The sequence below is a fragment of the Rhizophagus irregularis genome, chromosome 28 (assembly GCF_026210795.1).
Source record: "Rhizophagus irregularis chromosome 28, complete sequence".
Lineage (NCBI taxonomy): Eukaryota > Fungi > Glomeromycota > Glomeromycetes > Glomerales > Glomeraceae > Rhizophagus > Rhizophagus irregularis.
Window position 1 is genome coordinate 2,149,484 of NC_089456.1, and position 64,238 is coordinate 2,213,721.

The window sequence follows — 64,238 nt, forward strand, 5'->3', positions numbered from 1 at the left end:
TATCTTTGTCAGTGAACCTTCCACCCATTTCTTCAATTTTTCTTTTTAATAATTCCACTGTCCATTCGACATTGTCCTCTATTCTTATTTCATAATGTATACTACCTAGTGTTTCGATCCGTGACCGGGTCCAACCGGTTGGACCCGGATAATTTATTTTTTTCGGATATCCGGATAAACGCGGTTTTTATCCGGATAATTATCCGGATAAAAATATCCGGGTCAGATCCGGTATCCGGATAAAAAATATAAAAAAAAAATTTTTTAATATTAAATATCTTAAATAATAGTTCTTTTAATTTTCATTTTTATTTCAAAGTATATGATAGAATAATTTAATAATTAAAAACATGTAAATATTCTTATAATAAAATTCTTTATTTAATAAAATAAAATTCAATACATTTAATAAAAAATATTTAATAGAATAAAATTCAATACATTTAATAAAAATAATAATGAAAAATGTAATATCATTCATCTAATAATTCTTCCAATTCGTGTTCATCTTCCACATAATCATTATTTTCCACATCCAAATCTGGTGGAAATATATTAATATGATCCATAGTTTTCATGTTACGTTTTAAAAATACCATTTTACCTAATAAAGCAGGATCCAATAAGCTTCTTTTTGCTGTAATGTGGTTTCCTGCATCTGAGAAAAGTCGTTCAGAAGCTACAGAAGTAGCAGGAATTCCTAAATATTTTCGTGCAATAATAGAAAGAACTGGAAAAATTTCCTGTTTTGATTTCCACCAATCTAATGGGTTTTTATTTTCCCTAGCAACTGGTAAAAGAAAATAAGTAGTAATTTCATCAGCTATTGCTGATGATGAAGTAGAACTTTCTTTTGTTTGAAACACTTTTTTTACTTTTTGTTGACGTCTTTCTTGATGCTCATGTAAAGATCTCATGCTAGGAGTTGAACTTGTTGAGGTAGTTGAAATTGTTGAAATTGTGGGTGATGGTGGAGTACTAGTTTGTTGCTGCATTTCTCTCTTTAATTGATCATATTGTATTTGTAAACTTGAATGAATTTTTACTTTTGTTTCTTCATCAGTTATAAAATTAAGATCTTTATACCTTGGATCCAAAAGTGCTGCCATAATGCCAAACTCATCTGGCATTGCCCAATAATGTTTCAAACCTAAATAAATTTTATTTTTTACATTTTTTAATACTTCTGAAATATTACTATAATCTACTTCAATTTGTGAACTTTCTTCTTCTACTATATCAGAATTAATAGTATTATCATCAGAATCTTCTAATACTTCATATGAATTATCAGATGGTTTTAAAGAATTTGTGAGATCTGTAATAATAGGAAACATTTGACTTAATGTAACATAAGTATTTCCAGAAAAATCTCGTGTAGCTTTCTCAAATGGTGCCAAAATGTTACATAATTCATCTAATAACTCCCATTCATTATCTTTTATCATAATTTTTTTTAATCTAATTCCATCAGTTTTTTCTTCAGATATAAGAGAACAAGACAAGTTTACACTAAGTTGAAGCACAGCATATTGAAGAAAAATCAGCCGATCCCATGCCAAATATGAAGAGTTCCACCTTAAGTAATTAAACAACAATAATTATATAAATTAGGATAAAATTTATTAAATAATTAAATTGAATTAAATATTTACCTAGTAGATATATCTTGTATTAAATGTAATGGTTCTTCATAACCAATCTCTTTTTGCACTTTAATCAATCGTTCAATTTGTTTTTGAGTAGAAAAAAAATTTATTAGTTGTTTTGTACGTGATACCAAATTTTCTACAACTTTTAATCCTTTACTAATTGCCAGCTGCAAAGTATGAGCAGCACATGAGAGTCTTTTAATTGGTGTTAAATCTCGAATAGCAGCTACTACATTTGCTCCATTGTCTGTTGTTATTGATACAACAAGATTTTCAATTTCCCACTTTTGCATAGCATTTTTAATACCTTCAGTAATTGCTTTTGCAGTATGTGGTGTTGGAAAATAGGATATTTCAAGCAAAACATCCATTATTTCAAAATTTTTATTGATCCAAGTTGCTGTTAAGCCTAAATATCCATGTTTTGAACGAGAAGACCACAAATCAGTAGTTAAAGATATTGATTGAGAAGTTTTTAAAAGCAGTTTCAATTTTTCTTTATTATACCCATAACTGCGAGCAATCATCATTCTTAATTTTTTTTCTCCAGGAACTGTAAATTGTGGATCTATAATATACATATGCTCAATATATGCCTTTTGAGTTATGGTTGATAATGGTTGAGTTGTAAGTAAAATCCACCGTAGTGTTGATAATTCTTTTTCTTTTTGTCCATTTTTATTGGATGCAGATTGAGTATGCATTGGTGATATAATGCCGCTTTCTAGAGGTGGTATAATTCCATGTTTAACAAGATGGTAACTGAGATTTCCTGTAGACCCATCATATTTGTAATTTTTTGAGCATTTTTCTCCATCATCTAATAAAAACTGACAATATGCACGTATTTCTCCTTTATCATTTTGTTTTTTAATAAAATAATCCCATACCCAACTTACTTTTGTTTGTGGTTTAATTATTGCAGCAGTTTGTTTAAAGGGATTTGAATCATTTGGTGCTCGATCTGTTGATTCTAGTGTAGTATTTGTCATTTTTTGTTTTCCAAGGGCTTTAGATAATTTTGCAGGACGTCCTCTTTTTTGCTTTGCTAGTGGTGTTGGAGTAATTTCAACAATTTCATCACTAGAACCTTCATTTTCACTTAAGGTAATAATGTAATCTTGATCATTGTTATTTTCCATAATTTTGTGAATTATTTTAGCTTTCAATAAAATAAACTTTAATTGAAATTATGAAAAATTCAACAAGGGAATGTACAGTATTTATTAATCTTTATTATGGCTTAGAAGTTAGAACTGAATTAACTGTGATTTTATTTGTAAAAGTTTTAATAAACAAATAATAATTGTCATAAATCAATAGGTCTAAATAATAAATTTACCTGATTAATATTGTAAAATTTTACAAAATTTTATTGCTACAAATTTAATAAATTCCATGAAATTAATAATACGAAATTAATTAAACAAATTCCACGAAAATAATTAAACAAATTCCACGAAAATAATTAAACAAAGACATAAATGAAGTTAATTACAAAATTAATTAAGAAAATACTATGATATTAAACTAATAAACACTACGAAATTAATTAAGCAAATGCCACGAAAATAATTAAATAAAGCCATAAATTTAAGCCACAAAATTAATTAAATAAATTCTACGAAATTATTTAAATAGGTGCCACGAAACTAATTAACAAAGCCACACATTTAAGCCACAAAATTAATCAAAATGCCACGAATTTAATTAAATCTATGCTATGAATTAAATCTAATATATGCTATAAATTTCTTGATTTACAAAAAAAAAATTGTATAATTTTTATCCGGATTTCGGTTTCTATCCGGATATATCCGGATTTTTATCCGAACCGGATTATCCGGATAAAAACCGGATAATTTTTTTAATTTATCCGGATAACGGTTTCTATCCGGATCGAAACACTAATACTACCATCACTGTCCTCTAATTCATAACTTTCAGGACTAGCACTTTCTGGGTCCTCAAGTTCCTTTGTAAATTGTCTGGTGTCAATAAATTTTTGTCTCACTTTTAGTATGTATCTATCCCACATTGGTTTATGCTCCTCTTTTAATTCTTTAAATGGTACTGGTAATTTCTTGTATCCAATTCCTATCAAAAAATTAAATATTTCATAATCACTTGATTTGGCTATACTTTCCTCCATGTATAGAAATTTTCTAAATGCTACCATTACTTCTGGTAATATACGACCTACTCTCATATTATTTTCTAATATTGTATCATACCATTCCCAAAATTTTTGAAATCTGTTTTCAACATCCCAATCTTCCAAAATATATCCATGTTCCATTATTTCTGGACATCCAATTAACCGGTCAAATACTTCATTTTCTAAATTTCCTTCAATACAATCCCTTACAATTACTACAATTATTATCCTTAAACCTTTTTCTTTCATTTTTGGTTGTTGTCTGTACCTTATTGATTCAATTATTCTATTTACTATATTCCTACATTTTCCTTTATGTATTGTATCCTCCCTTTCTCTATTGTCCATACTTAATAAATTCAATAATTCTTTATGTGTTACATTATTGTACATTAGTATTGTATCCTCGAATTTAAATAAAGCATCCCAAAATTTCTTGAATGCTGCTGATACTTCTCTTTCTATTGGGTTACATATTTCACATGCTATACATTCCTCTGGTTCTATCACTCCTAGGTCATGTTCTTGTTTATGGTTTATATATTCAGCGTTCCAAACATGGTACCATTCCATTTTTAATAAAATTCTCTAAAAATTTTCACGTCTTTTACTTTTTATCCTTCTTTTATATTTTATTTGACCTATACTGGGCTTGCCTTTACCTCATTTGTTCATTACTGAGTATGGTAGTTTACAGGTTTGTACAAATAAATTTATATTTTTCCTTAAAATTCCCAACCTGAGGTTGGAGTGTGATTCCATATTTGATTTATCTCTTTCCTGTAATTTTCTCATATTTGTCCAGCAAATATTATTTTTAATAAATTTTTTTTTTAATCATGATTTTTCTTGGGTACCCTCACACAGAATTGTTTTTGAAAGTTCACACAGAACTATTCTCAATTGATCACACAGAAAACCTCAATTGAGTTCACACAGAAAAAGCTCACACAGAACTATTCTCAATTGATCACACAGAAAACCTCAATTGAGTTCACACAGAAAAAGTTCACACAGAACTATTCTCAATTGATCACACAGAAAACCTCAATTGAGTTCACACAGAATTACCCCACCATCGTATTTATAGTGTCGGCTTTTGGGTACACTTTTTATCCTTAACTTAACCTCAATTATTTATAAAAATTATTTTTAATCCTTAATTCATGGAACTTATTTACAATATTCTATTAAAACCCCTTCTAACTTGATTAGCCTCGCATTTCCCTTGATAATCAATTACTACCATACATATTTGGTTCATATGTATGAAAATTATTATAATAATAATTTTTCATTGACTTATCAGCCGGTGGTCAAGTTAGATCAAAAATTTAATTTTTAACATTATTTCTTCATACATTTATGGTCATACTTACCCAAATTAATACTTTTTACATTGGTAACCATTATTTTTACGTATCCTTTAAAATATTTGACTTTATTTTATTAAAATTTGTCATTAATACACCTTAAATTCTTTTTTAACCAAGACTTAGAACTTTTAATTTTATAATTCCTTAACTTCGTCGATCCTTTATTTGTAACTTCTAATGATCATGTGGAGATGATCATTTTCCTTTCTCGGAGATCCTGTACTCGTAACCTGTAGTGATCATGTGAGGATGATCACTTTTCCTTTCTCGGAGCATGCACCACTTGTAACACCTGAGCCCATAGAGAATTATGTTTGCCACCTCAGGTATTAACAAAATGACTCTTTATTAATAATATAAATAAATACAATAATATGCTTGGTTTAATAACATTAAATAATAAAATAAATAATTCATAACAAAATTCGTCCCATTTTCTCCTTTTCCAAAAGGTGATCTTCACGCCCTTTTATGTTTGTTTTTGTGTAACTAAATTCATAATTTCGATTCATGGATTTAAATTATTAAAGTATTTCCATTGTTTTAAAGTATTTCCATTATCTTAATTTTGTATCCATTTGATCATCATGAACTCCTGAATTATGATTTATAATATGAACGTAGTGATCAACAAATTAATCACTTGACACCTCAGATCACTTGATTTCATTCAATTTAGTATCTTTCGGATCTTCATTTATCCTTAAATCTCGTGACTAATAGTTTAAGGTCATCACGGACCAACTACCTTAATCCATGTGATTATTAGTTTAACGACTTCTCGGTCCAATTAAAATAAAAATAAAAATAAGTTAAAATTTTATACACTAAGACTAAATGTAATACTGCGCCCCACAATTAATAAATTTACTAGGTATACTACGGCATTACACCGTTCAGGCGCAGATCGTTGTGGAATTCCAGGAGATTTTCTGCGGTTAAACCGGTCCTGATGATCGGCAATCAGGAATTCGGCTCCGATTTTCGGCTAACTACACCATTATGTGAAAAAAACTATTACACAGCCTTAAATTAATATCACCATTCCGAAATTGATATAAATTATCCCAAGTTTGGCATAACAATAAAAAATTTTTTATACCTCCCGTCCTCCCTTTTCTCTCTCTTCGCTTAACAGTATGTCATGCTCAAAATTATTTTTAGGAGATTTACCTGAATTAATATATGATATTTTAACTTTTCTTCGGAATGATATAATAACTTTACATTCATGCATTTTAGTTAATAAATTATGGTGTCGTTTGGCGATTCCTTTATTATGGGAAGATCCATTTTCAACTCCTTTTCTAGATTACATATTTATTGATATTTACTTTAATAATTTAGACGATGATTTAAGAACAAAATTAGATAAATATAATAGATATAAAAAAAAAGTTAATTTATTACCTTCGAATCCACTTTTCAATTATCCTAGTTTTATAAAATATTTAAAAACAAGCCAGTTTATTTATATTACTGAATATTGGTTTCGGAATCGTAACCCTAAAATTTTGCATTCAAGACTTAAAGGTATAAAATTAATTCAAATGTTATTAATTGAAACATTTATTAGAAATGTAAAGAACTTACATACTCTTGAAATTGTGGTTTTCTCTAATCCTTATTTAAATAATATTCTTGAAATAATTTTACATAATATAGATTTTTTTCACAATATTAAAAATTTAAAACTTTCTTTTCTCGCTTGGAAAGATGGTACTGTAATTATTGAAACTCTATGTAAGAATCGCATATTACAAGCAATTAATACACATCGAAATCTGAAAAAAATTATATTCAATCAAGAGTGTTCTTCTTATTTTAAGTTATTATTTTTATCTAATTATTCAAATACTTTAAATATAATCGTATTATTAAACGTCAATTTTGATAGTATCAATTTAAGTAAATTAATTGAACAAGCAAATGTTTTAGAATCTATTCATATGATTAATTGTTCTATAAACACTAGTTTGGATAAACAAATTGCTAATTTATCCAAACCATTTAAATTAAAATCTTTATATATGGAAGATATATTAAATATTAATTCGTTACAATTATTATTTCAAAAATCTGGCGATTATTTAGAAAATTTTGGGTATAATTTTTCTTATTTTTGCTATGATGATTTGTCATTAAAACAACAATTACTTGAATTAGTTGCAAAATATTGTAAAAATATCAAATTACTTGATTTATTAGAATTTCAAAATGGGGTTACTTATCCAATATTCAATTTAATTGAAAATATTAAACAAAATCTTAAATATCTAAATATCGGATTACCAGCTAAAGTTAATGATATTAGATTTGATGGGTGTAGTTCAATCATATTACAAAATTTAGGAAAATCTTTATCTTCTAAATTAGAGCATTTAGATTTGTGTCTTAACATTAAAGTAAGGGATTTTGAAGAATTCTTAAAAAGTATTCAAAATACTTTTATTAAAAAATTATCGATCTATAGTAGGGGAGGTGATAACATTTTAGTATTATTACCATATTTGAGACATTATATTATGAAAAAGAAATGTGTTAAGTATTTGGCTGTTATTAGTGGAGAATCATCATATAATAGAATGGATTTGTTGTATTTGAAAGATGAAGTGGAGGAATTTGAATTGTATAATATTGAAGTGCAAAATTATTGTAGCAACAAGATGGTTGAAGCAAGGGGTAATTTTGTATTGAAAATTGATTGATTATTTATTAGTTAATTTAAAATTATCATATTTGAGCATTAATCTTTAAATAACAAGCCTTTGGAGATTAAGTAAAATTGTTAGCAGGTGTGGGATTACCTTAGATATTGATTTTTATTAAATTTTTTATGGAGTAATTATTAGCTTTTTTTACAATAGTGTACTTAAAATAATATTTATTTATTTATTAAAATTAAATTTAATAAAGTGTAAAAGGGTTATTTTGAAGTGTATTTATTGTAAAAGTAATAAAATGATTAATATGTTAAGTTTTACTTTTTATTCGATTTTTTTTCCTAAGATAAACGTGTGAAATAACATTGCGCCAATTAAAATTCAGACGTCACAAAATCACGTGGGGTATGTGGTGATACTGGGTAAATTTCAAACACCCCGTGTACAAATAGAAATAAAATATTCTAAATTAATTTATGTAAGTACATAAAATGAAGGAAATAGGCGAAGAAGCTTTAAATTCCATTAATCGTAAAATTATAAGGAATATTTTTAAACCCTTTATTATTAAAAAACAGAACATAAATTATCACCAGTTTTATTATCGGCCATTATTGTATTAGTATGAACATAAACAATTTGCTGATATTCTACTATCTTATACTTATATAATATTTAAAAATCATTTAATAATATAGAGGGTATTTTTAATTTAAAAAAAAATTCCAGTTGTTGATCAATCGGACCCGGTTCACCATCCAGAAACAATGGAAGTAGGGGCGAAAATTAATAAAGCCATTTCCGTTTCAGTTTTTCTTTTAGCTTGTCTGCGTTGTTCCTCTTCTTTATCGTCTAAAATACAAGATTCGCGTCTTAATTCTCTTGCAGGAATAAAATTTACTGGATGATGATAATGTCCATATTGCCGATCTCGATCTCTATCGGCTTTCTTTCTCTCTCACGTTCTCTTTCTATTTTCCCTTCCATGTGAACTTTTTCAGCTTTAGCTCTACGATTTGCTCGTTCTTCCTCTTCTCTCTGACGCTCTCGTTCTCTTGCTGCAGCACGTTCTCGAAAGAATGTTATTCTCAGTAAATAACAAAGATCCTTTTGATCTAGAGGAAGACCAGCCGGTAAATCTGTGTCATCATCCTTTTCTCCATGTTCTGTTTTTATTTCTGTAGCTGGTGATGTTCGATGAGCTAGTTTACGTATAATTTGGTGCGATCATCATGGCGTTACAAACAATTTTTTAATTCCGATAGCAAAATGTTAGTTACTGGCTGACTACTGCGTATGTCATTTTGTTTGTATTACTAATTGCGCCTAATTATTAAAGAATGTTACACACAATTTATTATTGACATTGTTTGTGCGACAATATCGGAATCATTACTCCGAAAATTATATATAAATTTACTTAGTTTGGTCTTATAATAAAATGATACACCCTTATTCTTCTTTTCGTTTACAATATGTCAAGTTCGAAAATATTTTCGGGGGATTTACCTGAACTAATATATGAAATCATCGAACATTTTCAGAATGATTATTTAACCTTACATTCATGTATTTTAGTTAATAAACTATGGTGTCGTTTAGCAATTCCATTATTATGGGAAAATCCATTTTCAATCACTACTGGAAATTACAATTTTATTAAAGTTTACTTATATAATTTGAATAAATATTTAAAAGCAACATTAAGTAAATACCAAATTATTGATTCTTTGTTAACTTCAAATACACTTTTCAATTATCCTAGTTTTATAAGATATTTAAACATAAATAAAATTAATACTTCTATTGATATGTGGTTAAAAGCTAATGATATAACCTTAAATATAGATTTAGTATTTGAATTTAAAAATTTTATTAATATGTCATTAATTAAATTATTTATTGAAAATGAAGTAAATTTACATACCCTTGATCTTGAGGCCTCCAACACAAATTATGTTACATATATTGAACATGTTCTTGAGATAATTTTACAAAATCCAAATTTCATTAGTAATAATATTAGAAATTTAAAATTTTCTATTTCAAGTTCTGGTTCTAAGATTTTAAATCGTGTAACACAAATAATTAATTCAAACCAAAATCTCAAAAAAATATCCTTCATTTATAATACCAATACCTTTCTTTTATATCAATCATTATTATTATCGAAAGAATCTAATTGTTCGAATACCTTGAATACAATCGTTTTCTATTATATCAATTTTAATCGTATAAATAATTTAGATAAAATATTTGAACAATTAAATGTTTTAGAATCTGTTCATATTTTTTTTTGTTATTCTTTAAATAGTTTTATTCAAAAAATTATTAATTTACCTAAACCATTTAAATTAAAATCTTTATTTACAAATGAGAAATTACGAATTGAATTATTACCATTATTGTTACAAAAATCTGGTGATTATTTAGAGAATTTTGAATGTGAACTTAATTATGATGAACAAAGATTATTAGAATTAATTACAAAATATTGTAAAAATATCAAATTTCTTGATATATATGGATTTGAAAATCATTTTACTTCTCTAATATTCAATTTAATTGAAAATATTAAACAAAATCTTAATTATCTTTCGATCGGTGTAGATTATCAAAATGGTAATATCGAATCTAATTCAATATTATTACAAAATTTAGGACAAATCCTTCCTCCTAAATTAGAATATTTAAATTTAGTTCTCTACTTTAAAGTAAATGATTTTAAAATTTTCTTAAGAAATTCTCAAGGAACTTTTATTAAGAAATTGTTAATAAATCAAAAAGGTAGTGATGATATTTTACATTGTATAAAGGAATTTATTATGAAGGAAAAAAGAGTCAAATATTTGGCTATAAGGAATTCTAATAATGGTGAATTATGTCGTTTTGAAAATGAAGCAAAGGAATTTGAGTTATATAATATTAAACTACAATATTATTATGCCATATTTATTTATTCTTATAATTATATGAAGGAACTTTATTAATTATTTGATAGTGATTTAAATTATTATATATTAACATTCATCATTATAAATAAAATTTTTATTAGTTTACACTATAATTTGACAAGTTTTATTTTATACTTTGCAATTTATCTACCATGTAAATATTCAATTCTCACGCAATCTGTCCTCCGCATAATTGGGGAGAATGTTGATCTTAGTGGACCGATTTGATTAATAAAGAATCTAACTATTAAATATTAAATAAACAATTTTTTTTTCATTACATTTCCATATTTGAGTTCAGTTATTTTGTTAATTCGCCATATCGTATTACGTCTTATATTTTGAGTTTACCTTTATGACTAATAACAGTGATAAAAAGGTTTTGAGAGCGAAACCTTTTAGTATCACTGTATTTGCATCATTAATTCGTGATCCGTGAGTTAACTGTAAATATATAATTTAAGTCAAATTTATATTTTATTTTGAATAGACATAAAGATATAAAAATTATTAGACAGAATATCCCAATATAAAACCAATAATTTTAATAATTTTTTTTTACTATTTACAATATATAAACAATTCTTATAATATTACTCTTTCAAAATATTTACACCACAAAAATATTTGTTGATTGATTCAAATATGATCCAACCCGAACTAAAAATCTGGGCCGGGCCATAATAGGTTTTGACCTCCCTTTGAGTTGGATAACTTTACAATATTAAAGATTAACATAAAATACAATGTAATTTTTTACTTTGTTGCAATTTTATAACATATTACATACAATTTATTCTATTTATTTTTGATATAATTTTATAAATAATAATACTTTATTTAATCATAAAAAATACATTCCAATAAAATATCATCTGTAGTAATGTTGAAGAAAATAAATGGTAAATAATAAAGAAATTTATACCCTTCCTTTCTTTTATTCAGCTGCTTTTATCTATATGTAAAAAATAAATTATTAAATAATATTATTAATAAAATAAATCATATAAAAGGTTAATGAATATAAGTACCTAAATCTAGTTTAGTAAAATCTAAAAAAAATAATTATATATATCAAATAAAATATTTAAAAAATGCTTTTGTAAAGTAAATTAGGAAATTAATTACCTGAATATTCTCCAAATGAATTATCATCATCCTTGTTATCAATAGCATTTTTTGGTTCTGGAAGATTTTTAAAATCTAAAAGCCTACTTGTGTAAATTGCTTGACGATTTGTAGTATATGAAAGAGTAGGACCAGTATATAATAATGAAGAAGAAGTTAACTTCTCATTAATTTTATCTGCTTCTTCAATTTGCTTATTGATTTCACGATCACTATAATATTCACTTGAAGAATATAAACCATATAATAATTCATGTAATTCATTTGCTTTAGGTCGTTTTAAAGGATCAGCATCCCAACATTGTTTAATTATGTTTAAAACTAATTGAGGAATTTTATAATTTGATTTTGGCCTAAGTCCTTGACAAATGCTAATAGCTAAGAATTTATCATGAGTAATATCATGATAAGGAGGAAGCCCTGTACAGACTTCATATGCAATAATTCCAAAACCATAAATATCGCTTTCTTGAGTGTATCCTTTTCCTCTTAAAACTTCTGGTGCTACATAGGGTAATACTCCATATAGTTCATTACATTCATTTTGAGATGATTTTACATTTGCTGGTCGACATAAGCCTAAATCAGTAATAATAAAAGATTCGCTGTCATTTAATATATTACCACAATGAAAATCACGATGAATTAATCCTTTTTGATGAATATCATTGAGGCCTAGTGCAATTATAAATAAAATATCCAACTTTTTATTCCAATTTGTTGAATTAAAATTAATATTTAAATGTTGTCTTAAACTACCATCTTTTGCATATCCCATTACTATCATAAAATCTCTAGATTCTGGATCTTTAGTAATGCCATAACACCATGCTATACTAGAAATTATATGTTCTGACAAAATCATATGTGTTTCAATCTAAAAAAGAATCCATAATAATAATAATTAATAAATAGTTTAACATTTATAATAGGACAATATCTTGAAATTATATACAAAATAAGTAACTTACTTCTCTTAAAAAATCGGATGTAATATCTTGAGAATTATGTAAACATTTTAAAACAACTGGAAAATTCTTATATTCCCTACAATAATGTTTACTTCTTATCCATTTATTATTCTCAAAATCCCAACTTTCTATCCATCCATCTTTCCAAATTGCTTTATAAATAGTTCCAAATCCTCCTTTTGCCAAGTATTCAACATTTTCAAATCTATCATATTCAATCCATTCTATAACTTCTCGATAATCTTTAGCTTTAAGTTGTACTTTTTGAATAAACTTGTCAACTTCATTATTTCCACTAGTCCAATTTTTGAAATTTTGTTGAAATTTACATTGACACCAAAAAATAGAAGCTCTAGGTTGCTTACATTCTTCGCATAAACCATTTTCTTTATAACGTTCTTTTAATTCTTCATTTAATATTAACTTATCAATTAACAAACTTTGTTCTTCAGATAGTTCTTCATGGTTAAAATCTTTTATTTGCTCAAATATATTATCTGTAATCATAAATTCTTCCATATTGGATTAATAAATGTAACTTCAATTTTATGTCTAGCCAGAATAAAAAAGTTTTTTTTTTAAAAAAAAAAGAGGACTATTTAAAACGTATTACAGCAGCGATTGACAAAATTTTATTTTTATTTAGGTCAAACAATAAAGCGTTCAAGAAGTCAGCTGATGATCACAAAAATCACAGATCATTTAAGTAAGAAATTTCCTTTGTTATAAATCCCAAACTATAAATACTTGTTTCACAAAAAAAAAAAGCTTTGTCGATCAATATTATTTGTTAGTACAATTATACTACAGTATATAGGTACTTTATTGAAATTTTGAAAAATATAGTAGTCAATCAATATCATTACGTGTATTAAAAATTATGATAATTAGAATCGCGTTAAAATTGTTAGATTAAAAAATGTATTATCCAATTAGTTTGTTTTAAATCTATATAAAACTAAAAGAAACATTTTACCATTATTATATAAAGGAAATTCGTATTAACAAATGAATTTTTCAGTTATAATATAATTCATCATTAAAGTAGTTAATAATTTTAATCTTTTTGTAAATAAATAAAATAATTATTATGACAGAACAATAAATTATTAGAATTTCCATCTATTTTTAACATCATTTTTTTTAATAACATGAAATTTTATTTTTAAAACAATTTTGGTATTTAATGATATAATAAATATTTTCTTAAAATTCAAAAATATAATAATTTAATAACGTCAAAAGTAGTTACGCTCAAAGATACTGTAAAATATGACTAAGTTTTAACAACTAGATTTAATGTTCTGAAAAAATAAAATTTAAGGTATTAATTGAAAGATAAACTGATTAGTAATCAATTATTGCTAAAAAAGAAGGTAAAAATTCTGAGTTACTTCTGTATCATATGCAGATTTCTGATCGAACCTAAAGAAAAAAAAATGAAGAAAAACGAATAATTATTTATTAAGCTCACTGCTCTAATTATTATTTGCAGTTTTGCACTATATTATCATGACATAAAAAAATATATATGTACTGTACTTACATAAATACTAGTAACAAGTAAGACAGTAGTATTACGTTTTGGAAAACAAATAATATATTAATTTTCTAACAAGCTAAATAGAAAAAAAATGAGTAAGAGTTACTAGCAAATTATCGATTTTTGATATAAAAAAAAGGTGCATAATAAATTATAAAAATTATTTATGTATTATATACTATAATATATAAATTAAATATTATGGTTCGCCATCATGAACTAGTAGTTTTTACATATGATATTTCTTAAACTTATTTATTACAATTGGATCCTATTAATTTTAGATAAATTATACTATAAACTATAAAATACTTTAAAAGTTACGGATAAAGCTTCTACCGTAATTATTTTAATGATGTTTTGAATTTCTTATATTTTTATACTTCGATTATACTGTAAGTGTAACAAAACATATAATCTGATTACATCGAATAGAAGCTATATTCTAACCAATTACTGTGATCACCACCAATTTTGAGTTGGTTTGATCGATAAACATTAGGCAACCAATAGTTATGGTATTGTTTATCTTTGTCAGTATTTTTGTCTACTCGACCAAAACGACCTACATTTTTGGTGATACATATTTGATCATTCTACAAACAAAATTTATTGGCCACCTTTTGAGATTTGAACGTTATTAGGATAATGCATGAGGAATAGGGTCTTTTAGTCGGTGCTATATGGTAGTAATCAAGTTCGAATAGTACACCTGTGATAAAAGCTGATCCGGGTATAATTCAATTTTTTAAATAGGGTAAGTGATTTATATAGGACCCCGAACAATACTGATATAGGTAAGGTCCAGAAAAAAAAATTTACTATTAGCTGTACGCAGCACTTTTGACTATGATCAGTACGCATTTATAGCTCCTAACCCCTGAAATTTTTACAAAATACGCATTTTAATCCTCTAACTTCAAGTCAGTTTTTAAAATTTTAATTGGCTCTTTTATTAGTTGTATCAAATTGTTCTCTGTCTTCGTCTGCTTTACATCTTGAACATGCTACATGTCTATTTAAATAATCTTCTTCATACCTGTGGTTTAATTTGATTCCTTTTTCACATATACATACTACTTTTTTTGCATTAACAATATGAGTAACGTATTTATGTTAGCCAATCACTCTTTACCATATTTCCAATGAAACATTATGTATGCAATACAGAAAAGATTTTTTTTCGAAAAAAAAAAAAATTTATTTTAAGATGATCGTTAAATAAAATTAATTATTATTTTTTATTTCCAAAAATATACCAAAAATAAGCAAATCCAACATCTTACCATCCTAAAATCCAATCAAAATTACGCAAAATCAAATTCTAACCTTATCAAAATTTTTTGATAATTGTACGCATTCCCAAATTCTAACATATTGAGAGCTACTAAGATGACGACGCATCTTCAGCTCCTACCTATATTAGTATTGTTCGGGGTCCTATTTATATCCTGAATATTTTAGTCCGTGCTATATGGTAACTAATTAAACGTTAATGAGTCTATTACGAGCAAATGTTGCTAAACAAAAACTGCAAACATGTCATTATTTTAATGACTATAAAACATGAATTATGAATTTAAAAGTAAATATGGCAATTTTTTACTTTATTTTTATTTTTTATTAACATTGTAACTTGTAAGTATAAAACGGAATTTTTTTTTTAGGCAAAGAGATACTTTTATTTTTTATTTTTTTATGTTAAATTTAATTTGTAAGTTTGAATGCTTGTATCTTAACTTTGGTGGTAAAATTCGTGAACTTTTTTATAATTTTAATGAGTTTTCTTGTATCCATAAATTTTTATTTTCTCGATTTTTTTAAAAATAAGTCTCATTTATTGTGAATATTTTGAGCGTTATGATACTATTCAGTAATGACATGAAAATTTTTATTAGAAGGAAATTAAAAAAATAAAAAAAGAAATATTTTCTTTTTTCTCTTATATTCTATTTTCTTATTATAAACATGTAAAATTTTATTAGCCTAATATAATTTTAGAATTCAAAGATATTCCAGTCGTACAAAAAAGTGTAAAAAAAAATAGATCTGCAGTGATCTGCATATGAGGCGGTAAATGCATTCTAAGTCGAATGCAGTAATTTTAAATAAAACTGCGCCTAGTTATTAAACATGTTGCAATTAATAAAACGAATTGCGCGATACTTACATGAATTGTGCGACAATATTAATTTGCCCAATTCAAAATAATAAAAATTAATACTTTCCAATTATTCACTTTAAATTACGATATGTCTTGTTCAAAAATATTTTCAGGAGATTTACCTGAATTAATATTTGATATCATAAAATATTTTCAGGATGATTATTCAACCTTATATTCATGTGTTTTAGTTAACAGATTATGGTGTCGTTTAACGATTCCATTATTATGGGAAAATCCTTTTTCAATTCCTACTAAAAATTATAATTTTATTAAAATTTATTTACATAATTTAAATGATGATTTAAAAACAAAATTAAACGAATATAAAATTAATGATAATCCATTATTCAATTATCCTAGTTTTTTAAAATATATGAATATATACAAGGTTATTTCTTCAGTTGGGGAGTGGTGGCTTGAAGGAACTTCAAAACTCGGAAGTAAATATTTTTTTCAAGATAATTTTAGGGAAATAATTTGTATGTCGTTATTTAAAATGTTTATTGAAAATGAAGTAAATTTATATACTCTTGAAATTGATACTTATTACAATACATATTGTGATAACGTTTTAGGGTTAATTTTACAAAATCCTAATTTTATTCATAATATTGGAAATTTAAAACTTTTTATTTCAAATTATAACGAAAATACACTGATTAAAAATCGTATATCACAATTGGTCAATTTACATCAAAATACTAAAAAGATATTGTTACGTTATAATAATTTATCCTTATATCAATCGTTATTGTTATCTAATTGTTCAAATACCTTAAATACAATCATTTTCTATTATGTTGACTTTAAAGGTGTAGATAATTTAGTTAAAGTATTTGAAAATTTAAATGCTTTAAAATCTGTTCAAATCATTTATTGTTATTCTTTAGATAATGGTTTTGCTCAAATTATTAATTTAACTAAACCATTTAAATTAAAAACTTTATTTATAAGCGAGAAATTACAATTTGATTTGCTAAAACTATTATTACAAAAATCTGGAGATTATTTAGAAAATTTCGGTCTTAATTCTAATTTTAATTTATCATTGTTATTAAAACAACAATTATTAGAATTGGTTCCAGAATATTGTAAAAATATCAGGTTTTTTAATTTATATAAAATTAAAAATCAGATCAATTCTTTAATATTCAATTTAATTGAAAATGTTAAACAAAATCTCAATTATCTTACAATGAGTACATCATCATATGGTAATAATGAATGTAGTTCAATTATATTACAAAATTTAGGACAAATCCTTCCTTCTAAATTAGAATATTTAAATTTGATTCTTCACATTAAAGAAAATGATTTTGAAATTTTCTTAAAAAATTCTCAAGATACTTTCTTTGAGAAATTGTTAATTAATAATATAGAAGGTCAAAATATTTTACCCTGTATAAAAGAATATATTATGAAGAATAAAAGAGTTAAGCATTTAGGATATAATGGTAAGAATGGGGATTTGTCTAAATTGAAAGATGAAGTGAAGGAATTTAAATTACACAATATTAAAGTTCAAAGATATAATGAATTGTTCATTGACATTAATAATTTTGTAATGAATATTGATTAATTATTAAGTTGTAATATTGTTGTAATTAAAATAGAAACATTCATTTTTTTTAAATAAAGTTATTTTATAAATTTATTTATTTAAGAGTAAATATTCATTATTTAGTATTACTATAAATTGATATTATTGAGAAATTTTATTATTTTATAAATTTTGAAATCGGTAAAAGTTCCACAATTATGTTTGAGCTTTTGGACGTCTAGAATTATCAATTAAATATTGTTTACATCAGTACCAGTACCAATAAGAGTAACTAGCATCCCTAGTATACTAAATTCTTCATAGTTATTAACCTGTATTAAATTCTGTTAGAATTAGACTATTATGGTCAACATCAGTATGTTCCATACAAAATACCTGCTGGGTATAGTTCAGCTTTTAAGTAGGGTAAATTGATTTATACTAGGGAGTATTTATTATAAATATCTTGAGAATTGTATTGTAGAAATAATAATGACATAGTAACAATTTTATTAGATAAAATTGCAAAAAAAAGCTAGAATTCTTTTTTCTTGCATTTTATCTCTTAATAACATAATTTGTATAATATGCGAGTTCAAAATTCGGGTATCATATGTTAAAAAAAGATCTAATTAAGATCTAATTACGTATGAAACTGATAATTTCATGAATTTTATTATAAATAAAACTGCGCCTAATTATTTAAATATGTTGTACGCAATCCCAGCAAATAGTTTTTGTATACATTTGTACCAAATGGGCCTCATCCATATATAATTGGCTCTAGATTGGCTTAAATTTGGATTATTTTTTGCATAAATTTGAGCTAATTTCGAGCCAATGAGCCCGTTTGGTATAAATTTATACAAAAACTATTTACTGGGAATTAGTGAAGATGTTTTATTAAAAATAAAAAAGCTTGCCTTCCAATTATTCATTCCATCAGCTAGATGACGTAATTATGTGAATGAACTAATTATTAATCAAATTGATATAGATGTTTATAAATAGAATAATTAAAATGTCATACATTATTATGTAAAAGATTATGCTTTTATTTTTAATAGGTGTATCTCATTAGGTAGTGGGGCAATATTTTTATTTTTAACTGGCGCGACTGAATAATAATGTATTGTAGTAGCTAAATAATTGAAAATTATTTTAATTAGCTAGTGTAGTACGCTAAATAATCGAAAATTATTTAATGTTCTAATGCTGGCAATTGCGAAATTTTTTGGTTTTATCTTTGCTTGGCATGTTGAACAGTAGTATTGCAAAACTTTATACCATAAAAAAACTAGCATTGCAATAGCACTGTAATAGTAATAGAATAGTTAAATAATTTTTTATTTGGTTAAACAATCTGTCAAAATATTATTGGCATATTATATCTCTTTAATATTGTCTAATATAGGCCTATATTTTCAATTTTATACAAAACATTTATTTTCTATACTTTTAATAGTCCGTAATATGACTAATTATTAATATATTTAGCATATTATAATTCTAACATCAATATTCGGGATTTTTGTTAAGTATTTTTCTCGTAACTTACAACAAAAAATTTATGAGTTTGATCATGACATTACACTAAAATTTTTTGATGAATATTTAGTCATGTACTAGTAAACAAATGGTTAGAAGAAAATTTTTTAATGTATTTATAGCTTATTTTATTTATGCAAAATAAATACATGTAAAATATTACTTATAACTTAACACCATGTATGGAAAAATATACATATCCGTCACATTTTCTTAGATCAAAAGATTACTTAGATCAGATGCGATGTGTATTCACCCATTTTACCGACACTTGTTTCACCAACATAAAATTTACCGACGTCATTTTGCCTACTTGCCATTTTACCAACATCACATTTTTCCGAAATTATTTTAACGAATCCTTATTTTGCCGACGATCATGAAATTTTGCCTTACAAGTATTAAGAAAGCAAGGAATATTTTCAATGATATAAATTTTTTGTTTCTAAAATTTCTAACCATAATATTTGAAAAAAAAAAATAGAGAAAAGGTTACAAAGGAATAATTAGATTGGTGCTATAAAATTTGCATTTTGTTAATCAGTTTGTTGAACTTTAGCACTTGAAATAATTTGAAATTAAGGCGCAGTAAGGAGTGAGGCGCAGCTAATAAATTTTTGGTGAAATATCAAGTCAGGTAATTAAGTCAGCAAAATGGCGTCGGTTATTAATTTCATGTCGGTAGAATAAATTGTACTGATAACCGTTCAGATGAATTTTTCTTTTATGGTTCTTACGCAAAAAAAGTTTCATTATTTTTATTATCATATATTTAAATATTTGTTTGAAAGCTTTACGTTATCAGTTATTTTTATTTTAAATTTTGTAATCAAATGGGCCTAATATTTTTCTGTCATTGTGATTTACTAAATATAAAAAAATCTATTCTAAAAAAGGAAATTTATATATATCATTTATTCCAGTAAAGTTCGACATATTGGAGCTTCAGGAACCGGTTCGGGAAATGGCAAATCGGAAAATTAATTTCAGGAAAATGACATTCAGGAAACCATAATGTAACCAGTCTATCGATTGGTCTCATTTAACAAAATTTCCCACATGCAGTTAAATGAGATTGTACGAATCTACTGTATAATTAACGAATCACACATCTTGAATCAAATTAGAATGACGTGATGTCGTGATGTTGATCCACATAATGTGGATTGCCAAAATCCATGTTCATGTGGACCGTAAAATGAGCCTAATTTTCGTACTAAATCTACTCTGATCAGCAAATTAAATTCCTTTTTTCATTTAAACATTAACACTTTTAAAATCGGCAAAATAAAATTCGGGGTTAAATTTGTGCTAGGAACACAAACTTCAAAAAAGGATATTTCATAGACGATATATTAACTATAAATAAAAGTCACATGATATACTGAACTAGGCTTCTTATCCTAGACATGATCCCTTAACTAGACCTTGTGGCACAGGCGCACAGCTGATCATTATTGTTTATTTGCCACCATTTTTCTTTCAGCACGAAATAAATGCTCGCTCTCTTTCTTTTTCTTACACTACTGACTACTCTTTCATTTAGTTTTTTTTTCTTTTATATTCTTTTTTTTGCACAAATTATTTTTCTTCTTTTTATATTAAATATTTTTTTTTATTACTGTTATTTTCATAACAGTATATATTAGAACAATAAAAAAAAAACTTTTTTATCAAAAATTTTAAATCTGATAAATAAAACTCTTAAAGATGATTTGCGGACCATATGCGCTTTAACGAGGATCGTAATTTGTGTCGCGACAATCAGAAAAAAGAACTAAAGAATGAATAGAATCAATGCAAGAATGAATAGAATAAATGCAAATTTTTTTTTACATGTAGCACTTTTTTTTATCATTATCAATCAACATTGTAAGACAAAATAAACAAAATAAAAATTATTTGGGAGTGATTAGGACGTGAAAATAAATAAATACAGAGAATAACTATATTATAAAATTCAAGATAAATTCTCATAATATTATTATATATTAACAAATTTACAAAACATTATCCTTCTGCAAGAACAACTTAAAACTTCCCATTTCCTTTTCTTTTTCTTTTGCATTCTAATAAAAAGAATATGTTTGCTAAATTGTGTATTTTCTTTTTGATTGCGATCACAACTATGGTCGTAGGAGTACCTCTAGAGGAATCAACAAAGAATGGAACTTTGGTTTCCAAAAGGGCAACACCTACCGTCTGTAAAGACCATAACCACAGTGAGCTTGTAAACTCCTGGTGCAATACAAAGTCATCAGTAACGGTTATATGCGCAAATAAAGATTTTCCAGGCACTTTTACATCAGATACTATTCAATGTAATAGCGACGAAGTTTGTGTTGATTATTTTGCAACAGAGAAGAGCGCACAAGCACAGTGTGCTGTATCGTACAAGAGATGGGACAATGCTAATAGTATAACTCCCTGTTCAAGTACTGCTTCATACAGAGGAGGAACACCAATAGATATAGCACTTGCAACATATGATGTGAATGGGAATCCGATACAAGTAGCTCAATTTGCTATATATCTGAATAATCATGAAATTGCAACTACCTTTAATCGACACAATGTAAGCACAATACTCTGGGATTATAAAAACGATAATGATGATAGTTTTGAATCATGTTTCTCATTTAGCAGTACTGCGAGAGTAACTGGTTATTTTGCTGCTTTTGGGGCTGTATAAAAAAATTAGTATTTTTTTTATATAGGGATAATATACTTAGTCAATTTCTCTTCAATCCCATTCCCTATCCCATTTCATTTTTCTATTAATATAATTTAATTCCCAAATGCATTGAAAAATAAAGATATACTAAATAATAAAAAATTTTCTTAGTATTTTTTCACAAAATTTTCATCATGTTTTTAATTTTAAAAAAATATTTTATTAGTAAAAATAATATTTATTGGCTAAACTTTTTCAAACGAACAACTGTTATAAAAGAAAGCATGTAACCATTTCATCAAATAACCCATCAAAAAAATCACGATCATATGATATTTTGTGGCGTATATACAGTAGTATGTAAACCCGTAAACCCTAATAACGTTTTTAATTTAAATTTTTTAAATTTCTTAATTAAATTATTATAAAAAAATGGGTTTGAACGTTTTTCACTTAATTTTCAAGAAAAAACGTAGCAAAACGTTTAAATTGTCTAATAAAAAGCGTTTCACAACGGTTTTTTTAATTAAATTTTATATTATTGCCAATTTATTTAACCCAGCTTTTTTATAAGTATATAAATCTTATATAAGAAATTATTTAATTTTATATAAAAGTTATAATTTTATAAAATTTAAATTTCCTGATGAATACACTTTTTTTTCTTTTCAGTATAATTAAGAGGATTTAGTACCAGAATTTTTTTTTTAAAAAAAAAAAATCAAAAGAATATGAACATCTTTCCAATGGTTACCTTTCGGCTCCAATTGCTTTATTTTAGTTAGTGCAAAAATGAATAACCGGTTTGTCGCAAAACAAATTCGTCAATTAAAAATTTTATTTTTGTTTATTTATAATTTAGTTGGATAAGTCATCTCGATCCACGTTGTAAGTAATTTTTCGTTTTAAAATTTTCTAAATTTGAATTTATTGTAATTTAATTTAAAAATGTTTTTCTAGTTTGTTTATGGCAATGAAAAATCGTTTATCAACAAATGGAATAAAGAACATATAATGCAGAATCCATCTGCTAAAATTCCTTGAAAAAGATTGTTTTGAACATAGTAGAAGATAGATTCGTTCAATTACGCTCTGAAAATAAAGAATTTCTGGTATAGTATTCACAACGAAGATGAGAAGGAAAGAATAAACAATATCATCCAAATATGGATAGAAATCCCACATTTGGTAAATTGAAAAAATCTTTGTTAATATAAAAAAATAATTAATTTTATGTGAAAATTTTATGGTTTTTTTTTATAGTTGAGACGGATAAGCCAATAGCAATTAAGGTTTATAAAAAATTTTTTTGATATGGATTTTTTTTGTTTTCATCTTTCTTTATAAATTTGAACGAATATAATTATTTACTACGATAGCACTTTTTACTTGTGAAAATGAGATAGTAAAGTTATAACATTAATTAATATTAAATTTATTAAATTTATTAGACATTGAATGATCTTAATACTTTTTTTTAAAAAAAGTAAGTTGAAATTTTTAAATCTATCCATTAATAATAGATAGACATTTACTGTTATTTATGATCTGTGCGCAATTTTCCTTAACATCTTAACGAATAGCACAAAAAATCGGCTAGATAGGATAATTGTCAACATACTAATAAATTTATTTACCAAATTAAATAGGGAAACTTTGTATATAATTGGTTACATTATTCATTCGCATTATATTTATTATATTCTCATTTTTAAAAGAGGATTTACCACGAAATAACGACGATCAAAATCCAGCTACAACACAACCCGAAGCTCACAATCCTGATTAATCATCCTAATGTTAATTTGGACATGAATGGAGCGTATTTTTTATAATAAATAAAAAAAAGATTCTTAAACAGTTGTTAATTTTATTCAATAATATATATATATAATTTCAAAAATTTTAAAGTATAAGTAAATTTAACATTATTTATAATTTAAAAAAATATATAAATTTAAAAAACTGTGTTAATAATGTTAATATCATCATGCACTGGTACAATATAATCTCTTTAGGTACAGATGTTTGAAGATTAACTACTCTGAATTCTAGTTAAAAATTTTATACTTGACTTTAATAATTCTATGTTGATATTACTATAATACTTAGATTTTTCTTGTATAATTTATGATTTACTCATTTGCATCACCCAGTTTAGAATGATTCACTTTATTTAATACATGATAAAATTGTGAATAATAATGATTTCTTAATAATCACTAATAAATAAACAAAATCTAATGAAACCATTTGATCAATCGTTTAGATTTTAGATGTTTTTTGTAAGCTGACTATAAGTGTCAATAAATAAATCATGATGTCTTCGAACTTTAATATCATGTAACTTAAATTCCTTCACTTCATCTTCCAAATTAAACAAATCCGTCCATTCATAAGTCATAATAGATAAATATTTAATTTTTTGCCTTTTCATAAAATATTTTTTTATGTAGGGTAAAATATCTTGATTTTGTAAATTTTTGATCACCAATTTCTTAATAAAAGTATCTTGAACATTTTTTAGAAATACTTCAAAATCATTTGCTTTGATGGGAATGCACAAATTTAAATATTCTAATTTAGAAGGAAGGATTTGTCCCAAATTTTGTAACATGATTGAACTACATTTAATATTATCAATACTAATATTGATTGAAAGATAATTAAGATTTTGTTTTACATTTTCAACTAAATTTAATATTGGATAAATGATCTGGTTATCAATTTCATGTAAATCAAGAAATTTGATATTTTTACAATATTCTATAATATCAAATAAATATCGTTTAGATAAAAAATCATAACCATATCTACAAAAATTCTCTAAATAATCACCAGATTTTTGTAATAATAATTCTAATGATTCATCATATTGTTGTCCCCATTTTAAAAATAAAGATTTTAATTTAAATGGTCTAATTGAATGTTGAGTAAAAATAGAATTTAAGGAAGAACAATAAGCAAGATGAATAGATTCTAAAACATTTAATTGATCAAAGATTTTATCTAAATTGGTTATATATTTAAAATCAATGTAATAAAATATGATGGTATTTAAAGTATTTGAGCAATTAGAATTACCTGATAACAATAATGATTGATACAAAGAGAAATTACTATTATCTAATAAGATTTTTTTAAGATTTTGTTGTAAATTAACTATTTGTATCATATGATCTTTAATTACCATGTCTTCATTATGATTATTAATATATAAGTTTAGATTTTTAATATTCTGAATGAAATTTGTATTTTGTAAAATTAACTCAAGAATATCAAGATAACTATAATAACTGAAGATCTCAATGTCAAGGTTATGTAATTCTATTTCATTTTCTATAAATATTTTAAATAGTGACATTCTGATAAAATTAGAATGGCTGATTCCGAATTTCAAAGTTTTAAAAGACCACTTATCAACAGAAAAAATCAATTCCACTGTATTTAAATATTTTATAAATTTAGAATAATTGAAAAGTGTATTCGAAGGTGATAAATAATCATTAATTTTATATTCACTTAATTTTGTTTTTGAATCACTGTTTAAATTATCTAAGTAAATTTCGATAAAGTTATAATTTCCGGTAGAAATTGAAAAAGGATTTTCCCATAATAATGGAATCGCTAAACGACACCATAATCTGTTGACTAGAATACATGAATGTAAAGTTGAAAAATCGGTCTTAAAATATTTTATGACTTCGTATGTTAATTCAGGTAAATCTCCTGAAAATATTTTTGAGCATGACATTTTGCAAGTCGAAGAGAAAATGTGTATAACAATGGTCAACTGGATAAACTTATATGACGATATAGTTATACAGTTTGTGTCGTGTAACATTAGGCGTAATATGGAATTATGTCAATCAAAGCCTCAAAGGTAATACCAGTAATGATTGTCACCGCAGGTGATGATGTAGAACTTTGTGACTATATTTTGTATGTTGTACAGGTATTGCATCATTACACATGACCCGCTAATTTAAAGAAAAGTAGGCACGTGATCGTTTTTATTGAAATGTTACATCCTTACATCCTAGCCATGTCTATGACTAAGGGTTACGTCACATACCATATGTTTACATATAATTTTAGTAAACTCACAATGTGTTTGTTGCAAAAATAATGGGTTATAATTATTATACTTTATTAAATATCAAAATTTTATCATTATTAATAAATTTTAATGTGTGTGTAAAATTTAATTGAATACTTATTGCATTGCAACAGAGTAAATCAACATTGGTTTAAAATAAAGTTGAATTTTGTTTCAAAGATAAAAGTTGATCAATTATTTCTGGGCAATAATTATTAATCTTCATGATGTAATGTTTGTACTAACTAAATAAAGTTTATATGACAGTATTTGATGATTAATAATAAATCATATTATTATAATGATTCATACTTCAAACATATATATATTTAAGATAATTTTTTTTAGCTTCCTCAATACTTTCTCACTTCAAAACAACTTGCCGTTGAAATAGTTTCTCAGTATCTTTATTTTTGAAACTTCAGATATAACTTCTTTTTCAACACTGAACCTTTACTTTTTTCCTTAAAAAAAAAAAATGACTAATCCTCAAATCCTTGCTGATAATTATAAGAAAATATTAACCATTTTAAATAATATTATCAAGAATGAAGACAACAATCCACTTATAGATTATCCTGTTCTTATTGGTTCACGTGCTGCAAAATGGCATATTTTTTCTTTTCGTGAACCTAATGATTGGGATTTGATGGCAACTCCTTTACAAACAACTTTATTTATTAATAAAATTAAAGAATCTAATGCTACTTTTAAAAATATAAAATTAATTTATTATCCAGGAGGTGGACTAAAACTTGCTGGAGAGTATATTGATCAATATACAACAGATAAAAAACTTATTAGTTTTGATATTGAACTTGTCTCTGAGAAAGTGGATCTCAGAAACATGAAATCCATCTTTGAAGATAATTCTGAAGATAATATGAAAGTTGATAATATGCAAGATGATGTTGAATTCAATTTTGACGTTTTTGAAGATGATTCTAAAAAATCCAATGTTGAAGATTCTGAAGATAATATGCAAGATGATGTTGAATTAAATTTTGACGTTTTTGAAAATAATTCAAAAAAATCTAATGCTGAAGATTCTGAAGATAATATGAAAGATGAAATCAATAAAATTGAATTTGAAAGGTTTAATGATGTTCACCCAAAAATGAGCGCTCTAATGATTTTAGAATTATGTCGTAATATTGAAGATAAAACAATGCTTCCATTATTGTCAAATTTCTTATGCATTGTTGCTCCATTAAAAATTCTTGAAGCTTTGAAAACATCTCAAATTTATTGGCCAGCGGATTTTCATAAAAATATTTCAGATTTACATTTGTTAAGAGATTATAATAAAGATAAAGTTTCAATAATTCAACCACTATGTAGTCCACAACGTGATGAGTTAATTGAACTTATATTAGAAACTCGTATTAAAGAAACTGAAATTATACAAGGCAAACCAGGCGAACATATCAACTTAAATATGTCCAATGATGATTTCTTGGAAAATGAAGATAATCTTTTTGTACAAAAATGTATTCCCCGTGAAGATTTACATGAACTTGTTAAATATGGTGATCATCCAATTTATCAAGGTTTAAGGGATGGCCAGGTAATTACCTTAATGACAATAATGATTATGTATTTTAATTAAACTTTCATTTAAATACTAATTGTTTAATTAAATAATTACAATATAGTCTAAAGCATTGATAAAAAAATTCCTTTTTGAAAAACTTGACTATCAAACAAAAATTAATTGTATAAAAGAAGAAGCAATGGTTATTGCACTTGAAAGATATCTTATTCCAATGATCTCTAAAGATCAAGAAAATTCTTATAAATTGGCACTTGTTAGGATCTGTACTACATTAACTAAAGTCTGGTTTCGTCAATTTGCAATTGATAATTATCCTCGACTTTCAAACCTTGATAAAGATTTATTATCAATTGCTCATAATATAATTGAGAAATTTCCTGTAAAACAAAAAAAGCCAGATGTAATATTACTTGATCCAGAAACTCAAGCTATTTTTGAGTCTATACGTCCATATACCAAAACAATTTCTTCCTTTGATAAAATCAGGGATTATAATGATTATTTCACTGTAGTTGAAAGAACTGGAATTAACATTACTTCTCCTATAAATAGTGATGTATCGGTAACAGCTATTATTACAAATATGCAAAAGGCTAATTATGAAGAATACTTGTCTGCTAGCTGGACAGCATCTGTTGTAATCTTACCTACTAATGACTTGGAAATCTTAAGGTAGAGTTTATAAATAGATTATATTTTTATATTTATGCATTTTATTTATTTATGCTTACAATTATTTAATTTTTAAGTGAAGATGAAGATGAAGGCAGGTATGTATTCTAATTTATCAAGATTAATTGTATTATTTATTTATGCTTACTTATCATTTAACAATTATTTAATTTTTTAAGTGATGAAGATAAAGATTATGATGACAGGTATGCGTTTTAATTTATCAAGAATAATTATATTATTTTTAAAATAAATTGATACTAATCACAAATCACATTTCAATTTTATTTCAGTGATTCGTTTGACATGGATGATGTGAATATTGAATTTAAAGATCCATTAAAAATTCATCCTTATCAAGAAAGTTACAGTGGAAAATTTTCAAAACTTAACTCTAAGCATATATTTGTACTTGGAATTGATGCTTACTGGATAAGAGGCATGGGTGTTGAAGAAATTTGGAGACCAATAACAATTAAAGTTAAATCAGCTGATTTTGTTGCTAGTTTACTTGAAATCCCTGAACTTACTGGTGATTTATTATTTAAATATATGTTGGATTGTTTGAAACCAACTTTAATAGATGTTGGGGAGACACCACTTAGACATTGGGTTAATAAATTAAAAAGTAATGGAACTATTCCAATTGAACCAAATCAACATCTTTGGTATTATGCTTGGAATTATAAATTGAATAGAAAATTTGAATAATCTGTATTAGTAAGTAATTATCAAGTATAATTATTATGGAGAATTCAGGTCGGGCCAGAGAATAGAGTTGTTAGCTGGTTAGACGAATATAGGGAGAACTAGATTAATTATCAATGAAATTATAATGAAGTAATCATATAAAAATTTTTTGGAATAACGAATAATAATAGATTAATTTGTTATTTACATGATAATTCGTGATATGTATTTATGTATAGTGTAATAGTTGTGATAATTATGACAAGACCAATATATCAAGTTTAATATATCTTAAATTATATTTTTCAAGTTCTTCATTTATTTTCACTCATATACGATTGGAGAATAATTTAATATAAGTCAAATTATGATATTATTGAACGCTATTGAAAAAATTTCGAACCTTTTAAAGATCTGATTAACCATTTGAAAACATCATTGATAATATTATAAACGTACATGAAATCTCAAATAAAAATTTTTTTATTTAAATCCTATTATTTATTGAAATTATATTAAAACTAAAAGCTTTCTATATTTAGTTAAAACTAAAAATAATATTACTACAAAATGGATTCAAATTAATTACTAATAAATAAAATAAAAAGTAAAAATAAAGATATTTTTGTAACTTATTTATTATTATGAAATTTGTAAAAATGAAGTTAACTAGGGATTGATTCTAAATTATTATTACTAAAAGTTAAAGTTATGTTTATTCTCTCAAAAAGATTTCCTTAACTTTTAAAAAATCAATAATGATGAAATCTTGTTATTACTTAAATTTCTTTAAAATATGGTAAAAAACAAAAGAAATAAATAATGCTAATTTTTGTCTAAAGCTTACATTTTCTTTTACAACTTTACTAATTGTCATGTTATAAACTTTTTGAAAACAAAAAAAAACAAAAGAAATAGTTTACTGATTATATTTAATACGCAAATAAGTAACATAAAATTATCATCTTAAAATTCGTGAGAATTTCGGTAAAGATAGACATTGAAGCATTTATTAGCACAAACTTTAATATATACTTCTTTTTTGTAATTTTTTGCTTGTCCCATCTATTCAAAAAATGCGTGAAGAAATCTTTTCTTTGCTCGATCAGTTATTTATTTATCTATTTTATTTTAACATTAGAAAGATGGGTAAGTTTAATTAGTCACGTGTAATAGAAAATGTCATGTGTTTGGTACATGGATAGTATCCTTGTAATAGTTACTGAGGCCTGTATTTACTCTGTACAGTAAAAATAAATAATGAATTAAAATTATTAATCATCAGAACTGATTATTTTGTAATATTCTATAGCTTTCTACAAATATCTTGTAAGATAAATCAACCTAAAGATGCCTGTCCTGCGGTCTTGACTGGTCTTGGAAATTTTCTGGGAACTGTGCCTCTAAACTTTTGTTTCGCAGTAGATTCGTTAAGGACCGAAATGTGGTAAAGTATGGTTTTACTCCAAATAGCCAATTCAAGACTAGATTAGTTTTCATGACCTAAATCTATTTTTTTTTCTCGGTCTTTGGCTAATTTTGTCTCTGCTAGCTTTAGAAAAAGCAGAATAGAGACCAATTTTTGTTAGTTATCAATATTTACCAATCCCGCTGCCGCTGGACACAAAAATTTCAGATGCAGACCAGAATAAAGGCCGAATAAGACCGAAAGTTGAACCAGTCATAAAAACATTTGCCACTTCAATTTATAAAAATAAATTTTATTAAATTTTGATAAAAATTACACTATTCCTGAGTTTCTAAACGAAAATAATAATAAATATGAAAATGAAAAATTTAAGAAAGAAAAGAATTTCTAAGTCTAAGGTTTAACTCTGGCCAGATATCAATGAAATAGATATCATCAAATATGAATTCAGAATACATTAAATTTAGGACCAGCTTCAGAATTACAGTAGCATCGTCTTATTATTCAGTTTGAAAAATTAAGTAATTCTATTCTATTTCAGTTATTTATGCGTAATTTCATACATCTGGAAGTACTTAGTGTTAAAAAATTGTTATAATAACTTATATGATAAAAATTTTCTTAATAATAATTTTAATTATTTAAATGGTTAATTTATAAACATTTTAAATGAATTTATGAGATTCTTATTTAGTAGATTTTAAATTATCACTAAATAATTAATCGATTTCTTTTATAAAATCCGAAATTGAAACATTTAAATCATAATATTTTCGAACTTTAATATTATATAACCTAAATTTCTTCACTTCATCGTTTAAATAAAATAAATCCTTATATCCAAAGATATCAAATGCAGAACTACCAACAAAAGTATTCGTAATAGCCAAATATTTTGTCCTTTTCTTTTTCATAATATATTTCTTAATATAATGTAAAATTATTAAAATATCATCACCTTCCTTATTATCTATCAAAAATTTATTAATAAAAGTATTTTGAGAATTCTTTAAAAATATTTCAAAATCATTTGCTTTAATATGAAGTGTTAAATTTAAATATTCTAATTTAGAAGGAAGGATTTGTCCTAAATTCTGTAATATGATTGAACTACGTTTGACATAACCTTCAACAATGCTTCTTCCACTTAAAAATTTATCGATATCAATAGAAAGATAATTAAGATTTTGTTTTTCAATTAAATTGATCACAGAATAAACAATCTGATCATTAATTCCATTTAAATTAAGAAATTTGATATTTTTACAATATTTCATAATTAATTCAAGTAATTTTGATCCCAATAAATTATAACCAAATCCAATCTCAAAATTTTCCAAATAATCACCAGATTTTTGTAATAATAATTGTAATAAATCAACTTCAATTTGAAATGCTTCACCCATAAATAAAGATTTTAATTTAAATGGTTTAGATAAATTAATAATTTGTTGAATAAAATGAACATTTAAAGAACAATAAACGATATGAACAGATTCTAAAACATTTAATTGTTCAAATATTTCATATAAATTATAAATATAACCAAGGTTTACATAATAGAATATGATCGTATTTAATGTATTTGAACAATTGGAATCTTTTGATAATAATAATGATTGATATAAAGGAAGACTATTAGAACCAAATGATATTTTTTTGAGATTTTTATGTGTATTGATTATTTGTGATAAAGAATTTTTAATTAAATTATTTCTATTATTATCATGAAATGAGTAATTAGCATATGGGATTTCATCAACTTGAAGTTTTAAAATTTTAATATTATGAATGAAATTTGGATTTTTTAATATTAATTCAAGAATATCACTAAAACAAACATAATAAGTATATGGAATAATTTCAATATTAAGAATATTTAAACTTATTTCATTTTTTATAAATAATTTAAACAAAGATTTAATAATCAATTTTTTAAAATCAAGTAAATTTTCATTCAATAACATTTTAAATTCAGAAATGACCCATTTTTTAACAAAAGAAATAATTTTTGATATATTCAAATATTTAATAAATTTTGGGTAATTAAATAATAATATATTTGAAGTTAATAAATAATTATTAATCTTAAATTCATTTAATTTTGTTTTATAAATTTTAAAATCATCATCATTTAAATAATGTAAATAAATTGTTATAAAATTATAATTTTCATTAGGAATTGAAAATGGATCTTCCCATAATAATGGTATTGATAAACGACACCATAATCTATTAACTAGTATACATGAATGTAATGTTGAATAATCATTCCATAGATATTTTATAATTTCATATATAAGTTCGGGTAAATCTCCTGAAAATATTTTTGAACAAGACATTGTAAGAGAAGAAAGTAAAAGGGAAGATTATGTTAAGTTATAATAATGTTCGGGATATTAATTTCGATATTGTCGTACAATTTTTATTAAATCAGGTGCAAGCTTAAATTTTTTATGACGTATTGATGTGCAGGCTCTCTTTTTTGACACATGTCAATTTACAAAATTGACGTAAATCATATGAAGAAAAAAAGGGTTATCCAATTGACAATCCGGATAAGATCGGCAATTTAATTGCGTGCTTTTCAAAATATATTTCCTAAATGAATTTTCTTATTAATTTATGCTCTTACATAATATTTACGTGGGTCTCGGTGCTATTTTACTTATTTTACTAGAATTGATTAACTAATCGTCATTTCTGTCATTTCATAACAGTGTCACAACTATGAAAATTCCTATTGAAATTATAATCGTTGCAATCGTTTCATGTCCGTGTAAATTTAAATACTTGCATAAAAAATATATATATATATATATATATATTTCAATGTGTCATAGCATAATAATAAATCCCTACTTGTATTGAAAATAGATACTTTATTAATATAAATAATGAAATATTATGAAATTTTACGTATGGTAACGTAAATATCATCAAATATGAAGAAAATAAATAAATGAAATCCCCAATCCCCTATATGGCTATTATTTTAATTTGTATACTAAAAAAGTTATCTATCATAATAATTAATCTTGTTCCAGTCGTTTTTTCTTTTTTGCTACTTCTACTATATATTTATCTAATATATTTGTATATCCACGATGAAAAAAATTGGAATAATAGACATAATCTTTAATTACACCCTTTTCTTTATATCTTTTTACAAGATCAATTAATTCATCATTTATTACTTTACGATAATTTCCCTCCATTTGAAATTTTAAAATAATAGGATGTCTACCTTCCCAATTATCAAAAAATAGTTTTAAAGATTCCAATTCAGGTTTTTCATTCGTACCTTTAAAATTGAATTCAAACAAACCAAGTGGTGATGATATAGCTAAAATATTGAATAAATTATCCCACTCAATATATTTTTGTATTTCAGTTTGACAAAATAAATTTTCACGATAATAACAATAAAAACCTAATCTTTTTAGATATTGACAATTAATTAATAATTTTTCTAAATCTAAAATATTCTCGTTCTTATATAATAATTCAAGATACATAATATTTGGACAATTGTTATAAATAGCTTGAATAAGTATTCTATTATAAACCTCATTATTAGCATTTTTATCAGAATTATAATAAGAAATTTTGGTAAGTTTTTTTCCCGAACTTTCAATTAAATTTGCAAACCAATCAATTGGAATATCAATAGCATTTAAAGCTTGTAAAGAAGGTAAAAATAAATTCCTTATATTATACCATTCTTTATTGGTCTTGTTACCATTCAATTCCAGAATTTTTAAATTTACAAAAGACCTAAAAACTTTTGATTCAAATTGTTCACATGTACTAATATATTGTATAGTATTTGCATGTTTGATCAATGAATTTTCAATAATTTTACAAGATGGTTTGTCAATATCTAGAAAACTAATATCAAATAATTTTTTTTGGTTTTCAATTAACTTGACAATTCCATCGTTGTAATCAGGTCCATAAATATTAAGTTTCAATACTTTAATCGATTTGCACACTTTCGTTAATATTGATAAAAACTTATCATTACCTATACTATTAAACTTAAGAAATTCAATTTTTGAAAAACAAATTTCTGCTCCAGTTATGAAATTATAATCAAAATTTTGGGATATATAAAGGTGTGTATATTCCATATTTTCATTAATGAAAAGATTAAGTATATCATTTATATCGTTAATATTGGTCCCTTTAATTAACTCTTCGATTCTTTCTAAATTTAAATGTTTACAAAAACTAATATAATTAAATAAGGGTTTCTTACATGAATTTGCAAAAAAATTATAATGCTGACTTAATCCATTTCCTGCTTCATCTAATAAATGTGAAACGATTGTGTTTAATAATGATAATTCCTTCTTATTATTTAAGTAGTATCTCCAGGGATTTTTCCACAATATTGGAATAACTATTTCACACCAAGTTTTATTAACTGTAAGGCATGAAGCAAGATACTCCTTATTATCTTGTAATTCTTCAAATATTAAATAAAGAATATCTTTATTTAATTTCGACATTTTTATTTTTATTTTTTTTTCGTTATTGTCAAAAAATTTTTGGCGTAAAAATAATGTATTATTTATTTTATTGTTTGTGACAGGTAAGACGAAAAGTAATGTATGGTGATATCACAGTATCACAGACATTCACAGTATCACAAGTGGCGTAAAGTATGACGATCACCAAAATCACATGAATCTTGCCAAGTTTTAATTGGATCGTTCATTTCATCATTTACTAAATTTTATTTAAAATCAATATTTTAATCGTGCGAAAAGAAGTAAATTTAAATTATAAACAGAAATAATTATGTATAAATTTGACTCTGATCTTTCAAAAGCACTCGACTACTTAATAGTGAAACTAATTATGATGTTATCATTCATATTGGGAGAGAACCAAATTTCAAAGAATTTCACGCAATGAAGATGTTACTAAATGGAATCAAGAAAAATTCAATATTTTTAAAAGAATTCTTCATAAATTCAACCATTGATTAAATTTTATGATGTTTTCTGGAGATTATTTTAAAAAAGTTAGACGTGGAGTTGTAACATACCAAACGAAATAATTACTTTAACTTGGACTTAAACATCTCAAATGGAGTTGAGAAGCCTGAACGAGATCACCGGATCAAGACTAGATTCCAAAGTGAAATATGTTCATTTAACTCTTTATGAGTCTTCAGCATACTCTCCATTATTCGAGAAACAAATATATTCAAACAGAACCCTATAGTCTTCGAATAAAAATTGGTAAATATGTGTAGAGAAATTTTTTGAAAAATTATCATATTATGTGACACAAACTGTTGTAAAGAAAATAAGTGGACAACTGTGGAGATAAATAGTTGGAATTATGACGAAAGCAACACAAACTACGCAACATGTTTTTATTGGTCAGGTTTATTAATAGATTGTGATACTCTAAAAATAGACGACTGCGGATATATAGTTTACTAGTAAGTACTGTAACGAGACCGTGACCTTTAGTTATTTCACTGAAACTGCAGATATCAACTGCGGATTATTTACACAATTTACAATTTTTATACGAATATGCATATACTCACTGTCCGGACTGCCCGGTAAGTATATGATTTCGTAATTGTGTAAATGGTGACGATTAAGGGATAAACGATAATAACGAAATCAAAAAATAAAATTTCACCTTTTAACCAATAGTTTTTTTCTGTTCGCTATATTGGATCACTCATATTAAAACTAAAGATTAACGAACTCATTAATTAAATTCTTCTTTGTATATGACATTATAACCAAACCAAACAAAATTATCAATTCTTACCATAATAAGCATAAAAGAGGTTATCTTTTTCCCTTGAACGTTCATTAAATCTTGCTCGCCATGAATGGAAACAACATTGTTAGCACTAGATGAAATAATTGCCGGACTGCATGCTTGTAAACCTTCAAGAGCAATTCTATTTTGATTAGACAAAAGTGGAATTAGAGCTGATAATTGTCCAAAAGAATTGGTTGATTGGTTAAAAAAAGATAATCAAAAAGCTTGAAAGTGATTGCTTTATTCTTGGACATGAAAATAGGACAAATTACAAATGCCAAATAATATCCATCCTTGCGTCACGAACGATTTTTGATATGAAATTATCTGATAGATGATTTTAATTGAGAATCCATTAATTAAAATTCTTCACTCACGTTATTATAAATAAATCACGTCTGCTCCCAACATGATAAGCATAATAAGAAGCCACCTTTCTTTTTTGAACGTACGGATAAATTGAAAAATCCTCACTCCTAAATCGCCTACCAATCCATTTTTTGTCCAATATTATTAAATAAGACGTGAATAATAAATTTTTTGATATAAATCACGCTATAATTTGATAATCGTAAACAAAAAGTTCTACCTTATTTATGTTTGTTCAATATGAAACAGTAATGGATCCCTAAAAAAAAAAGCATAAAAATCAGCGAATTTGTTTTCATATGAAATTGCAACTAAGTTAAGACAAAAATATTAACCCTCACCATAAAAAGTATAATTGTTCGAATTCTTGAGTAACAATTATCCAATAAGACGTAAACAATGATATCATCATTCCTTTTTAAGTATTTCACTTACGACCCAGATCCCTTGATAACGATATAAAAATATTATATAAACTCCCACCAAATAAACATAAAATAAAGGGCATCTTTTTCTCTTGAGAGTTCGTTAAATCTGAACCAATTTCACCTTTAACTAAACAACATGGAGTATTTTAATAGTGAGTCCTCTTCACTCACTAAATCAAGTTAGAAAGATCAACTCCCACCATGATAAATATATCACTTTTTTTGAACGTTCGATAAATCTGATCGTCATAAAAATAATCCAAACCTCTAAATTGCCTACAATTTAATTTTTGTATGAATTATGATTTTTTAATGTGAACGATAATCCCTTATAAATTATTTTTAAAATGTTCTACACAGATCCCTTGAAGATCAACTAATACAGTTATTTAGATCGAAAAGGTTTGCAAAGGAATGAAGCTTGTGGAAATATCTGTTCCATACTTAAAGGGGTACATTTTGAAAATAGGTAGGTATTACAGAGATGACGAGATAAAGAGTTTTATCTTCCCAGAATATTAATCGTTCGTGTTTATGGATTTAAGGATCACTGGACTTCGTATTTATGTTTTTGTCTCAAGATAGTAATATAACAACAGTTATTAACGCACTATTTTCTATAAGTTAAGCGTGTCACAATTGTTCCCTATTGTATGTTATCTAAACTGGCTTTTTATGTTGTGGCACGTACAGAATAATACAGTGAAACCGCTAAGTGTAGCAATTTTGTTTACCTTTGGATTTAATTACTGATAAATTTGTACTATTCTTCATTCGTGCCTGTTTTGTATCTGGGAATACATACGATAGAATTCTTCGATTTGAGTTGTTCAAGAATTACAATTACTGTCCAATAATTTTAATAAATTTAGGCTAATCAAGGTTATTGACCTATTTTACGCAAGAACCTAGACACATAGTAAGAGAAAAAAATTTAGAATGGGTATTTATCGCACCGTCGGATAATCTTTGTCTCTCCATATATTTAGCATTGGAACTAGCCTTAATGACAGCCAATTTGTGCTAAATGCATCAAAATCCGGATGCTTCTCATAACTGTTTTAAATTGTTATCGATACTACTACTAGCAACAGGAAATCTCATCACTTCCATAACACACGTCGAAGTTCCGATTTTTGGTCGAGTAACATTGGAATGAAATCAATCAGAGAACCTACATAAAATATTTTTAAATTTTGAAAAAGTTAACTCGTGTGATGAGAACCGAAAATCGATAGGCTCAGCGAATATTTTTTTTTTTGTTAGTAATATGCATTCTTTATTTATAATTGCGTAAACATAAGTTAGAAGCAATCATATTATAAAATACTACCTACTAACTCCATAATAATTATAGATGTATAAACTATAAACTGACGTTAATACTAAATATAAAAAACTATACTAAGTATTCTATACTATGTTGTTATTTATCCCCATTAATCTAACGACACTACTCAAGCTGACCTAACTAGACTGAATCTAACAGAAGTACTAACTATTCAAATACATTGTAAAACAAATTTTGTGAGAAAATGGGCTCAGCGGAATATAATTTATATACCACAATAAATTTAACTATGTAATTGATTGATTATCGGACGCGATTATGATGTATTACAACGGTACGCGTATCAATACGCTTAAATCTTGCATACCCTATATATTTGTTCTTCAGCGCATTCCGTAATTATTTTGTAGTAAATCGTCCAATGTCTGCTCTCGCAACTGAAAGTAATTTCTCATATGGTAGGTATTTTATATTATTAATATGAAAATTCACTTCTTAGAATTAAATGTTTCTATTATTTTAAAGAGTTGAAGAGGGGGAAAATGCACTACTTTGAGATAGTCCCCTACGAAAAGTGGTCTTTTGGCCATTTTACTTCCTGGGTGTCTGACAATTTCGGTCAAACAGAAAATAATAATGGGATATTCTATAATATCCTCTATATAATTAGAGCGATTTAAGTGCCTCTGTGAAAGTTCGCGATACTGTCAATAGATTAATAAATAGGAAAAATGATAAGAGGGTAAGTGTAATAGGTAATTTGCCTTAAGGTTGCTTACCAAACCTATCAAAGGGTTTGGGCTTTTAGTAAAAGGGTTAGGTAAGTTGTCTCCTGTATTTGGTGCACGTTTGTCAGATTTGTTAAGCACAGCGCTCTCGCTTGGGGCTTAGCCTCCGGTTATTGCTTGCATGTTTTTCAGATTCATTCTGTCAAGCGCAGTTGGTAAAGGTCTACATATTCTGAAGGAAGAATCAGTTATGTACCTTCCTTTCCCGCATCTATCTAAGAGTTTAAGCAAATTTCCTCCTGTATTTGGTGCACATCTGTCAGATTTGTTCTTTTAAACACAGCACTCTCGCTTGGGGCACAATAGCCCCTGGTTATTGCTTGCATGTTTTTCAGATTTATTCTGTCAAGCACTAAATTCTGGAGGGGAATCAGTTGCCTTCCTTTCTGCATCTACACTTTCTGGAAAGTACTTCTCATAATTTCTTATTTTCCAAAGGTAAAGAACGAATTAACTGATAAAACAAATTCAGTTAATATAAGTGATAATATTATCACAACGAATACCAATATTTTTATGCCCTCAAATAACAATAATTTAAATAATATTGATAATAGTATCACGAACATAGAATATTCAAATTTATTACTAACATTACTGGAAAAGAGAGGTCTAAGAAAAAAAAGAATAAATTAGAAAAAGGTATTTCATTGTGAATTGTATTAATAATTTTAATTGTAAATGCTTGTAGATAACTTGTTTGATTTATTTTCTTTAACCTTCTTCAATCTAACTCTTAGCTATTAAAGAAAATAACGAAAATAATCAAAAAGTTATCCAAAAATTGGAAAATATTGAGAATTTAGTTAAAGGGTTACAGAAATCCGAAGTAGACATTTCTAAAATAAAATATAGTGAATGGGAAAAAATACGAATGTCTACTGGTCTCAAGTTTGAGGCAATTGACCTTAAACTAAAGCAGGAGACAAAAAATAATGCATTCCAATGGGATGACAGAACAGAAAGAGAGAAAAAGGATAGGTATTTGCCTCACCTTAGAAGCTACTCCAAATTTCCAAATATAGAAAACTTGAGATTTATGATACAACCAATAATAATAATTTTCTAAGTATAAGAGATGATACCCTGCCAATAAAACTCGTTGGTACTACAGATGCAGCTGTAGTGGATAGGCTTTCTATTTCTTCTAGGATCCCTCAACATCACATTCGGATCCTTTTTGAGTTAAAGAAATCCATCAGTGATGGAAATTTATACCAAGCTTTGGCAGAACTAACTGCCGGAGATTTAAAATCTATACATGCTGTTTTGGCAGTACTTACAGATTTACGAGATGATTGGCAATTTTTTTACTTTGATGATGAAATAATAGGAACATTTACTCTTCCAAGAAGTAAGGCAGTGGCATTAATACAGATAAATATGAAATCTGCGGATCAAGAGTTAAATGATGAGATAGAGGTAATGGAGCCATTGCCAAAAAGGCAAAAGCTTAAACACGTAATGAATATCAGGTATATGAAAAGTGAAGTATTTAGTGCAATTTCATCATCACAAAATCTTGAGACTTCTTAATTATACTTATTTTTTGCAATATTTATTTATCTAAGTTGTATAATAGCTTTGAAAAAAAACAAAACTATGATAAAAATGTACATTTATTTACATTAAATAAACAATAAAGGATTAAATACATTTTGCGAGTTATTAAAAAATTACACAAAATTAATATAAGCTTCAATGTTTAAATTATTATTTGGTGTGTAAATCCCGGTGACCATTTGCAGATATGTTGCATTTTGTGAGCCCAGAACAAAATATTTTCATTTCTCTTACCTTTATTTAGTTTAAAAAGTATGGTAATACGGTTTCTATATAAAATTGTCTTAGAGAACTAGAGTAACTTGGTAATTATTAGTGAGTTATAATCATTATACTGTCAGATTGACTCGAAAATTTTGATAATTAAATATAAAAAAAATTGATTTTTTTATTAAAAACGTCAGACTTGACGTTTTTGTAATTAAAAAAACAAAAAAATGACTTTTTTAGTTAAAAAACGTCAGGCTTGACGTTTTTGTAATTAAAAAAACAAAAAAATGACTTTTTTAGTTAAAAAACGTCAGGCTTGACGTTTTTGTAATTAAAAAATCAAAAAAAATGATTTTTTTGATTAAAAATGTCAGACTTGATGTTTTTGTAATTAAAAAATCAAAAAAAAATGATTTTTTTGATTAAAAACGTTAGAATTGACGTTATTGTAATTAAAAAATCAAAAAAAATGATTTTTTTGATTAAAAACATCAGACTTGACGTTTTTGTTATTAAAAAATAAAAAAAATGATTTTTTTCATTAAAAAACATCAGACTTGACATTTTTGTGATTAAAAAATAAAAATTAAAAAAATATTGGTTTTTTTTTAATTAAAAACGTCAGACTTGACGTTTTTGTAATTAAAAAATCAAAAAAAATGATTTTTTTAATTAAAAACGTCAGACTTGACATTTTTGTGATTAAAAATCAAAAAAATATTGGTTTTTTTTAATTAAAAACGTCAGTCTTGACATTTTGCCAAAACGTTTTTTTCTTAATAGTAATGCAAAAAAAAAAGTTTTTGGCATTTTTTTTAATAATATTATATGAAAAAACGCTGAAACATTTTTTTTACAATTTTTTTTATTTTTTTGCAATATTTTATGAAATTTTAATGATCAACAAAAAAATGAAATTATGCAAATATTGAATGATGCAACAATTTAACAGGGACTTTTAGTGGCACAGGAAGAGTTTTTGCGAAAAGTTGGCATTAGAAGTTTTTTTCATTGTCATTGTCATTGTCATTGACATTGACATTGACATTGACATTGACATTGTCACTGACATTGACATTGTCATTGACATTTACATAAAGTTATATAAGATTAATCTGAGAGTTTTTTACCAAAAAGGAAATTTTTTATAAAAAGGGAAATGATTTTCAATTTCGAGGCAATTCAGCAGGTGTTTTAATAACAAATTGAGAAATGATTTCCATAGAAAATCTCGTGACAAAATTTATAATAAATTTAAAATAAATGATCAACAAATGATCAACAAAATCGTTACTAGTTTTATAAAAAACGCCCAATAATATCTTTTTATTGTTGAGAATAAAAATGATCTACTCATTATGTTCACTTTGATTTATTTAAAAATAACAAATTCGAAATTTCTTTTTTTTTATGACTATATGGCTACATAGGATTTCACTAAAAATGGGAAACGGTGTGGTGTGATGCAATGTGCTAAATAATTAATAGTAATATCGGCTACATAGTAGTTTATTTTTACCCATAATTTCTAATCACATAAACTTAAAGGGGTCATGCAAAAAAATTAACTTCCATTCTCTTAGTTCTCTTAAAAATTATGTCCACTTTTTCATTTCTTTAATTTTAGAAATTTACGTTAAAAAGTATCTTGGTCATATTTCGATATTAAAATCATCCCTATTCCTTTTTTTTATTCTGGTAAATATTAAAAACATTTTACTTTTATTTTTGCGTTTAACTGTCAATATTATAATCTTTTATTTAGCTACATTTCTATATTAAAAAGAAAATTTCTTCTTTAATCTGGTCAATTAAAAACATTTTTATTTCTGCGTTTAATATTATAATTTTTTATTTTGGCCACCTTTCAGTATTATAAATATCCAGTTTCTATTTCTTTGTTTGGTTATTACTAAACCACATTTTGCCTTTTTGAGAATTTATAAATTTGAAACTTTGAAGAAATAGACCCTATACTGCATCACAAGACTACACATACATGCTCTACATAATAGTAAAGGAGTCGATATTGTCTACCAGGAAAATATTTAAACACAAATGTCCGAAAATGGGATATGAATTGATTATCAGAAGAAACAATAGTTGAACTACGAAACCGTGACCCATTAGTTCATAGGACCTTCAAAGAAGCACCCTATGGGTGGTTTCACTGAAAGTATCTCCTATTCCGCAGAAAGATCATTTCCATTTGTGAATAATGCCGACCATAATTACATAGTGCCGGCCCTGAAGAAATGCGTAGAGCTAATAGTAAATGTGTGCCTGACCTACTGTATATATATATAACTCGGGGTCCTGGAACGTAAATATAACATGTAATTACCTATTTTAAACTATTTTAAACTAAAAACTGGGATCTATTTTATCGGAAAATTAGTAAACGAAGATTCCCAGTCATTATACATACTTTTTTTAGAAATATTCAATATTTGTAACGCCATTCTATTCCTTATACATGTAATAAGTATTTGTATTAATTTATTGGAAAGGGCCTAACATTAAAAAATTGTCATGATAAAATTATGAATGATCAATAGCCTTTTATTATGAAATTTATTTATAAAAGATGAATATTCCTATTTTATAATTTTAAATAATTTTAATCGATTTCCTGTATAAAATCTGAAATTACAACAGTTAAATCATAACATTTTTGAACTTCAATACTATGCAATCTAAATTCTTCCACCTCAACGTTTAAATCATGTAAATCCTTATATCCAAAAATATCATATGCAGTGGCAGTGCGAGTAAATTAATTTAACTCGGTTGTGTTATTCTTATACTGTACATGTAGGCCCATTAATACCGAAGAATTTAGTGTAAAGGAAGTTTAGCCAAGGTTTTCTAGCAAAGTTTAGAGAAATAATATTTGAAAATGGGCATTCTTAACGTACAATGGGGATGTACAATTTAACGTACAAACTAGCCCGAGTTTAGGAAGTTTAGGAGTTATTCACTTGCACGTGATAGCGTTATTAATTCCAGCCAGTTTGTATGTTAATATCGTACACCCTCACTGTACATTAAGGAACCCCTTTGAAAATATCATTTACATGGTAAATCAGGAAGTATACAGATGGTTAGTAGTAATTTACATAAATTATTTTTACTTATTTAATATTTAATAAAATTATCATGGATAATAAAAATTTCTTAAAATTATTAATTGCTATTAATATATGAATATTTATTTTTTTGATAAGTAATTTATAAAGTAGCTTTCATTTAAAAAATATTTCTATCTGACATATTAAATAACCACTAAATAGCTAATCAATCTTATTTACAAATCTATAAATGTCAGTAGCTAATATAATATAATTTAAAACTTCAATATTATACAACTCAAATTCCTTCACTTCATCTTTCAAATTAGACAAATCTATTTCCTGAATTTCTCCAAAAATATTACACACATATATATATCTAATAGCCAAATATTTGACTCTTTTCTTCTTCATAATATATTCTTTTATATAAGGTAAAATATCAATACCATTACGAAATGCTTCTTTTGTATTATTAATTACCAATGTCTTATAGAAAGTATCTTGAGAGTTTTTTAAGAATACTTCAAAATCATCTGCTTTAATATTATAAAAACTAAAACATAAATATTCTAGTTTAGGAGGAAGTATTGCTCCTAAATTTTGTAGTATTGTTAAATTTAACTTGTTATTTCTATTTCTATCCTGATAATTCGATAAATGGATTGAAAGATAATTAAGATTTTGCTTAATATTTTCGATTAAACTGAATATGATTGTAGAAGTATTGCTTTCAATTCTATACACATAAAGAAACTTGATATTTTTACAATATTTTATAATTAACTTTAAAAATAGTTGTTTTAATGACAGTTTAAAATCCACAATGTTTTCAATTCCATACTCAACATTTTCTAAATAATTACCAGATTTTTGCAATAGTAATCGTAATAATTCAATTTGTAAAACCTCATTTATAGATAAAGATTTTAATTTAAATGGTTTAGTTAAATTAATAATTTGTTGAATAAAATTATCTAAAGAATAACAAAAAATGACATGAACAGATTCTAAAACATTTAATTGTTCAAATATTTTATCTAAATTATTTATACCTCTAAAATCGATATCACGGAAAATGATTGTATTTAAGGTATTTGAACAATTAGATTCTTTTGATAATAATAATGATTGATATAAAGGAAGGGTATTAGAACTAAAGGATATTTTTTTGAGATTTTTTTGTAAATTAATTAATTGTGATATAAGGTTTTTAATTAGCGTATCATTAATAGAACTCAAAATAGAAAGTTTTAAATTTCTAACATTGTGAATGAAATTTGGATTTCGTATAATCATCTCAAGAATCATATCATAATATTTGATGCAAGAAAAGCTTGTGTCAACTTCAAGGGTATGTAAGCTTACTTCATTTTCAATAAACATTTCAAACAGTAATATACAAACTAATTTATCAAAATTATCTTGTAAAAAATATCTATTTATTGTGTTTGAAACTTCAAGCATCCATTCCGCAACTGAAGAAATAACCTTGTCAATATTCACATATTTTAAAAAACTAGGATAATTGAAAAGTGAATTTGAAAGTAATAAATTATCAATAATTTGATATTCATTTAATATTATTTTGCAACGATCATTCAAATTATATAAGTAAATTATAATAAAATTATGATTTTTGGTTGGAATTGAAAATGGATTTTCCCATAATAATGGAATCGCTAAACGACACCATAACCTATTAACTAAGACACATGAATATAAGGTTGAATAATCATTCTGAAAATATTTGATGATTTCATATATTAGTTCAGGTAAATCTCCTGAAAATATTTTCGAACATGCCATATTGTAAGCGAAAGAAAAAAATAAATGTATGATTGTTATAATAAAAATAAAATGGTGGCGCATCATTTTAAGTCAAAGTTTGTAAATTTATATTCATTTATGTGCAACATGTCTCGATAATTAGGCGCAGTTTGATGATGTAATGCCGTAATATACCTTAGTAAATTTATTAATTATGAGGCGCAGTATTATATTTAGAATTAGTGTATAAAATTTTTAGTATTTTAAAATTGTATGACGTTATAAATGTAACGTCCGAGATGACGTTAAACTAAATGATTATCAAGTCAATAGATCAAAATGAAATCTTAAGAATTTGTGTAATCATTACTATGAGGATCATTTCGGGTATGATGTTAAATAGTGAATCATAAGTTTGTGAATGAGAATGAGCAATCTTCTGAAATCAGGTTACGAATTTTGAGAATTATTTTGAATTTTAGGATAAATATTTAACCGTTATCTAATATTATTAAACCGAGCATATTATTGTATTTATTTATATTATTAATAAAGTATTTTGTTAAGCCTAAGGTGGCAACGTGATTTATCACGGGCTTAGGTCTTACAATGACCACCACCCGGTCACGCAAATCACGTGCTTTGTACATATATCGTATATATTATATAGTTAAATTCGAAATCTTATTCTTGTAGACAAATAAATTTTAAAAAGTTTTCAAAAGGTGCCATTAAACAAAAAGACAGCATTAAGTTTTAGGTAAAAATAATAATACAAAAGCTTTATGTAAAGATTGTAGAAAAAGATCTAGAGTTTCTAAATGACAAAAACAAGAATAAATCACAGCTGAGCTGAAGAATATTATCCATAAAAAAATCGTTTTTAGGTTTCCGAAGTTCTGTGAAGCCGGAGTTCAACAAATTTAAAAAAAAAAACATTATTAACTGACCATTTTTATAAAGTAAGTTTTTATTAAAACTTACAACTTGCCTACCAAAATTAAAACACAGAGACCTAAAAAATTGAAAAAGAAAATAAGTAAAAAATTATTTTGTTTTTTAAACATATTTCGAAACTTGCCTGGGATTCCAGTGCTTCAAATAAGAACTGAAAATATTAAAAAATCTTGACAAAATCAAAGTAAACCAAATCCTGCACGTCCAAGAAATCCAAAAACCTCTGAAAAAAAGAATTAACATTTCGTTAATAAAAAAATTTAAGAAAAAAAAGGTTGCACAAGAAATAATCTTACGTCACATGCCTTATATAAGGGGAGTGACGTAGATTATAATTTTAGCTACCTTACGGCTAATCTACGTTATCGTTATTCACTTACTACCTCGAGTAATTTTTTATTATTTTTTTACAAAATTTGTTATAGATTATTTAATAATATCAGAATTGTATAATTGTGTATTATGCTAATAAAAGTTTGCAATTTATTTTTTAAGAAAATAAAATATAAGAGGAAATGAAATATTTATTTTTTTAAAATTTCAATCTAAAACACCCAATATCAGGGCCAGGAACTAAGATAATGTCAGTCACACTATCTAAAAAAAGTAATATGATTTTAGTAGCATTATACATAAAATCTTGCATAATCATTTCAGTTTTTATGTGCAGTATATGGCTAATAATATTTTCATATCATTAGTAATTAAGATATTCTGATAGATAAATGTGACCTATTTTTTTTAAAAAAAATAAGAACAAAAAAAATTATAAATTCAGAAAATTCATTAGTTTTAAAAAATTCACAAATTTCAATATTTCATGCAAAACACTCTGAAGAAATAATACTTGAGTATGGTAAATTAGGAAGTGCATATTATTACCTTTAGAAGAAAAAATAAATAATGGTTAATTAGTAATTTGAGATGTACAAACCCTCAAGTGATCTCTTTCAGTACAACTTGTGGAACTTTTTACTGATTTATAATAATAATAATAATAAATAAATATTTATTTTTAGGATAAATAAAATTACAACTAAATAATTAATCAATTTCATTTAAAAATCTATAGATGTCAGTAGACAATTTAATATAACTAAGAACTTTAATATTATGTAATTTAAATTCCATCACTTCGTCTTTTAAATCAAACAAATCTACATTTCTCTTAGTATTTCTTGCAATTAAAGTATTCTTAATAGCCAAATATTCGACTCTTTTGTTCTTCATAATATATTCTTTTACATAAGGTAAAATATCAATATAATCAATATAATTACCACCTTCCCATCTTATATTACTAATTACCAATTTCTTGAAGAAAGTATCTTGAGAATTTTTCAAGAATACTTTAAAATCAATTGCTCTAATACATAAATCCAAACTTAAATACTCAAGTTTAGAAGGAAGTGCTTGTACTAAATTTTGTAATAATAACTCAATACCATAATCTTGATAATTCCCTACGCTAATTGAAATATGATTAAGATTTTGTTTAATATTTTTAATTAAACTGAATACGATTAGGGAAGTATCATGTCTATCAATTCTATATACATCAAGATATTTGATATTTTTACAATGTTTTATAATTAATTCTAATATTTGTTGTTTAAATGACTGATTCAAATAACCACCGCATCCAAAATTTTCTAAATAATCACCAGATATTTGTAATAATAATTGTAATGATTCAATTAGTGATATTTCACTTATAAATAAAGATTTCAATTTAAATGGTTTAGTTAAATTAATAATTTGTTGAGCAAATTCAGTATTTAAAGAAGAACAATAAATTAAATGAACAGATTCTAAAACATTTAATTCTTCAAGTACTTTATCAAAATTCATTATACCTTTAAAATCGACATGATAGAAAGTGATTGTATTTAAGGTATTTGAACAATTGAATCCTTTTAATAATAATAATGACCGATAAAAAGATAAATTGTTATAGCCTAATAAAATTCTTTTAAGATTTTGATGTAAATTAAGTATTTGTGATATATGATTTTTAATTAGTGCATCTTCACTAGTACTTAAAATAGAAAATTTTAAATTTTTAGTACTGTGAATGAAATTTGGATTTTGTAAAATTATCTCAAGAATGATTTCAACATATGTGTTATAACTAGCACTAGAGGTCTCAATTTCAAGAGTATTTAACTTTACTTCATTTTCGACAAATAATTTAAATATTGATATATTAATCAATCTAATAAATTCAGAAGCTGAATCCAAAATTTGTGCCAAGTATCCTTTACCGAATTTTGAAGTTCTATTATTAGCTTCTAGCCACTTCTCAATAGAAGGAACAATTTTGTTTATATTTAAATATCTTATAAAACTAGGATAATTGAAAAGTGTATTCGAAGGTAATAGTACATAATCAGTATATTCATTTAATTTTGCTTTTAAATGATCATCCAAATTATACAAATAAACTTCAATGAAATTAAAATTTCCGGTAGGAATTGAAAATGGATTTTCCCATAATAGTGGAATTGCTAAACGACACCATAATCTATTAACTAAAACACATGAGTGTAAGGTTGAATGATCATTTGGAAAATATTTGATGATTTTATACAATAAATCTTCTGAAAATATTTTCGAACTTGACATATTGTAACGAAAAGAAGAAATAAAAAATGGTGGGGTATAATTTTATTGTAAAGCCAAATTGAGAAATTTATATTCAATTTTTGGGAATGATGATTCCGATATTGTCGCACAAGCAGCATGCATTAGGCGCAGTTTTATTTAAATTACTTCATTCGGTAATGATAATGATCGTGAAACAAATTGTTGTATTTCTTCACATGTTAATGATTTTTTTTGTATTGGTTCATAAAATAATTAAGGTTTTATTAATAAATTGTTTGCTAACTTTAATCAAATTACTCCGATCATCTCAATTTTACCAAACATTATATACATTTCGCCGATTTACAGAATATTATATAAAACCTATTACATGCATTCTGCAGATCGGCAGAAATGTATGGTAGACAAAAGTTGCTCCTGTTTTAGGCGCCTGAGGTGCGGCAGATAGCAGGTCTTTTTTTTGAGATTACTTGCTTTGGAAATTAAAAAAAATTGGAATTTTTTAATATAGATCTGCAATTAAATATATACACAGTATATGTTTTTTTACAAGTTTAGGATTTAGTTAAATTCAATAATCCGGATTATTTATTATCACACTATCACATTAGTTGCTTCTTATATATAAAAATTGTTTTTACCAAATTATTTCTTAACATGGTTATGTTTTACATATTTTTTTGATTGTAGACATTAAAAAACAAGACAAATAGTATTGTTAGCTGTTTATTTACTTATTAATATTTAACACTATATATTTGTGAAAACAACCATAGAAAATGACTCAAAAGTACTTTAGTTCGATACTGTATATCAAAATTTTTTAATTTTGTGCAATATATAATGTGTTATTTTATTTATTATTTGTTCATAAAGAATAGGTTGTATAAATTTTCTAATTAGCCTATATTGTTATTATTTTATGAAATTATCTAATGCGAAAATTGTAGGAGGAAACAATAAATACTAAATAATCACTTTTTATAATTTTAATTAAATATTAGTTCCAAACCTGGTTTTGGCTATAGTTCTAGTTAATGAAATTTTAATTAGATTTTTATTTTATAATACCAATGAAAAAGTTTTTTTTATATTAATAATCTTTCTTTTTCGGCCGTTCCCAGCCTCTTTAATAGATATGTGATTGGATACAGCACAACGTTGATTTTTTTTTTTCATTATTTTTTGTTCTTTTCAAATTTATTTTTTATTCAGTTTCAAACTGATTTTTTAAATATTTTTAATTTTTCTTTTATCAGTTTTATTTTAATTTTTTCCCTTATAAACTGTATTGTAAAATTATTGTTTTTTGTTCTGATAAAGGATCAGGTCAATTCTGTGGGGCTATCGTAATCAACTTTTTCTCAATTTTTTTTTTAATAAAATTTTCTAGTTATTTTTTCTTTTTTCCTAATTTTTTTTGTTCTTTTATTTTTTAGGTTTAGATTAAGCCAGTGCTTTGATATAATCAGAAATCAGAATAAATATTTTTCTTATTGATAAAATATACTTGACATGATTTTTTCGTTAGAATAAATATGATTTTTAAAATACATTCAGCTAAAAGAAAATCAAATTAATAACTTTTAGTATTTTATTATTAATTGTTAATAATTATTATGATACGCTAATAAAAACTGTTTATTTATTATTTATTTTTTATTGTATTTATTTATAATCATAAAAGGTTCTTTCTTTCCGAAAACCTGTTATTACCATGTCTACTAATATTTCTATTAGATATTTAAAAGTAGTCCTAAGAAAACTTTTACTTGCATTAAAGAAATGTATTAACTTATTAACTTAACTTTTTGAAATAACAAGTCCCGTTTTCCTTATAGTAAGTCCAAGTTCGTCCAAGTTTGTCCAAAATTCCAGGATTCGGACGATCTAAAAAACAAAAAGAGGAGAAATGTTAACATATTTCTTAACTCAATTGAAACAATACACCTATATATCTTAAGCCCAGATTTGTCAAAGCCATCTGGAATTCGATCAACTTAAAAAAAGAAACGTAAGAATGTTCTTTTACTCAATTGAAAGCCAAACCCTCTATATATAGTACCTACAGTAATTCAAGGTTTGTCAATCTACAAAAGTCTGATAACCTAAAAAAAGAACATACTGTAATAAGAATTATTACTACGTTCTTTCAACACAATTGAAAAATCAATATAATACTTGCAGTAATTCCAAGTTCGTTCAAGTCTCAAAGAGTCAAGTTCCTAAAAAAAAAGAAGCTCAGTATCATATAAAAGAAGGAAGTCCTGGCGCCTTACAAGAAAGAAATCAAACCATCCTACAAAGATCGGAACGTCCTACAAAAAGAAATTTGAAACACTCTATAAAAAGAGAAATTGAACCACCCTTGAAAAAGAAAAGAGAAATCCGAAATGTCCTACAAAAAAAGAAACCTGACATATCTTGCAAAGAAGGAATTGAAGCATATCCTATGATAAAAGAAAAAAATTCCAGCGACCTACAAAGAAAGGTCCAATGTACTATAAAAAATTTTTACCAAAAAGAAATAAAGAATAAACAAATGACAAAAAGGAAAAAGATAAAAAAAATATTAAAAAAATTTCTAAAAGAAACTTCTAAGAAAAGGGGAAGAAAAAACAACGAGGTGGAAATAAAATAAAAAATTATTTTTCAAAAAAATACCAAAGGGAACAAAATGGAAATAATAAAAAATGAAATTTTTTTAAGCGAACGAGGTGGAAACAAAAAGAAGAAAATTTTATTTAAACAAAAGGGCAAGTGGGTAATTTTACTCGGTTGTGTTATTCTTATATGTCTACTAATGCCAAGGCATTTGGCATACAGAAAATCTAGCAAGGTTTTCAATATTTATTTTCAAATATTAACAGTTGTCATGTCATTGGCTAATACAGGTAGGACTGGGTAAATAAGGAAGGTGGTCCAAGTCCAGTCCGTCCAGCCGATATCATATATATAATAATATAGTTCCTGTAAGAAATTCCTTTTTGTATAGTTTTATCAATGAGATCATTTTATAAAAAAAAATCACATAATTTTTGACCAATCAAACTATTGAACCAACATTATATGTCCAGTACTCTCAAGTACAGTAGATTGGACCTGGAGGGCAAACCCTACTTTTGGAGGAGGAAATAAATAATGGTTGATTAATTATAAAATTTTTTACTGATTCAAAATTTATAAAAGCGCAATGAGCAATAAAAATTTCTTAAATATATTAATTAGAATAAATGAATTTTTATTTTTAGGATAAATAATTTATAAATTAAAAAAATATTTCTATCTGATATTTTAGATAATAACTAATTAATTAATCAATTCATTTACAAACCTATTGATGTCAATAAATAAACTAATATAACTTAGAACTTTAATATTATATAACTTAAATTCCTCCGCTCTACCTGAATCAGACAAATCCATTTCATCAAACCAACTAGAAGGGTAAGTATACTTAATAGCCAAATAATTGACTCTCTTCTTCTTCATAATATATTCTTTTATATAAGGCAAAATATCAGTACCATCACTAATATCATCTCGTTCTATAATTTCAATTAACAATTTCTTAAAGTAAGTATCTTGAGAATTTTTTATGAATACTTCAAAATCACTTTCTTTGATGTCATAAAGACTCATACATAAATAATCTAGTCTAGAGGGAAGTATTTGTCCTAAGTTTTGTAATACTAACTTGCTATTACTATCTTGATTATTCCCTACACTGATTGAAAGACGATTAAGATTTTGTTTAACATTTTCAATTAAACTGATCATTAAAGGAGTAATAACATTATCTAAATCAAGAAATTTGATATTTTTACAACATTTTATTATTAATTCTAATAATTGTTGTCTTTGATTATAATTAGTACCTTCTAATCCACACCCGAAATTTTCTAAATAATTACCAGATTTTTGTAATAATGATTGCAATGATTCAATTTGTGATATCTTACTTACAAATAAAGTTTTTAATTTAAATGGTTTAGTCAAATTAATAATTTGTTGAATAAATCCAGTATTTAAAAAAGAACAATGAATTAAATGAACAGATTCTAAAACATTTAATTGTTCAAATACTTTATCTAGATTATTTATGCCTTTAAAATTGACATAATAGAAAATGATTGTATTTAAGGTATTTGAACAATTAGATTCTCTTGATAATAATAACGATTGATATAAAGGAAGGGTATTAGAACTGAAGGATACTTTTTTGAGATTTTTTTGTAAATTAATTAATTGTGATATACGGTTTTTAATTAGCGTATTATTAATAGAACTTAAAATAGAAAGTTTTAAATTTCTAACATTGTGAATGAAATTTGGATTTTGTAAAATTATCTCAAGAATGTTCTCAGCATGTTTGTTGTATATAGCTCTAGAGATCTCGATTTCAAGAGTATGTAGCTTTACTTCATGTTTAATGAACATTTTAAATATTAATATATTAATCCAACATTTAAATTCAGTTTCTGTATCCGAAATTTGTTCATAATATGCATTAGTCAATTTTATTTTATCATTAGCTCCTAGCCAACTCTCAATAGAAGGGACAATTTTGTTTATATTTAAATATCTTATAAAACTAGGATAATTGAAAAGTGTATTCGAAGGTAATAGTACATTATTAATAATTTCATGTTCATTTAATTTTGTTTTTAGATGATCATTCAAATAATACAAATAAACTTCAATGAAATTAAAATTTCCGGTAGGAATTGAAAATGGATCTTCCCATAATAATGGGATTGTTAAACGACACCATAATCTATTAACTAAAACACATGAGTGTAAGGTTGAATAATCACCTTGAAAATAATTGATGATTTTATACAATAATTCAGGTAAATCTCCTGAAAATATTTTCGAAATTGACATATTGTAACGAAAAGAAGAAATAAAAAATGGATGGTGAGTATAATTTTATTTTAAGGCCAAATTGAGAAATTTATATTCAATTTTCGGGATGATGATTCCGTTATTGTCGCACATCACAAACAATGTTAATAAATTGTGTGTAACATGTTTCAATAATTAGGGGCAGTTTACCTCATTTTACTTCATTTGGCAATGATCGTGAAACAATTTGGTTGTATTTCTTCGTCATAAATCACAGTAATTTTTTTGTATTTAATTATTTTTGTTATTTTTGTTTCATAAAAAGAGATTTGTTTAATAAATTGTTTGCTAACTACAATCAATTTATTCCGATCATCTTAATTTATATACATATCCGGATATAGAACCCAGCCAAAATTATTACAGATCGGCAGATATGACACACATATACAATTGTTATAACTTATTTTATTTATTTATTACCTATTATAATAGGTACTACATTTTGTTATAATAAATTGCTTATTTTATTTTGTCAATATTATAATTGTTTATAATTGTTAACTAGATTTTCTCTAAATAGTTTGTGCTTATATATTCCCATATTATTAAACATGCTACAAATATATTCTCAATACATTGTGTTAGTGTTTCAGGTAAAAATTTTTGGCAAAACTTCTGATACCTGACAAAATTAGTTTCAAAATCACCGAAACTGGCGAAACTTCCAAACCCTGGCGGAATTTCTGTAACTTGCGAAACTTGCCCAAACTTCTGAAAGTTTCATATATTGGTGAAACATGTATTTACTTATTTTTTTTGTATTGTATGACTAGTTTAAAAAAACAAAATAGCAAAATTAAATTGCGATTTATAATTCATAATTTTACATAGTATTGACTATTAATTAGCAGAATAATTGTTTATTACTATATTTTTCACTTTCATAAGATTTGTCATAGACTATTTAATATCTGAACTAAGATTATGTATTATACTGATAAAATTTTCCTTATAAAAAATTTTTTAGAAAATTGATCACATCGGAGTTTTTTTGGAATGAAAATTAAAATCATTTATCGGAATTTTTCCCAGAAATTTTTTTATAGGGTTTGCAAATTATTTTTTAAAAAAAGAAGCAATAATATTTGTAATTTTTTTTAAAAAGAAATTTTCATTCTAAAAAACTTAATATATACTTTTGCAGAAACCCGTGATTTGTTACCATGCAGTTAAGAAATCGCCATCAAATCATCAAATCACAACGATCTATTATCCAACATGTGATGACATGGTAAAAGCCTCATGTATCATGTGATAAACGTGAATTTAGTGATCTAAACTTTTTTAACTTTAGCAATCATTAATATAAAAATAAATTATTTTTAACTTTTAAACTTTTTTTTTCCGGTGAAAATCTTCCCTTTCGCTCCTTGCCTTTCATTTCCCCCCATTTCTTTCCTTCATTTTTCTCTTCTTTCCTTCTTCCCTTCATTGTTTTATATCTTTTTTAAAAAAAAAAATTTTTTTTCTGTTAAAAAAACTCTGTTTTAAGTTTGCCTAAAAAAACATTATTATTCTTTACAGTTTTTTTAATCGCCATATTTTTAATTTTTTTTTATAAAAAGATAAATTTCAGTTTTCTTCCCTCATCCTTTCCTTATTCTCTCGTATTTTATTTAAAAAAGAGTTGAAGAAAACCCACAAAAAAATCAAATTCTATAATGATTCAAGTGACATTCAATTTTTTTCTTTTTTTTAGGGTCTCCTATGTGACATTTTGTAAGTTTTAGGAAAAATTTTTTTTCTTTAATGAACGGTCACTAAATAGTTCTTTTTTTTTCAGGTAGTTCTTCGGGTCTCTTTGGACGTGTGGGATTTCATTTTTGGTAAGTTTTTTTCTTGTTTTAGTTTATTTATTCTAACGAAACGTGTACTAACGTTTAAATTTTATCTTTTTTTTAGACGGGATGGACACATGGGAAAGAAAATCGGGGTTATATGTTTCTTCGAATTTAATTCTTTTTGTTTTAAGTGACTTTTCTAGACGGGAGATGGGTTTTGATGAGAGGTTTTTTTTAAGTGATTTTTTTTTGCGAAACGTTTTACTAATGTTTCATTTTTTCTTTTTTAAATATCGATACCTTTTCTAAGCTTAGGGATTTCGTAGTGTAGTGTTACGATCCGGATGAATCCGTCATCCGTTCAATCCGGTCTGAAAATAAATGGATGATCCTGATGAAAATCTGATTAATCCGGATGAAAAAAAGTTATATGTACGATCCGGATGATTCAGATCTAATCCGTTAAAACATAGAGATAACGGATAACAGATTGGTCCGGATGAACGATCTGGATGATCCGGATGATTTTCGAATCGGATAAATAAGATTAATGAGTACCAAGAAGCAAAAATCATAGAACTTCACAATGAATTATGAAAGATAAATGTGAGTTTCAAAATTATTTCGAAACTAAATTTAAAAAGATATTTTAATAACATTTTTGCTCATCTCTTTCATAAGACACCGGCCCCACCTTTATTACCAGTACCCGGAGGTGTGTTTCAGAATACTTTCAAAGACTTTTTTTTTAAAAAACATTTTAATAAGTAATAACCTTTATTTATTTATTTATTTATTTTTATTATTTTTTAGAGGAATGGCTCCCAATATAGGAATACAAGAATTCTAGTAAGTTTCGAAAATTTTAAAATTTTGAAAAAAATGTTAGGAAAATTTATATCTATGTTTAATGAACAATTAGTTTTATTTATAGATTAGAATAATTCGTATGATTAGATTTAGGATAGAACAATTTAATATTTTATAATACATCAACTTTAAAATAAATAAACTATAACTTTACTGCAACTTTATTTTTGCACGAGCTGGTTAAATCAGGTGACGATTTCCTTAATATGCATCAACTTTATACATACGATCCGGTAAACTTGTAATCAAGATTTGGTCAAGATATGCTATTAAATCTTATTTACGATAAGTTCTATGATAAAGTTTTGATATAGTTTCGATTTTAAAAGTATCTGCAAAGCACCTGCCTCCACCCAAGTGGAAATTATTACCACCCGGATACCCGCCCACCCACGAGTAACCTGGTATAGTAGTCCAACCCGGGTCCAATCCCTAAATTGATGTCATATCATTAGTAACTTAAAATATTCACTACAAATCTGATAGGTAACTTTTTTTTTTTAAAAAAAAAATAAGAACAAAAAAAATTATAGATTCAGTAGATTAATTAGCCATAAAAAAATCACAAATTTCATCATTTCATGCAATCACCCTGAGGAAGTTAACATTTGAAACTATCATTAGATGACAATTAGAAAGTGCACCATTACTATCCTGTTATAAAGAAAATAAACAATAGTTAATTAGTAATTTGAAATGTATAAAACCTCAAGTTAATTTTGATCTTCTTTAGTACACTCTTATGGAACTTTTTACTGATCTAAACTATAAAATTGTCATATGTAATAAAATTTCTTAAAATTATTGATTATTAATAATAATGAATATTTATTTTTAGGATAAATAATCTATAAAGCAACTTCCATTTATGAAATTAAAAAAAAATATTTCTATCTGATATTTTAAATAATAACTAAATAATTAATTAATTTCATTTAAAAATCTATAAATATCAGTAGATAAATTAATATAATTAAGAACTTTAATATTATGTGACTTAAATTCCATCACTTCATCTTTCAAATCAAACAAATCTATGATTCTCTCCCATCTTACAGTGAAAGTATTCTTGATAGCCAAATATTTAGCTCTTTTCTTCTTCATAATATATTCTTTTACATAAGGTAAAATATCAATATAATTACCATCTTCTTGTCTTACATTACTAATTACCAATTTCTTGAAGAAAGTATCTTGAGAACTTTTCAAGAATAATTTAAAATCAATTGCCTTAATGTTAAGAGCCAAACTTAAATATTCTAATTTAGGAGGAAGTGTTTGTCCTAAATCTTGTAATATTATTAAATTGATATTACTATCTTGATAATTCCATAAACGGATTGTAAGGTAATTAAGATTTTGCTTAATATTTTCGATTAAATTGAATATGATTTGAGAAATAGTATGGTTCTCAATTCTATACATATCAAAAAACTTGATACTTTTGCAATATTTTATAATTAATTCTAATATTTGTCGTTTAAATGACTGACTAAAATTAGTAATAATGCCTCCACATCCGAAATTTTCTAAATAATTACCAGATTTTTGCAATAATAAATTTAACGATTCAATTTGTGAAATCTCATTTATGAATAAAGATTTTAATTTAAATGATTTAGTTAGATTAATAATTTGTTGAACAAAACTAGTATCTAAAGAATAGCAATACATGATATGAACAGATTCTAAAACATTCAACCTTTCAAATACTTCAACTAAATTATTTATACCTTTGAAATTGACATAATGGAAAATGATTGTATTTAAGGTATTTGAACAATTAGATTCTTTTGATAATAATAATGATTGATACATAAAAAGACTATTAGAACCGAATAATATTTTTTTAAGATTTTTTTGTAAATTAATTAATTGTGATATACGATTTTTAATTAGTGTATTATCACTAGAACTTGAAATGGAAAATTTTAAATTTCTAATATTATAAATGAAATTTGGATTTTGTAAAATTAACTCAAGTACATTATCATTATATGTGCTGTAAGAAGTGCTTATCCCAACTTCAAGAGTATGTAAGCTTACTTTATTTTCAATAAACATTATGAATAGTGACATACATACTAATTCACCAAAATTATCTTGTATAAAATATCTATTTCTGAGTTTTAAAACTCCATACCACCATTCAGCAACTGAATTAATAGCCTTGTATATACTTATATACTTTAAAAAACTCGGATAATTGAAAAGTGTAATTGAGGGTAATAAATTATCAATAATTTGATACTCATTTAATTTTGTTTTTAAATGGTCATTCAAATTATACAAATAAACTTCAATAAAATTATAGTTTCTAGTACGAATTGAAAATGGATTTTCCCATAATAATGGGATCGCTAAACGACACCATAATCTATTAACTAAAACACATGAATACAAAGTTGAATAATCATTCTGTAAATATTTGATGATTTCATATATCAATTCAGGTAGATCTCCTGAAAATATTTTCGAGCATGACATTGTAAAACGAAAGAAAAAAAAAATAATGGCGCATCATTTGCTAAACTAAGTAAATTTATCTGTTATACTGTATTCAATTTTCAGTCCGATTTTGTCACACAATTAATGTTGTGTAACATGTTTCAATAATTAAGGCGCAGTTTGATGTTTCAGGTGAATTTCGGTTTCGGCTATTCAAAACTGCCGAAACCTCCGAAATCTGGCGAAACTTCCGAAACTCAGCGAACTAAAATTGTCACGTGAATGTCTTTTAATTGGTTGTTTTATATCCAAAATCCAGTTGTAAATTACATTCCCATTCATCCAATTAACATTAAATTTTAAATTTTCAAAATCGCAAATATAAATTCTTTTATCATTCGTTTTCATATTTATTTATTTTATTTACTTTAATTGGGATATTAAATCTTCAATACAACTCAACTAGTTATGATATATTACTAAGAAATTCATAAAATTCATTTAAACTTTATGCACTAGTTTATAAGAATTTAAGCCTCTAACAGGTTATAGTGGTTGAAAGTCTTAATTTACAATTATTTACAATCATATTCCAACTAATTAGATTATGATGAAATTTTATAAATGAAAGTTGATATTTGGTAGCAAGTGTCAAAATGAGGACTTGTACAAAATCCTACCTTACATCCAAAATAATTTAATGAAAAATAAAGAATTGCCAGAGATCTTAGAATCATATGATTATACCTTATAGCCAATTAAAAGTTTATTAGTTTTGCCAGGTCTCGGATATAGGTTTGAATCGGTCCCAGCAAAGACCAAGATTTGAATTGGTCCGGACTGGGACCGATTATATAAAATTTTTTATCTAATATAAAAATGATAAATTATATATTATTAATAAAGTTTCAATCAAATTTTCGTATTTTGGTATTTTGTAGTATTAATATCATTTGATTTCTCATTAATTCTTTAAAAATGTTAAAGTACGGAAAAAATAAAAATTTTTCGCATATGCAATTATTTTGTGTTACATGATCAGCATATTATAATATTTTTTTTTTTTTTTAACGAAGTCGACTTTATTTAGAAATAAGAAAAATTACAAAAAAGGAAAAGATCTACATTATATAACATTTAGTAAAGAACACGATCGAACTAATACTATAATATTATTAGGGACTTAAGATTTTATGTTCAAAAGAACTATCTACCATCCTGCTCACCCAAATAGGTTCACTAAACTATCCGCATAACTTCTACTATTCGTATGGACTTCGGTAATGTTATATAAAAACTCACCACAACTCCTTTAATTACTACTACAACATCAAAGATAATAAAAATAATACTACGAAACACTACCGTAATCAACAATATTATAGTAATCTATTGTATTACCCCCAAAATAAATATGACTTTGAAGACTTTGTAGATTAAAGTATTTCTTATTTTTTGATTTACGCGTTTTGTCAATAAACTGCTCTTTACCAAAATGTTGTTTTTTAACATTTTTATCAATTCCCAAACCTCTATCAATTTCATTAAGTTTATTACACCTCACTTTCCAAAAAATCATAGATTTATCCAAAATTTCATTCCTAAAATTATATGACAAAATTTCAACTTTTGATTTCGTAGATAATAATTGTTTAAAAAAATTAATTAACGAACAAGGAAAGAAACCTTTAATTAAATCTATGAAAGTTATGTGATCCTCTGATACTTCAAGTTTCCAAATATCATTGAGATTTTTAATATGTTCAAGAGTAATATGATTAATAGGATCTAAAATTTTATTAATTTCTAAAAGAAGCCAATTTTGTACTCCTGAAATTAAATCATCCATATCCTCTCGTCTTTCTTCACAAAACCAGATATGATTGAAATCTTCTTCATCCTCTTCACACATAGGACAAAACCTTTCTTTATATAATGAAAATAAAGTTCTTTTAATTTGTTCAATGCAAGGAAGTTCTTCAATCATCAACTGAATTTTGCGTCTTCTAATTTTTGATTCTTTGAAATCAGTGTATAATTTTTGTTTTTCTCCCAAAAAATTATTAAAAAAAATTGACCAATCTATTTCACATTTTCTATACTTATCATTTCTATTTAAATTTAAAAACCTTTCCAAATTTTTCGTATTGGTTGTTAATGTAATTAACTTTCTTAAAGATTTTTCTATAACTATGCCATTCCATTTGGGAATCCAAGGAAGATCATAAAAATTATTATAATTTAAATTAATTCCTAAATTTTGATCATTATGTGCCAAAGAAACAATATTGTCGACATAATTATTTAAAGAATCATCTGTATGAGCATTAACTTTAAATATATTAACAGATAAATTATTTTCTTTAATAATATCCATAATTATTTTCCAAAGAATGTTGTTATTACTAATTTTAAAAATTTGTCTAGTAACTAAAGTAAAATTATAAAATTTAAATTTTTCAAAATTACTAATAACGCTAGCACTATCTGTATAAACTGTTAAATTACTATTAGAAGGTGCTATTAGCAAAGTAATTAATAAAGCAAAAATTTCTGCACGTGTTGATGAAATCCAATTATTATAAGATGATATTAATTCCAAAATTTTTTGCAAGGACAAATTATAAAAAGTTGTTCCAAAAGTAGCTGATACATATTCTTTGGTAATATCTTTAATTGAACCATCTGTATAGCAAACAAAATCTTTAATGTTTGAATCATATAAAATTTTTCTTGAATCAAATAATTTCTGTTTATCTAATGATAAATCTATATATTTTTCAATAATATCTAAACTATTTTCATCAAAACGTAATTGATAATTATCATATGAAGAGTAATATAAAGGGTTTCATTTAAAAAATTGATCATATCTTATAATATTTTCCATATAATTATGTTGTGCTTCCTTTAGAAGATATGCCTTATATCCCTTCCATTTAATAAGTCTTTTATATCTCACTTCATATATTTCAGTTTTCATTGATTCTATTATACATTTACCCTCTATTTGACCAATATTATATTCACAACCATTACATACTTTAATAAACAAATTAATTTCACTTGTGTCTGATATTCTTTTAAAATGTTCAAAAATATATGTAAAGGGCTTTTCTTCAATTATTTTTCCATAAATATTTTCAAAATGAAACATATTAAAAGATGTTATAATATTATTAATATGAATATTAATTGGTAAAAATTCATAACCACCCAAATTTGTGACTACATTATTATCTATATATTCCTCTTTAACATTATAATTTTTTCCATTAGTTGTAACTAAAGACTGAATTTTTTTATATATATTTGGCGTATTAACTACATTACTATTTCTATTATTACTAAGAGCAAATATCTTATTTTTTATATTCCACCATGTCAGAAGAGTTTTGTTATCAGGAGATAAAAATTGGTCCAAAAAGTATAAATTATTCATACGTAAAATTTTTATATTTTTCAAAAAACTTTCAGTTCCAACAATTTCCATAATATGACGACCCCTTCCTAATACAGTACTATTTTTCCCAATATTGTGTTTATTAAATTCTATACTAAAATTATAACTTTTCATTAATAATAAATTATTAATAATAAAATTATTTCGCAAATGTTGACCCATAAAGATTAAATCTTTATTAGAAAAAGGAAAATTAATTAAAGGATTGAAAGGTAAAAGTAGTTTATTTTGAATATCTACTAAACGAATCTCCATTATTTTTCCTAGAATTCCTTGATCATTAATTTGAATTATAAAATTATTAACCTTAGCTTGTAATTGATTATCAAAATTGAACGAATATTATATAATAAATTCAATTCCATAATTATATTTGGTGCAGTTGAAGCTAACTTTAATTTATTTTTAAAATTTTTTCTATAAGGAACCATGATTTTTTCACAATCTTTTTCTGATAGTATTATCGTTTGTGTCCTATATTCGATACGTGGTAATATTACAGCATTAAAAATATAGGAACTAATTTTATCTGTTATGCATTTGTTCTTCAGCAGGTTATTACTTAAATTTTTAACTTCATCAAAGGCTTGTTGTTTGATAAAATTGTTATCATTATATATATTGAACCAAACACCCAAGATTCTAAGACTTTCTGTTTTTCCTTTAGGTTTGATTTTGATTTTCTGATTGCCAAATTCTAACTCTATTTTTTCATTAAAATTAAAATTCTTTTTCTTAAGTAACAATTCAGATTTTTCTTTATTTATTTGAATATCGTTAAGAGTATAGAAGTCATCAGCCGTTTTTAATATTTTTTCTAATTCTTCTTTATTGCCAGCTAACATATTAGTATCATCCATATATGCCATGCTGGTAATGTTTTGTTTTACTTCTACCTCTATATTTTCATATAAATTGATTTTCTTTTTTGCTTTTACACGATATCCAAAGTGTTCTTGCTGTATGGCAGTAAGAAGTGGATCATAATATATACACCACAAAAGTGGTGAGATTATTTCCCCTTGATCGATTCCAACCATTACATCATATGGATTACTTAATCCTCCTGCTGTAAATACACTATTTTTCCATC

The 64,238-nt window shown here is 25.3% G+C and overlaps 16 protein-coding genes across 16 annotated transcripts; 6 read left to right on the forward strand and 10 right to left on the reverse strand.

The window, feature by feature from the left end:
- Window positions 1–1,543: 1,543 nt before the first annotated feature.
- OCT59_019106 (uncharacterized protein) lies at window positions 1,544–2,794 on the reverse strand (the record flags this gene model as incomplete). Its single annotated transcript, XM_066135809.1, has 3 exons — window positions 1,544–1,578; window positions 1,656–1,668; window positions 2,552–2,794. 3 exons carry the CDS (start codon window positions 2,792–2,794, stop codon window positions 1,544–1,546), a joined length of 291 nt encoding a protein of 96 aa, XP_066005065.1.
- Window positions 2,795–6,325: 3,531 nt separating this feature from the next.
- On the forward strand, window positions 6,326–7,894 carry OCT59_019107 (uncharacterized protein; the record flags this gene model as incomplete). Its single annotated transcript, XM_025332910.1, has 1 exon — window positions 6,326–7,894. The coding sequence occupies one exon, from the start codon at window positions 6,326–6,328 to the stop codon at window positions 7,892–7,894; it is 1,569 nt and encodes a 522-aa protein (XP_025165471.1).
- Window positions 7,895–8,746: 852 nt separating this feature from the next.
- On the reverse strand, window positions 8,747–9,216 carry OCT59_019108 (uncharacterized protein; the record flags this gene model as incomplete). The annotated part of the gene is made up of 2 exons (XM_066135810.1): window positions 8,747–9,051; window positions 9,201–9,216. 2 exons carry the CDS (start codon window positions 9,214–9,216, stop codon window positions 8,747–8,749), a joined length of 321 nt encoding a protein of 106 aa, XP_066005066.1.
- Window positions 9,217–9,298: 82 nt separating this feature from the next.
- On the forward strand, window positions 9,299–10,907 carry OCT59_019109 (uncharacterized protein). The gene has a single exon (XM_025328687.2). It carries the CDS (start codon window positions 9,325–9,327, stop codon window positions 10,837–10,839), a length of 1,515 nt encoding a protein of 504 aa, XP_025165472.2. The 5' UTR covers window positions 9,299–9,324; the 3' UTR covers window positions 10,840–10,907.
- An 837-nt stretch (window positions 10,908–11,744) lies between these two features.
- OCT59_019110 (uncharacterized protein) lies at window positions 11,745–13,421 on the reverse strand (the record flags this gene model as incomplete). Its single annotated transcript, XM_066135811.1, has 5 exons — window positions 11,745–11,758; window positions 11,835–11,855; window positions 11,932–12,252; window positions 12,691–12,808; window positions 12,903–13,421. 5 exons carry the CDS (start codon window positions 13,419–13,421, stop codon window positions 11,745–11,747), a joined length of 993 nt encoding a protein of 330 aa, XP_066005067.1.
- A 3,276-nt stretch (window positions 13,422–16,697) lies between these two features.
- Window positions 16,698–18,191, forward strand: OCT59_019111 (uncharacterized protein; the record flags this gene model as incomplete). The annotated part of the gene is made up of 1 exon (XM_066135812.1): window positions 16,698–18,191. One exon carries the CDS (start codon window positions 16,698–16,700, stop codon window positions 18,189–18,191), a length of 1,494 nt encoding a protein of 497 aa, XP_066005068.1.
- Window positions 18,192–21,828: 3,637 nt separating this feature from the next.
- OCT59_019112 (uncharacterized protein) lies at window positions 21,829–22,392 on the forward strand (the record flags this gene model as incomplete). Its single annotated transcript, XM_025322770.2, has 1 exon — window positions 21,829–22,392. The coding sequence occupies one exon, from the start codon at window positions 21,829–21,831 to the stop codon at window positions 22,390–22,392; it is 564 nt and encodes a 187-aa protein (XP_025165475.2).
- A 1,813-nt stretch (window positions 22,393–24,205) lies between these two features.
- Window positions 24,206–26,128, reverse strand: OCT59_019113 (uncharacterized protein; the record flags this gene model as incomplete). The annotated part of the gene is made up of 1 exon (XM_025332911.2): window positions 24,206–26,128. One exon carries the CDS (start codon window positions 26,126–26,128, stop codon window positions 24,647–24,649), a length of 1,482 nt encoding a protein of 493 aa, XP_025165478.2. The 3' UTR covers window positions 24,206–24,646.
- An 823-nt stretch (window positions 26,129–26,951) lies between these two features.
- On the forward strand, window positions 26,952–29,411 carry OCT59_019114 (uncharacterized protein; the record flags this gene model as incomplete). The annotated part of the gene is made up of 5 exons (XM_025328688.1): window positions 26,952–28,040; window positions 28,129–28,700; window positions 28,778–28,798; window positions 28,880–28,906; window positions 28,994–29,411. The coding sequence occupies 5 exons, from the start codon at window positions 26,952–26,954 to the stop codon at window positions 29,409–29,411; spliced, it is 2,127 nt and encodes a 708-aa protein (XP_025165479.1).
- Window positions 29,412–31,538: 2,127 nt separating this feature from the next.
- On the reverse strand, window positions 31,539–33,161 carry OCT59_019115 (uncharacterized protein; the record flags this gene model as incomplete). Its single annotated transcript, XM_025328689.1, has 1 exon — window positions 31,539–33,161. The coding sequence occupies one exon, from the start codon at window positions 33,159–33,161 to the stop codon at window positions 31,539–31,541; it is 1,623 nt and encodes a 540-aa protein (XP_025165480.1).
- Window positions 33,162–33,851: 690 nt separating this feature from the next.
- Window positions 33,852–35,333, reverse strand: OCT59_019116 (uncharacterized protein; the record flags this gene model as incomplete). Its single annotated transcript, XM_025334250.2, has 1 exon — window positions 33,852–35,333. One exon carries the CDS (start codon window positions 35,331–35,333, stop codon window positions 33,852–33,854), a length of 1,482 nt encoding a protein of 493 aa, XP_025165481.1.
- Window positions 35,334–40,010: 4,677 nt separating this feature from the next.
- On the forward strand, window positions 40,011–41,030 carry OCT59_019117 (uncharacterized protein; the record flags this gene model as incomplete). Its single annotated transcript, XM_025328690.2, has 3 exons — window positions 40,011–40,104; window positions 40,235–40,475; window positions 40,565–41,030. The coding sequence occupies 3 exons, from the start codon at window positions 40,011–40,013 to the stop codon at window positions 41,028–41,030; spliced, it is 801 nt and encodes a 266-aa protein (XP_025165482.2).
- A 3,530-nt stretch (window positions 41,031–44,560) lies between these two features.
- OCT59_019118 (uncharacterized protein) lies at window positions 44,561–46,147 on the reverse strand (the record flags this gene model as incomplete). The annotated part of the gene is made up of 1 exon (XM_025328691.1): window positions 44,561–46,147. One exon carries the CDS (start codon window positions 46,145–46,147, stop codon window positions 44,561–44,563), a length of 1,587 nt encoding a protein of 528 aa, XP_025165483.1.
- A 1,896-nt stretch (window positions 46,148–48,043) lies between these two features.
- On the reverse strand, window positions 48,044–49,690 carry OCT59_019119 (uncharacterized protein; the record flags this gene model as incomplete). The annotated part of the gene is made up of 1 exon (XM_025328692.2): window positions 48,044–49,690. One exon carries the CDS (start codon window positions 49,688–49,690, stop codon window positions 48,110–48,112), a length of 1,581 nt encoding a protein of 526 aa, XP_025165484.1. The 3' UTR covers window positions 48,044–48,109.
- A 3,291-nt stretch (window positions 49,691–52,981) lies between these two features.
- On the reverse strand, window positions 52,982–54,559 carry OCT59_019120 (uncharacterized protein; the record flags this gene model as incomplete). The annotated part of the gene is made up of 1 exon (XM_025328693.1): window positions 52,982–54,559. The coding sequence occupies one exon, from the start codon at window positions 54,557–54,559 to the stop codon at window positions 52,982–52,984; it is 1,578 nt and encodes a 525-aa protein (XP_025165485.1).
- A 3,596-nt stretch (window positions 54,560–58,155) lies between these two features.
- On the reverse strand, window positions 58,156–59,721 carry OCT59_019121 (uncharacterized protein; the record flags this gene model as incomplete). The annotated part of the gene is made up of 1 exon (XM_025328694.1): window positions 58,156–59,721. The coding sequence occupies one exon, from the start codon at window positions 59,719–59,721 to the stop codon at window positions 58,156–58,158; it is 1,566 nt and encodes a 521-aa protein (XP_025165486.1).
- Between the last annotated feature and the right edge of the window lie 4,517 nt (window positions 59,722–64,238).

Coding starts and splice junctions, on each gene's coding strand:
- OCT59_019109 (XM_025328687.2), top strand. CDS start 9,325: ATGTCAAGTTCGAAAATATTTTCGGGGGATTTACCTGAACTAATATAT.